Source organism: Monodelphis domestica, chromosome 1 (assembly GCF_027887165.1).
Source record: "Monodelphis domestica isolate mMonDom1 chromosome 1, mMonDom1.pri, whole genome shotgun sequence".
In the NCBI taxonomy this organism is placed as follows: domain Eukaryota; kingdom Metazoa; phylum Chordata; class Mammalia; order Didelphimorphia; family Didelphidae; genus Monodelphis; species Monodelphis domestica.
Genome location: NC_077227.1, coordinates 410,843,824 through 410,915,912, shown reverse-complemented (window position 1 = coordinate 410,915,912; position 72,089 = coordinate 410,843,824). Strand labels below are relative to the sequence as shown.

At 39.6% G+C, this 72,089-nt stretch overlaps 2 protein-coding genes across 5 annotated transcripts; one reads left to right on the top strand and one right to left on the bottom strand.

Annotated features, from left to right (window-relative positions):
• Positions 1 to 10,086: 10,086 nt before the first annotated feature.
• TMEM74B (transmembrane protein 74B) lies at positions 10,087 to 21,128 on the top strand. Of its 3 annotated transcripts, none has more exons than XM_007474500.3 (2): positions 10,087 to 10,702; positions 16,005 to 21,128. In XM_007474500.3, the coding sequence occupies exon 2, from the start codon at positions 16,048 to 16,050 to the stop codon at positions 16,816 to 16,818; it is 771 nt and encodes a 256-aa protein (XP_007474562.2). In that variant the 5' UTR covers positions 10,087 to 10,702; positions 16,005 to 16,047; the 3' UTR covers positions 16,819 to 21,128. The 3 variants fall into 3 exon arrangements, with proteins under 3 accessions (XP_007474562.2, XP_007474565.2, XP_007474564.2); XM_007474503.3 differs by lacking the exon at positions 10,087 to 10,702 and adding an exon at positions 10,722 to 10,860; XM_007474502.3 differs by lacking the exon at positions 10,087 to 10,702 and adding an exon at positions 10,811 to 11,076.
• An 11,475-nt stretch (positions 21,129 to 32,603) lies between these two features.
• On the bottom strand, positions 32,604 to 60,795 carry PSMF1 (proteasome inhibitor subunit 1). Of its 2 annotated transcripts, XM_001363896.5 has the most exons (7): positions 58,232 to 60,795; positions 50,173 to 50,325; positions 48,771 to 48,853; positions 44,835 to 45,020; positions 35,157 to 35,210; positions 33,623 to 33,781; positions 32,604 to 33,084 (listed from the first exon to the last, which is right to left on the bottom strand). In XM_001363896.5, exons 1-7 carry the CDS (start codon positions 58,358 to 58,360, stop codon positions 33,033 to 33,035), a joined length of 816 nt encoding a protein of 271 aa, XP_001363933.1. In that variant the 5' UTR covers positions 58,361 to 60,795; the 3' UTR covers positions 32,604 to 33,032. The 2 variants fall into 2 exon arrangements, with proteins under 2 accessions (XP_001363933.1, XP_007474561.1); XM_007474499.3 differs by lacking the exon at positions 35,157 to 35,210.
• Positions 60,796 to 72,089: the final 11,294 nt, after the last annotated feature.

Genomic DNA, 72,089 nt, shown 5'->3' with positions numbered 1-72,089 from the left:
CCATCAGCCCAGGGCTATGGAGCTACTACTCCACAACTAGGGCTGCCACTCCATTGCCTATTAGGCTACTCTATTAGCCCCCAGGCTATCTGGTTAACCCCCTAGGCTATTATTCCTCTAGCTATTGGACTATTGCACTATCATATTTTTCTTCAAATAAAATTCTTTTCTTACTTCTGGATTGAATAGCATTTGAGTCTCCCATTCTTGGGGGGGGGGAGACCCTGCTACAAACTTGCGTGTGTTTCTCCCAAGACAAGAACAAGCTCTGGGCATCTTGTCCTTTATACTTGGTCTCGAGGTATATGAATTCAAATGTTAGCTCAATTCCTGTATAGCATTGTCTGCATGAAGTTCAGGTTCAATTGCAGCATTACTGGCAGGTAAACCCTTTTTATGGGCTGAGGTCCCAAGGATCACTCCCAAAGATCACTCCTTCCTCCCTGGGCCATTGACAGTACTAGTGCCAAACCCAACCTGGATTTCAACACTCAGTTTTCTTGTGGCTCACTCTTTTGTCTGAGGTTGAAGATTTCACTCCCCGAACCTAGAACAGAAGAATGAATGAACATTCCAAGAACCAAAGCCCATTTCACACTGGCCTTAGTGGGGAAGAAGGCTCTAATAGTCACAGAAATCCATGGGCAAAGAAAGGCAAAGAGGAAGCAGCTAAAGCTAAAGCAGTGTTTTTGAATGCCTCCAAAGCCAGTCTGAGCTCTTTCCCTTCATCATGTGGCTTTCCAATCCATTGCCTTCTTGGCAGGAGGTGGATGGGCATGCTTAGACATAAGTCCTTTGGCTTTGTAACTGATCACTACATTGGTCAGATATTTGAAGTCTTTCAACATCCATCCCCTTGTTCAGTAAAAGGGAAAGGACACTCATTTGGATTGTTCTATTTGCTCCTTTTATTTTTCTTAGCTGAAAATCACAAGATCATGGAATTTAGAGTAGAGACTTTAAAGATCCTCTTTATTTTATGCAGAGACCCAGAGAAGTTACATTACTTGGACTAAAGTCACATAGGTATTAAGGAACATCTAGGATTCAAATATAGGCGTTCTGTCTCCCACTCCAGCATTTTTCTTTTTTCTTTTTTTTTTAAACCCTTACCTTCTGTCTTAGAGTCAGTTCCAAGGCAAAAGAATGGTAAGGGCTAGGCAATAGGAGTTAAGTAACTTGCCTAGGGTCACTCACTTGGGAAGTATCTGAGGTCAAATTTGAACTCAGAATCTCCCATCTCTAGTCCTGGGTTTCTACTCACTTAGTCACCTTGTTGCCCCTCCAGAATTTTTTCTATTGTGTGACTACACATGTTCTAATGGATGATTTGTGCCTGATCTGTTGTAGTGCCTTCTGAACTCATTAGCTAAACCTAAACACACCAAATCCTGACCCCAGCATGGTGGTGTCATTGGTCTTCTTCAGAAATGAAGGATGAACAACAACAATGAAACATTGACCTATCTCAAACTCCTGAGCTGGTGTGTTGTCCACCTGCATTCCTCCGTGATTATTCTCTGCCTCGGCATGTGTCCCAACCCACAAGAAGGACTACAGTTACCTGCTGAATCTGAGAAGTTCTTCTGGGCCTGGAGCTTGGATCTTTGTTGCCCTGGAAACCCAAAGTCTGGTGAGTAACTTGTTTCGGTGCCAGTCAGATCTGTTATACAATACAAAGCAAAACCCATAAACTTGGGAAAACAGGATGCCCGTGGAGGTAAAGAAAAAAAAATGAATGCATCTACTATTCCTTCCTGCCTGCTTGTTTAAGGCCTAATGAAATCATTACCAGCACCAAGCATGATGCTCTAGTTACAGAAGACCTCTCATAAATGTTTATTGAATTTAATTGTTTGAACTTGGAATGTAGGACTGTATGGGAATACTTTATTTAATTACCCTTTTAATGGTTTACTCTGTTTCCTTTATTAGGATATATAAAAGAGGTGTGTGTGTTGTGTTTTTTAAAAAATCTGTTGTTCTACTTCTAAGATTCTGGAAGAGAGACTCAACAGGCTGTGAGGGGCATGTTCAGGGTGGACAAGGGAAGCTCAGACAGGCAGTATGAGCTTGTGATAGAATAAGTTCCCTTGCCTTGAGTTGGATATATATTTAACAATAGTCTCTTTTTCTGTGTAGAGTTTTATACTGTAGCATGGATTTTTTAAAAATAGGAAGTTAGAGCTAGAAGAGATCTTAGGACATAGTACATAAAATGTTGGAACTGAAAGGGAACTCAAGACCACAGAAAACAAGATAGTACCTTTATTGCAAAAGCTAAAAGGGATCACAGAAAATAGAACACACAATGTTGGAGCTAAGGGCACCTCACAGATCTAGTGTAGCCCCCCTCCATTTTGTATATAGAGGCCTAAAGTCATAAAGAAGGTGAGAGCTATGACTGGAAATCAATGCCTCCTTACTTGCAAATTAGTGTTCTTTCTGCTGCTTCCTTCAAACCAATCACATCCACAATCTTATTTAATCCTCCTCACACTACTGTGAGGTGAGGAGGGTAAATCTGTTTTCTCAGATGTAAGATGAGGGGGTTAAATGAATTGACCTTTAAGGTCCCTTTTGGCTCTAAATTCCATGAATTTTATTATTAGATGACTTTGTCCTTTGCTTTATTCAATATATTCATCAGTGACTTGAATGAAGGCATAGATGACAGGCTTACCAAATCTCCACAAAATTGTAAAGGATAGCTAATGAGTTTGATGACAGAATCAGGATCTTAAAGAGACTGCACAGCCTAGAATGAGAAGTCAGTTCTAATATGATCTATGCTCTGAGGCACTTATCTTAATTCTTCCTTTGATTGATGAGTTGGGATCCCAGAGTCTAACTTCTAGGGGCATCCACGAAGAGTTAGCAGATATCTTTTTTGTAGTAGTAATAGTTTGCAAGCCCCCACCAAGATTCTCACTCCCAAAGTTATCTGAGAAGAACCAATTTTTGTTAGCTTTTAGAATGGATACCTCTTTAGTGCTATGTAAGAACAGTTGGTACCAAACATCTCCACTTCCCACCCCCAAAGTCGATGACATACTCTTTCACAAGTATATGCAGAGTCCAGGAGAAAATGGGATCAAGCTTGTAAGGCATATGTAGTAAAGGAGTCACACTGTTTCTAGCTTCTTGAAAGATCTTTTCTTCCCTTCAAAAGGTGCTTTAAAAAAAAAGAAAACATTTGGTTCAGTTTATTCTGAGTTCCCTTTGTAGAAACTGCCATTAGCTGATCTGAGGACAGCATTAGATTAATGATGGGCAGATGCAAAGTCCAAAATCCCCTCAGGTCTTTTCAAAGAGCTATCCCATAATCCCTTCCCTCCACCCTCCCCTCTTTCTCTGTCTCTCTCTCCCTCTTCAATATTTGTCTCTTTCCCCCCCTTTTCTCTTTCTCTAATCTTTACTTATGTATTATTTGTTGGCACCTTAACCTGTTGCCTACAAACATGCTCAGGTATCCTGAATCCTTAAAAATTCTCCTTTCCCCCTTCTGATCCTTCAAGCTATTCCCTCATAACTGTCATTTCTTTCACTGTTAAATTCTCAGAAAGAGCAGCTATTACTCATTACCACCACTTCCTCAAGTATCCATTTATTCAACTTGCAATCTGGCTTCTTATCCTACCACTCTATTGAAGCAGATTTTTCAAAAGTTAACGAGACTTCTGAATTTATAAATCTAATGACTTCTGTTTAGCCCTCATTTTCCTTGACCTGTCAGTAAGATTCTCCCCTCCTGATCAATCCTCTTCCTACCTTGGTTACTCTAACAACTCTTTTATCTTGTTTTCCTTCTATTTTGTTTGATTCCTTGGTCATCTTTGATTGTTCATTGCCCTCATTTGCTCCATAAGTTTGTGTATTCCCAAAAGGCTCTGACCCAGACCCTCTTCTTTCTCTATATTTTTCCCTTGTGGTTTCACAAGTATATGCCTACTATGCCTCCAATTATCATCTCAATGCAGATGACCTTCAAGTCTATATTTTTAGATGCAATTTCTCCTTTGAATACCAGCTCTACTGTCTGCTGAACATTGTCACCAGATGCTCTACTGTTTTGTAACACTTAATGTGTCCAAAATTGAACTCATCATCCCTTAAACCTTCCCTTTTCCCCAAATACCCCATTTCTGTTGATGGCCCTACCATCTTCCCAGTCAGGTAAATTTGAAGTTTTGGAGTCACCTTTGACTCTTCTCTTTCTCTCACTCTGCACATTCAGTTTGCAGTCCAGTCCTATTAATGCTGCCTCCACAACATCTCTCCAATCTGTTCCTTCTCTCCATTCACACTACTATCATTTGTGCATTGATGATGATAAGTCTCCATCATCCTTTGCCTAAAGAATTGCAATAGTCATAGATACATCTCCCTATTTCTAATCTTTCCCTTTCCCAATTCACCTCTACAAAGTAAAAAAAAAACCTTGTTTTTCTAATCATATTAGTCTCCTAATCAAAAAACCCTTCAGTGTCTCCCTATTAAAATAAAATAGAGTAAAATGAAAGTGACTTTACTTTGCATTTATGGCCGTCTGCTTTTTTATCTTAACCTGCCTTTTGAGATATACTTCACTTATTCCCATCCCATACTCTACATTCCAGACAAAAAGGCCATTCCACTTCTAGCCTCAGTGAATTTTCAGGAACTATACCTAGTTTCTGGAATATTTCCTCCTTCTTTATCTATCTTTCAATATCCTTTCCTTCCAAGATCAGAATCACAGGATTTCAGAATGGAAAAATCATCCAGCCTAACCCAACCTGTAATAGGATTTCCCTATTACATTCCCTCCCCAAATGGCCATCTCACCTCTTCTCAAAGATCTCAATTGGAGGAAACATTCACGACTACCTTTACCTTTGTATAATCAATCATTAGCAAGCTTGACAGAAAGACAAGGACAGATGTGCATTTGATGAGTACCCTAGGAAACTTTAAAAGTGCATCAGTACCATTAGGAACCTTCACAGGCTCACATCCTGCATTTGGCAAACCTACCTCCAAATAAGATGCTGATGGATGGATTGATTGATTAATTGGCAAAAGGTAGGGTGGGGCAGAGCGGAATATATAACTTTTCTGCCAGGTCGCACTACACTCAAGTCACTAGCCAATCTATTTCATGGATTTGCATGCCCAAGTTTTCCCAAAGACTTCAGTATCTCCAGGTGTTCACAAGAGACTTCATCCAATAAACTCTTTATCATAATTCCTCCTGCTGCTAACTCTAGCTCCTCTGGATTCTTTGTGCAGTGGTCTTAGCCTAAGGCTTACCAATTGGGGAGGGGGCAGTACAGAAAGTGCTGAAAGTGGTTCGGTGGGCAGAGAGATAGGCCTGGAGAAGGGAGGTTTGGGGTTCAAATGTGACCACAGACATGTCCCAGCTGTATGACTCCTGGCAAGTCACTTACCTTTAATTGCCTACTAGTTCTTACTGCTCCTCTGTCTTGGAATCAAGACTTAGTATGAATCCTAAGACAGAATATAGGTGTGTTTTTTTAAACCCTTACCTTTCATTTTAGAACTAAAGCTATGTATTGGCTCCAGAAGAGTGGTAAAGGCTAGACAAGTGACTTCCCAGGAACACATAACTAGGAAGGATCTGAGACTAGATTTGAACTCAGGACCTCTCATCTAATCTACTGAGTCACTAAGCTGTCCTCAGGGAGGGCTTAAAAATAACATCACTGATATGGGGTTATGAAAAATGAAATAACTTCCCTAAATATAAAAAGTAGACCAAATTCTAGACTTGCGACATGTAAGAAATATGCTATCTACCAATGTTGTTTTTAAGACTCAGGCAATAGACTTTTCTGTGGCTGTATGGTTTGTTAAAATACAGCCAAAATTTCCCTTCTCATGGAATGTGTTGTTCAATCTTCACTCCCAAATATCTTCCTGTCTCATTTAGTTCTGGGTAAGATTAAGGGAAAGTGGGGAGGGGGGTGGTTATGTGGCTCAGTGGATTAAGAGCTTCAAGTCTGACCCCAGACACTTCCTAGCTGTGTGATCCTGGACAAGTTACTTAATTCGAATTCTCTAGCCCTTAACAGTCTTCTGCTTTGGAACAAATACACAGTATTGATTCTAAAATGGAAGGTAGGGGTTTAAAAGAAAAGATTAAGGGGAAAGATTTTGTATATTTGGAATCTGAAATTACTCCACAAACAATATGGAGAAAGCTGGGGAAAGAGCTAGGTTGGGGATTGTTTTCTGCTTCAACCTCAATAGCTGCTTAGGTCCTGACTCTGCTTTCTGGTCTGTCTCTTCATCCCAACATCTTTGTCTTATCTCTCCCCCAGAGTCTTTATCTCTGGGGACTGTATTCAACAATCCAAGATCTGTCCCAATTCCTCCTCTACTGCTTCCTCAGGTAAGGATATTGTCATAATATAGAGTGTTATTCTACAACCCTTTTATGGAGTCTGCTCTTTTGAAATAAGGTAGATTTTGCTAAAAAAATCCTTCTTTTTAATATTAATATTCTCCTGGCAGTGCTTTGTGGTTGTGAAACATGGAACTATTTGTGAAGAATCAAAACTGTGGGTGACTCAGAGGTCAGTGGAGAAATGAATAGTGGGAGCAAGCAGGCTTACAGCGCATTAATCCCAATGATGAGTACAAGAAGAGGTATAAAAGACATCAACCAGTAAGTGTATGAGAGAAAGAGACTACACTACAGAAAAGTTATAGGAGATCTTAAGACAAAAATCACATAGGAAAGTGTGTGATAAAAATGGAATCTGCTATGGAAGGTTAATTGAAGATGTTGGACAAAAAATAATTTAGGATGAGATCTAAGTGGACTGTAAAATGTACTGGTAGAGGTATAAAAGGTGTGCATATAGCTTCTGCATATAAATTTCTTTGATGTCCAATATTATAATAATGCCATAATTATAATAGATTGATGATAAGCCCAATTATTAATTAACTGAATAATTGTGTAAGGGAATCAGGAATCAATAATCATACTATGAGTAAAAATCACTAAGAAAGTCCTCTGAAATGCCTTGGTAAGTCAAGGGGAGCTCTGCGCATGTGTTCAGCACCCTGGAAAGTGTCCAGATAGTATAATATCTCAGTTGGCTTTGAAGCTACCTGAAGTGGCCTTAGCTTTTACCATTTATGGATTGATCATTACTTTTTAAGAAGGAGTATTATGTAAAGAGATCTTCTCTGGTCATGCCCTCTGAGAAGAGGTGTTTAGAAGACCTCTTTTAAGGGGATGAATTTACGTAATGGCTCTATATATATTCTGTGACCCATAAGCACAAGGTCTTTGGCCTGGACCCTGACATTTTGCCATTTACAAGTTTTTACAATAAATGCTGGTATGGTTCAGATAATTCGCTCCTCAGTATTTATTTTTTATTTTTCACAGAGGGAATATTCACATTGAGCAAGATCACAGATACACTGAAAAATGGGAATGTGCCCTTTTATAGTCATCATATATTGTTCTGTAGTCATGTTCCAGTCAGGATTCCTATGCCACCAAGTCTCAGTGATATCCATGAGGGTGGATTTGCTACCTTTTGTTAGGATCTTTCATTCATTTTATTATCCATGTTCTAGATATTGTTGTATATAGATCTGACACTACAAGTTTTATTGCTGATTCTGTTCTTGTTTCTTGTGAATTATTATTGCTTTTACTGCACCAATCACTTTCTGTGGTTTATGGCTTGGCAGTTATATATGGGTAGTTTTCTCCATCTATCTTTCTTGTGTTTAGTCTTTCTGTTCAGATTCCTCCTTGAAGCCTTCCCTGATCTACCTAACTGAAAGTAATGTCATCCTACTCAAAGTTCCCCAGAATCTTTTATCTAAATCTCTTCCTTGCTCCTATTATACCTGACCCTGTATAGTATTTACTCTTCATCACCTACAACAGGTGGTTTTCAACCAGAGATCCATGAATTTGTCTTTTATATCTTTGATAAACATATTTTAGGATGGTTGTTTTTCTTTGTAATTCTATGTATTTTATTCTTTGCATTTAAAAATATTTTTCTAGGAAGTGGTACATAGACTTTACCAGACTGAAAAAAAAAACCAATCATCCTAAAATACCAAGAAAAAAGTTATAAACTCCAGTCCTAGGAGAATGTAAGGCCCTTCAGGACAAGGATTGTGTCATTTTTCACTTTTGTATCCTCATCACCTAGCACAATACCTCACAGACACCTGGTAAATGTTTGTGGAATTGAAACCAATTGAATGGTCCATGAGGAATTAGCCCAGGCACCACTGTCTCCCTGGTGGCATCTTACCTGGATGGCTGGTTTAGTATCTAGGAGGATATAACCCTTATAACTTTGTCTTGGGAACCCAGTTATTCTAATGATCATAGCAGTCACAGGGAAGATAACTCCTAGAACTCAAACTGGAATCTCAGACTTATAGATTTGTACAGGTATATGAGATAGGTATATAAAGGTATTTTGAGCCCTTAATTGGGGGTGCCACAAGAATTGGAAGTAGTGTGAGTTCCAGCTGTCTCATCACCATCAAATACTATTGATTGACTTGCCACACATTGCTGGGAAAGCACACAATAGTTCTCTGGGAAACACAATAAAAACTTCTTTTTAAAATGTTCTTCGCTCTTTTCTCATTCTCTCCCTTTTCTCTTTACCTCCCTTTCATCTTTCTATCCTTCCTTCCTTTCTTCCCTTTCTAGCTTCCTGGAAAAAGTCTGTAGGAAAATATATAGCTTTCATGCTTTTGATCAGGAAGGAGTCAGGTGAGGTTTAAGAGTCATATATATTTTTAATTTTCTTTATTTTATTCCAGTAACACATTTACACATAAGTTTTCCAAGGTTACGTTTCCCATTGTTTCCCTTCCTTGTTCTCTTCCCTCTCCCATCGTTGACAAGCAATTCCACTGGGTTTTACATAAGACCCATATCTTTTGAAAGAGAAGGGATAGGAGATATGAATCCAATAAATCTATAAAATGAAATGGGATTCCAAGTAAGAGGGAAAACTTAGGATAAGACTCAGAGTGTCAAGAGTAGGAGGTTTGGATAGAATGTGGGAAGGAGTGTGTGTGTGTGTGTGTGTGTGTGTGTGTGTGTGTGTGTGTGACTGAGTTTCTGTGTGTACCAAGAGGCATACTTTCTCACCAGAATTTGGAGAGAGTCCATCAATTCATTTTCCTATATTCAGTGAGGCTGAGCTCCCTGGATGTCTTGAGCAGACTAAGAGAATGCATTCTAACATCAGTCAAAACAGATCAGCCCTAACTTGGGCAGGGGCTGCATTTAAAACAAAGAAAATGAAAGGTTGCATGGCGTAGTAGAATGAACACAATCACTCTTCTGCCACCAACTGTGTGACCTTGGGCAAGTTACTTCTCCTTTCTCAGGCCTCAATGTCTTCCTCTGTAATATGAGATGATTGGAATAGATGCCCTTTCCAGTGATAAATGCTATGATCTTCATTCTCTGTCTTTGTCTCACTCTCAGACTTCAGACAATGGAGGATCTAGCTGCGGAGACAAAACCACTCTCCATCAGAGTGGTACTAGGAGGGAGGGAGGGAAAGGAAGAGAAGCCTTCTGGCCTGGTAACGACAGGCCTGAAAAGAACAGACGAGAAGCTGATCTTCAAGGTCCCCAGGAACTCTGTGATTTCAAACACTTCTATCTAAAGAGCACAGGTCTGTAAAGATAATTCCACAGATCGTGGAAGAAAGAACCCCACCCCACCCTCCAAACCTGCCAGATGGACTACTCAAGTTTTGACTTGAAGTAGTACCCTCTTCCCACCTCCAGGGTTGACACTCCAGCTGAGATAAGACCCCTCCTTACCTTCCCCGCTGCAGAAGAGATAGTGAAGTTAAGAGAAAGAAGCGGACCAGTTTTAGCTGCATGGTGTGTTGGGAGTGAGGGGGTGGAGGATGATGTCAAATGCCATTGCTACAAAGTTGACTATTCACAACAGTCCAAAGGAAAGAGATTTTTGAACGCTTTTTCTGGAGTGGATACCCGAGAAGGGAACCTTACTCCCATTCTGCCTTAAGGGGGCGCCCGGGGCCCACGCCACCTCGAAGAGTGCTGTAACCCAAGAGATTTCTACCTATTTGGACCCCTATATCTCCGGGTCCCCTCTTCCCCTCCCCCCTCTCGCTGCTACCTCCCTCCCCACTCATATCACGCGGGTGGATGTAGAGCTTTAGTAGTCGGCTGCCTGGGGGATTTGGGGATGGGTCTGCGAAGCTAAACAGGGCAGCGCTAGAGACCCAGCTATAAAAGGCTGGTTGGTGCAGACAGAGACCAGACAGACTGGGAGGGTGTCCCTAAGTCCTCTCAACCCTGCCCTGGGGACTCTGGGGGAGGGGAGGGGCGGGGAGTAAAGGTGGTGGCGATGCTATTAAACAAGGCTCACTGGGGTTCGATAAGTGCAGTGGCTGGTGCAATAGACCCCCTGGGACCCCACAGGCGAGCAAGACACCCCGCCCCGACAGTATCTATTCCTGCCCCACCCCCGCGCTCCCCCCTGCTACAGGCTCCCAGGGCCCAGCGGTCTGCCAATAGCCCGAGGAGGTGAGGACCGACTATTCAGCTCGCTGACTCCACTACTCCGTAATTTCCAGCTCCCCTCCCTTCTCCCCTCCCGCTGCCCGGGTCAACCACACACTGGGCTCCCAGCTTGCCCCTGGCCCCCTCGCAGGTACGTAAGGACTCTGATTTGAGCTCGAGGTTCCCTCAAGCTCCCCTCCCTTCGGGACGCCGGGCGGGGCGGCGCCGGGGGCTGCGGGGAGTGGAGGAAGAGGAAGACAACGAGGAGGAGGAAGACAAGGAGGTGGAGGGTAGAAGGAGGAGGGATAAGTACGGAGCCGGCTCGGGCCACAGCTGGGTTAGACTGGGCTCTCCAAGATTGGAGCTACAGGAGAGAGGCCAACAAGGCGGGCGCCTGGTCGTTGGGCATCTCGGGACCGGGGGTGGAGCGGAGTGGAAGGTGGGGAGGGGGGGTTGTAGCCTAGTCCCCCGATTCCTTGGCACCTGGGCTGGGGGCACCCAAGCTGCCGCGTGGCCCCTGGACAGGTACGCTCCGGGCTGGGAGAGACGCAGATTTAGTGTCCTTGGCAGGGGGGAGGGGGCGAAGGTGCGGTGGCTGGAGAAGCTAGTGGTGCTTGGATCTTCGGGTTTGGGGGCGCGGCAGCGGCTAGGAGCTTACCACTGCGCCCTCCCCTTCCCTATCGGCGCCTCGCTGACCTCGGTCTGGAGGCAGAAGGGCGCCAAGGAGGGAGAGCAGAGGGGCGAGGGCGGAGCCGGCGGCACTCCACGCTCCGCGCTGGTTCCGAAACCCCAGCCCCCCAGACCTCTGTCGGAGTCCTCGCGGGGCCTCCACGCAAACCTGGCCCAAGTCCTTATCCTGCAGCGGCCGCCGGCCTAGGACAGATACTGGCTGCCCCTGGCCCGCCCCTTACCTCCTCTCTCTTCCCCCTCCTCCCCAACAGCTGGACCAGGGATGGGAAGGTAGGGGGAGAAGGAGAACAGGACGAAGGGGGTGTGAGCCAGGGAAGAAGGGAGGATGCAAGCTTGGCTCTGTGTGTGCGTGCGTACGTGTGTGTGTCCAACTTCCCATGCCTGGATGTGTAACTAGTGTATATTTCTGTGTAAGAGTGTGCACATCTTTGTCTTTGTGTGTGCTTGCCTTTTCATGTGCCAGAGAAAGAGTACCCGTGTGCGTGAATGTATCTGGCTTTTGTGTCAGAGAAGCCCGATGCATGTATCTCTCTTTGTATGTGTAGGAGAAAGTATGTCTGTATTTGTACATTTGCCTGCATTTGTGCTGTATGTGAGACATTATCTGTATGTGTCTTTCTATGAGATCAGCTATCTATCCTTGTGTGTATCTCTATTTGAGTAGTAGCCGACATTTAAATAGGGCTTTAAAGGTTTGTAAAGCTTTACATACATACTTTTATTTGATCATCTTCCCAACCCTGACAGGTAAGTGCTACAGATTTTATTTCCATTTTCCTGATAAGAAAACTGAGGCTCAGAGACCTATAATCACATAACTAGTAAAAGGTGGTGGCAGAATTTGAATGTTTTCCTGGCTCCAGATCTAGCCCCCTATCCATTACACCACACATTTATTTATGGAGCATGTCTGTTTCTGTGTGCCTCTATTTAAGGATATGTAAAAGGCTGTTGTCTTTATGTGACTGTATGAGAATGTCTTATCTATGTGATTATCTGTTTACAGGGTACATATGTGTATCTATGAGTCCATGTGAGTATGTGTGTCTATGTGTGATAGTTATAATTTGGATCAGGAGTATTTTATCTGTGCCATTCTAAGGGGGGAAAAAAGTTCCAAGTTGGGGCTAAATGAGATGCCAATTTAGAGAATGCTGATGAATTGGATTACTTCTTGCACAGGACCTTTCTGAGCCAAATTATGGTGTGTATGTGTGTGCGTGTGTGTATTTAGAAGGTGGGTATAGGATAACATTTTCTGGGCTATCCTTTAGATTGGTGTTGGTGGAGGGTACATGAACTTCCCTGTGCTCTGGGAGACAGGCAAGGCTGAAGGCTCAGAGGAAGACACAGTGGCTCCTAGTTTCCATTTTCCTTTTCTGAATAGATCTCTGTCTGGCACACACTGTACAGAGCAAGCTACTGAAATCAGACCCCACTGGATGCAGTGCGAATTTAGAAAGGGTTCTTTTGAAGAGAACATTCTGTATTTGGGATTGTCTATATAGCCCACCCAGAGATACTTGTACAAACCTGCAGATAAACACGGCTATAAATATGGATAGTTGGTCCCACAGAGTCTACAATACAGCTTGGCTTGTTAAGGGACCTGGGTTCTAGTCTGGCCTTTACCACTAACTCCTATGTCCTTGGGCAAATAATTTCTCTTCTCTAGGCCTTAGTTTCCTAATCCATTCTCTTCTTTTACAAATGTGAGTCTTTGAATTTCTGTAGCTTCTTGGCCACCATCCAAGCTAAATAGTGTTTATGAGTGTTCCATCATATCTAAGACAAAGCAGGAGAGGAAAAATAGAGGAAATAATAAAAACTTGGTTTTCAAAGTAGTTTACTAACAGCAACTCTGCGAGGTAGGTTAAGACAAATATTTCTTCTTTTTTACTGGATTTGTGATTTTATCTATGGAAGCAGCTCCATATGAAGAGCTCCCTCTATCAGTATGCATTGGCACCTTTTCTGCAACTCACAGATTTGGTTGCTTGAGGCACTGGGAGGTGAAGCAATTTGTATTAGGTCACACAGTCTGTCTCAGAAGTCAGACTTGAAATCAAGCCTTTCTGACTCTAAGGCCAGTTCTCTTGCGGGTTACAACATTCTCGTTATCCATGCAAATGTTATTTTCCCTGTTAATAGATGAAAAAACTGAGGTTTTGAAAAGGTTAATGACTTATGCATGATCGTACAGCTAATGAGTGTTTGAGCCGAGATCTCTGGTCTCCAGTAGCCTTTCTGTAGTGAGAAAGTGACTGAGAGGCTAGGACAGGAGGAAGGGAGGGCAAGAGATTAAAAAACAAACAAACAAGAATAAAAAGGCATAAAGACTGGGGTATGGTGGGAAAAGTACCATTAAGAATCCTCTGGGCTGTTGGTAGTCCTATCTGAATTAGAGGCATTAGGGTGAAATGGAAAGTCACATGGATATTGGAGCCAGAGAGCCTAGGCTTGTGAGCCATGCGAGTCATTTAACCCTTCTCAATCTATTCATCTATAAAATGGGTGTACCTGTGTGGCACAATGGAAAAAATGCTAGATATGAACTCAGAGCATCTAGACTTGAATTTTGGTTGTATAACTACTTGTGTGATCATGAGCAAAAAACCCCACAGGGTCTTAGTTTCCTCTTCTGTAAAAAGGGAGAGTTAAATTTGATGTTTCTAGAATCCCTTCTGGCTTCAAATCTATGATCCATTTATACTGTCTGTCCCTATCTGTACACTGACCCTATTGTAGGGAATGAGCTTTTGAAATATATGCATGAGTTCTTGGACCCACGATAGGGAGAGACGACCTTGTCTTCTCGAGGCTGGACACATGATACAACACTCTTGATGATAATTTGAACTCCAGGTATCTGCTCAACCCTGTTGTAGAGAGAACCTTCTTGAGATGGAGTCAGGCTACTTGGCTTGTAGTCTTAACTGCCATCCTCCTGTAGTGTCTTGGGAGTCTTGTTTCCTAATTTTTTTTAAACCCTTACCTTCTGTCCTAGTATCAGTTCTAAGACAGAAGAGCAGCACTTGGCATGAAGTGACTTGCCCAGGGTCACACAACTAGGAAGTATCTGAGACTTTGAACCTGGGACCTCTGGACTCCAGGCCTGGCTCTCTATTCACTGTCCAGGCCACTCTCTATCCTAATTTGTAAAAGAGGTGGTGGTGGTAGTGGGGTGTATATCTATGTGTACATGGGAGAAGGGGAGGATTAGTGCTTTCCTCCTGCCCAGGAGAGAGTGATAAATATGATGGCTTGTAAAATGCTTCGTATATTCCTATGTTTCGCTCTGTAACCTGACTACTTGGTGAATAAATGACTACTGAATTGGGTAGGGAATGACCCACATGGCCTGTAATGACTTTTCCGGGTCTGGGATTTAAGGGTCTCATTTCTTTATGCTCTTTTCAATCTCTTGCTGTCTCTGCCTCTTCCTCATCCCAGGCCCCTCCTCTTCTGAATGATATTTCGACTAGAAAATATTCGTGTGTTTGTGTTTGGCTGTGACTCTGTGATTGCTCATATGTGTCCATGTGCATGTACACATCTATGTGCTTACTTATTTTTTTAAACCCTCACCTTCCACTTTAGAATCAATACTGTGTATTGGTTTCAAAGCAGAAGAGCAGTAAGGGCAAGGCAATAGGGGTTAAGTGACTTGCCCAGGGTCACACAGCTAGGAAGTGTCTGAGGCCAGATTTGAACCCAGAACCTCCCATCTCTGGGTCTGACTCTCAATCCACTGAGTCACCCAGTATATATACCCTATGTATATACTTATGTCTGGATATGGGTGCTATCATTTGGATAAATGGCCATAGTTGGTGTATGGATTTTCTCTTACCTTAACTCTGGTCAGAGATCCAACTCCATTTTCTCTGGGACAGCTCTGCCTGAGAGGGAAGTGGTGTTCCTCTTTATCTGTTCCCTCCCTCTCAGTTACCTATCAAACTCTGCATCCCCCGATAGTACATTGGCTAAAATTGTTTATATAAATATATGTTTACTGTTGATGTAGAGGAAAAAATGGTGGGGAGACAGCTTGACATAGTAGAAGAAAGACTGGATTTGGTGGCAATGGGATAATAGCTCTGCCCCTTAGTAGTAGCAGGCAAGTCCCTTCTCTATGCCTCAGTTTCCTCATCTGTAAAATGGGTACTTAGTACAAGTGCATTAGTACTTGTCCTACCTACCTCTCAGGACTGTTATGAGAATTAAACCCCATGTTTATGTTGGATGTAAAGTGCTTTACAAACCTTAACGTGTTAAATCAAGTCCAGCTGGTGTATCTCCTCTGCTAAAGTCCCTCTATGCCTTATGGTGACAAAGAGGTGACAAACTCTGGCAAGTCCTAGTAAGTTGCCGAAGCTCTTTTATTCTGATGACAGTCTATATCTCTTCTGAAGGTTAAGTATCTCAGGATGCCCACCAGGTAATGAGTGTGCTTAGCCACAACAGCGCTTGAAGACTATCTTCTAAAGGGTGGAGGGTCAATGAGCTGCCTCCACTGGAGTCTGAATGCATAGAGTTGCTACCAATCCTCAAAGTATTCTATGTATTTCTGTGTGTCTGTGTACACGCATATGTATTGTACTTTGCTCTGTGTGTGTGTGTGTGTGTGCATACGTATGCGTGTGTAGATATGTGCATGGAGTATGGGGCTCCCTTCATTTACTGAGATGTCTTTCTAAGACAGAGACCCAACTTTTGCTCCCTCTCCTCTCTGTCCCTGCCTGGTTTGTTCTGTCTTCCAGCCGCTGAGGGGTTAAGAGGGATGAACTGGATAACTACTTTCCAATGGCCTCCTCTTCCTCCCTGGAACTAAGGACCCTTGGCAATGGGCCCAGGCCCCCCAAGCAAACACTCTCACAATGGACATCAGCTCCAGAAGGGAAGCCTGGCCCCTCGGCCCTGCAGAGAGAGGGAATCGAGAATACTTGCTTTTCCGAGGAGGAGGAGGAACAAGAGACCTGTTTCAAGAACCAACAGGAGGCAATGCCTGGCAGCTCATCCAGTCCACACCGGGATGGCACCTCACACCCCCGTTCCCAGAGGGACGACCTTTCTCCAAGGTCAGAAGAGGGCCTGGGGGCCGAGACTGCAAGCCACTCAGTGGACTATGGTTTCATCTTTGCCTTGGTCTTCTTGGTGAGTGGAATCCTCTTGGTGGTGGTAGCCTATGCTATACCCCGGGAAGCCAGGGTCAACCCAGATACAGTTTCAGCCCGGGAAATGGAGAGGTTGGAGATGTATTATGCCCGCCTGGGCTCCCACTTGGACAAGTGTATCATTGCTGGCTTGGGCCTCCTCACCCTGGGGGGCATGCTGCTGTCCATCCTGTTGATGGTGTCCCTTGTCAAAGGGGAACTCTACCGGAGGAGGAACTTGGCTGTATCAAGGGGCCCTCGGAAAACTTATGGTTCTATAAACTTGAGGATGAGGCAACTTAATGGAGATGGGGCTCAGGCCCTGGTGGAAAATGAGGTCATCCAGGTGACAGAGACTCACCCAATCCATCCAGGGACCTTCCCTCCCTCAAGTATGTGTGATGGCACGGCCTGTGGGTAGCACAGTTGCTACTGGGGGGAGTAAGGGACAAACTGATAGGACAGATTTGCTGGTTCTGTCAGTGTTTAAACCCCATCTTTACTCCCTTTGGAGAAGATTATTTATGTGGACAACTGGTCCTGGAAGCTCAAGAAAAGCAAAGCTTTCAGATTCTGGGTGGGGCTGGAGGATATTCTGAGGCAATGAAAGGTATCATCAACAAGCTCATTCATGCTTAGGGTCACAATCAGTCCAATGGTATTTCACTACCAGATGATTTCCAAGTGTGATTCAGTGGAAAAGAACTTCAAAGTGGCTAACAGTTACCTGTGCCATACTCTAGGCTCCATCCTCATGGAAGATGATGACTTGTAACCAGCAGTTGCTTAATCCTCTTACCCAGCTATCCAAAGTGAGGCAGCCATGATCTCCTGGCCCACCCTTACAGCATAAAAAGCACAGGGTGGCCTTATTTCAGATCTTAGGGTCTAATTTTATGCAGTGAAATAAGCAGTGATTTCTTAGCAATAGTGACTTCTTAGCAAATATTTCAGGGGCACAGACCTTTAATACAAGGAGCATGATGTTTTGGGGGGCATTTCTTGTGGTGAACAAGAGTTTTTCTTCTTGGCAATACCCATTATGATTCTAGGAGAAGAAAAGAAAGTTGGATATTGAAGTATAAATCCTCTCCATACCAGCAAAATGCCACTCTAGTTCCTTAAAGAGGGAAAAAATGTTTTGGAAATATTTCCAGTATCTATCAATTTAAGAGTTAATCACACTCCCATGCTCTGCACTTTTCATACAGAATTTCCCTTACCCTACTCCTACCTCCAGATCCTTTCTGCTGATTTTGGGAGAGAATGACTCCAAAACTGAAAGGAACTGGATCTTTGGAAAAATTGAAAGTATATTGAGCTAGAATGCAAGAGGCATGCTCCTTTCTGAGCCTCTCTCAAAGGCAAAGGGCTGGATAGATGAAAAGCACATTTTTTTTTGGGTAACATGGATAGCTTGAAGTTAGATTTCCTGGAACTTGAAGGGTCTAGAGACATCCTTTAGTCCATCCATTTTCTCCAAGCAGAAATGCATCCATACTGACCCTCAAATGATGAAGGACCTAGAGATGTCCTCTAGTCCTTCCCAAAGATCTATAAGAAATAAAGGTGGTTCATAAGGGAATGGCTCTGACAGATAAAATATATATATATATATATACATTTCTCTTTCTGGCTTAGGTTGTGGAGCAAGAGATTATTCACAGTCACAAAATATGAGAACTTGAAAGGGGGCTTTATGGACCAACTACTCAAGTTCAGTTGGATTTGGTTCTGATATGTAAAGTGGATGTGGTTGACCAAGAATGATGCCCTGGGACAACAAAACTTTCTCCAATGTATATGAGGTTTTAAAATTTACAATAGCAAGAGGGTTCCAAATTCTATCATGACCATGGGGTTTCATCAAATGCCAGTTTCTCCCTGGGTTCAACATAGATTGGTCAAATCCCCCAATTTACAGGAGTCCTAAGCTACAATAGAATGTGAAGTCATTTTAACTCCTCATGAAGGGATATAGACCTCTCAATCCGACAATAAAAAATAAAAATAACCATCCCAACTGTATGAATTTCTGTGACAGTGAGACTTGCTTGGGGAATAAACCTGTTAAATCTAGATTCATCAATTCATATCAATTTAGCTGTGATGAAATGTGTTTAGGGGCTGTTTAAAGATTAAATCTGAGTCTTAGAGATCTGCCTTGCATCCTATTGCAAAACTGCTTAAGAGAAAGCATTTAATGGAATCAGGCAGTTACCTCAAAAATAATAATATATAATCCCTCACATTTAGTTTGTGCTTGACTGTCACAAAGTATTTTTACCTATATCTAATTTTATCCTCACAATCCATCTGTTAATGGGTAGTGTGAGTACTAAGAGCCCCCTTTTATTGATAAAGAAATTGAGGTTTAACAGATAGGAGAGGCTGGAGAATTCTAAGGTTCCAGCCTATTGTCACCACCCTCCAGCTGTTTCCATGATATGTCTAACGTGCTCAAAGTCATTTGCCTGTGGGAGATGGGAGGGGAAGAAGAGGAAGCCCCATTGACACTGCTAGGGAAAGAACTATGTTTTAAAGAAAACTATAAATTTTTTAAGTGGGTAGGATCCTAGAAATCATCTAGAGTGATTCCTTTCTTTTTAAAAATTCAGATCAACTTAAAAAAAAAAAACAAAAAATGAAAAACAACCAATACAACATTAAATGCCCACTATGTTCAAGGTGGACAACTAGATGGTGTGGCAGATAGAAGGCTCAGCCTAGAGTTAGAAAGATTCATCCCCTTGAGATCAAACCTATCCTCAGACACTTATTAGTTATGCAGCCCTGACCAAATCACTTAGCCCTATTTGCCTCAGTTTCCTCATTTGTAAAGTGAGCTGGAGAAGGAAATGGCAAACTAGTACATTATCTTTTCCAAGAAAACTCCAAATGAAGTCATGAAGAATTGGACATGACTGAGAAGACTGAACAAGTGTTCAAGGCATTCTGCTTTGAATCTTGTATCTAGGGGTACAAACATTAAACAAACATTAAAATAGAATTTTGAATCAGATTCTAGAGTTGGAGTCAGAAAGACCTGACTTCTAATCCTAATTAGAACCTAAGTTAACACTAATTAATTGTGTTTATGGGCACTTAACTTAATTTTCCTGAGCCTCAGTTTCCTCATGCATAAAGGGTGCCTAGCTACCTGACAACGTGGTGAAGATCAAATATGTGGAAAACTCTTTTCACACCTTAAAGTATTGTGCCAGTCCATCATCATCATCATCATCACATTTTGTTGACTTAGAGAAATTAAATGACAAAGGTCACACAACTTGTGATTAGCAGAGCCTAATCACAGCAGAGCTGAAATCTATTCTTTTATCTGCCAGGCAAGGGAATGATCTATTACAAGCAGTTTTCAGAAGGTTAATCTGGGAATGGACCTTCTAGCACAAAAATAAAATAAGAAATCAGATGACTTTTCATAATTCCTGTGAAAACAAGTGAATCTGTGGAATGGTCTGTTCAGAAGTTTTTCTCACTGGGCTGATTCACTAACATTATTTCCAGACTTCCCTTCCCTGTCCCCAGCCCCAGCTTCGACCACAGAGAACTCCTGCTGAACTTCTAAACCATCTCTGCCTGTTGAAGGACTTTCCTTTCTTCTTTGAATTCTTTCTTGACCCAGACCTAGAATCCCCCAGGTGAAAGTAATTTTCAGTCTATGTTAGAATTTCTCCAAGCACTCTTTCTTGACCCCTCTCCTCTCTCTTCCTTGGATTACAGTTATTTGTCTTTTCCACCTCCCCAATAAGACTGTAAGCTCCTTGAGGGCAGTGTTTGTCCTTCATGTTTTAGTAACCTTAGCCCCAAGTATAAGGTATCACCCCACATACCAGACATCCTTGTTTTAGATGAGACTGCAAGTTCTTATGTTTGATAGAAGTTACTTAATCCCTGACACTTCCTTTGGGCAAAGGAAGCTGAATTTATCTAGAGGAAGGGAGGGGGTGTCTTTTCTTTATCTGAATTGCCCATGCTTGGGATTTAGGACTACGGGGGATTTTAGGGGTCATCAAATTCAAAGGAACAGATTCATAGAGGGAAAATGAAGAACATCGCATAGGTACTAAGTGGTGGAGCCCAAATTACCTCCAGGACCTTTGTCTCCAGATCTGCCCTTTCTTAATACAAATAGCAGGTATGTAACATGTTTGTGGAATTGAATTTCTTTGTTCACTCTCCTCACCCCCACTAGGAAGAGTCTTGGGTTCACCTTGCAGTTGCCACCTCTACCAAACATCTTTCTGGTACTCAGTGTATCCCTTTCCCACTCAGTAGATCTTAAAGGCTAATGGGAAAGTGAGGGCCCAAGAAGCAGAAGGGACTAACTCACAACCACTGCTAAATAAGTGTCTGGAGCTCTGCAGCTCAGAGCTCTCTCATCCCCCTCTAAACTGCCTTTTATTTTTTTAAACCTTACCTTTTATCTTAGAATCCATACCAAGTATTGGTTCCAAGGCAGAAGAGTGGTAAAGGCTAGGCAGTGGGGGTTAAATGACTTGTTCAGGGTCACACAGTGCGGAAGTATCTGAGGTCAAATCGAACAAAGGACCTTCTGCCTCTCTGTCCATTGAGGCAACTCCCTGTCCCTCTAAACTGGCTTTTAATGGGTCCTCACCTATTGTGTGAGGATTCAATTCCCTCTGGCCTCTTCTGAGTATGATTCTGACTCAAGTACAATAAAGTATTTTCTTTTTTTTTTTAAACCCATACTTTCTGTCTTGGAGTCATATATGTATTGGCTACACACACACACACACACACACACACACACACACACACATACATATACATAGCAAATACTATATATTGGCTCCAAGGCAGAAGAGTGGTAAGGGCTAGGCAATGGGGGTCAAGTGACTTGCCCAGGGACACACAGCTGGGAAGTGTCTGAGGTGAGTATTTTCTTTTGAAGATACTCCAAGCCAGAAGATTCTCTGCCAGAAAATTCGTGTTTGGTGATGAAACTCTCTCTCAGGAAGCCATACACCATACTGTTCCCTGAATGTGACCTCAGCACATTGATTTTCTGCTTTAACCTCCCACCCCCACCCCTAACTCCCATGTCCTGGATGAAGCCACAAGTCCTTGATTTTGGCAGAACCTACTGTGACCTCGTGGTTTCTTTTGTCATAAGAACACAGATAAAGAGAAGTTAAAGGCTTTTCTTTTCTTGAGGTTCCCAGTCTCTAATGCTGACCCTTCTAATCCATTCTGCCTGTGTCAGCAGATCTATCTTCTGATAAAATTGCTTGCAACATGCCCCTTTCCTGCTTCAAATACCTTCCATAGCTTCCTGCTATCCAATTCAAACTCCTCAACTTGGTGTTTGAGGCCCCTTCCCAACTCTCCAGCTTCATTTTATACTGCTCACTGCCACCACCACCACTCCTACTATGCTATGTTCCAGCCAAACTATTATTTGAAATCTTTAGATGTTCTCCCCATTCCCACCTCTGTCTGCTCAATACCACTCCACTGATTATTAAAGATGGAAGGGACCCTAGAGACCATTTAGTCCAAGCCCCTCATTTTATAGGCAAAACAAGAAAGGCCCAGAGAGAGGTTAATATTTGTCCAAGGTCACACAGCTTAGAAATAGCAGAGCCCAGATTCAAACACAGGCCTTTTAGCTTAAAGTTAAGTGGTCTTTTTACCATGCTAAACTGCTTATTAAACATAAATAATGATGCAGTACATGCGAAGTGCCCTTGTGTAGAATCATAAAACAACTGCATTTAGAGTCAAAAGAGACCTTGAAATTCAGTTTCCCCATTCCCCATTTTATATTGAAGATACTGAGTCCTGGTGAGGGCCTCTTAGTTTCAAAGATTTATAGACAGAAAGGATCTCTGAAGAAATCTTGATCTTTGTTCATTTATACAGATAAGCAAACTGAGACTTGGAGAAGGCAAGAGCCTTAGTAAAGATCATATAGCTAGTAAATAACAGAACTGGAATCTGATTCCAAATTCAGTGCTTTCCCTGCTATAGATGCTACATGTAAAAGTAACTATAAAATACTATATAAAAAGGATATTATTAATAGTATTGATAAAGATGGAGCCAAGAAACCTGCGGGAAGTAATTCAGTTTCCTGAGATTTTGATCTGGAAGGTTTCTCTCCCCTGTGAATCTGATTGAGAGAAATTGGGTTGGTTAGATCCCTTCTAGCTCTGAGATTCCATGACAGAGGACTGCCTAGTGATTGTGGCTATCCTTGGTCTAGATAGTGTTATAAGGGAGCGGTCTAGAAGACCTTAATACAAAAAAAGACACTGAAGAGTGTGTGGAAGTACTTTTCACTGTGCTCTCACCAACAAGTTCAATTTGGAAGGCTCCGTTTGGAAAGTAAAGTTGTACTGGCGATCTTCTGACAGTGGGAGCTGGCCAGGGTACTGAACTAGCATGGCCTTTTCTCACCATCTTTTCTGTGCTACTGAAATTGAGTCAAGTACTATCCCTAAGAGAATATCAGAGCTAAAAGGGGCCTTAGAGCACAGAATGTCAGTTAAAAGGAACATTGGAACACAATACACACTATCAGAGGTGGAAAAGACCTTAAAACATAATTTCAGAGTTGAAAGAAAATTAGGACATAGACTGTCAGAGTTGGAAGTTTGTCAGTAAACACTTATTAAAGCAGGCACTGTGCTAAGTGTAAGGATACAAAGACAAAAGACAGTCTCTGCCCTCAAAGAGTTCACAGTTTAAAGGGGGAAACAACATAGTAATAATTACATACAAACAAGATATGTACAGGATACATTGGAAATTAACAGAGGGTCATTAGAAAACCAAGACCTTAGAATATCAAAGTTAGAGGGAACTTTAGACATTGTAGTTCAATCCCTATGACAGATTGAAGAACTGAGACTCAGACAGGGGAGATGACCTGGCCATAGCCACATAGCTAGTAACAATTCACCTAGGCCAAGTGATCTTTCCACTGTTTGGAGATATTCTCAGTACTCCTCTTGGTGTCATGAAAGATTGTGACTATGGAAGCTTGAGGGGAGGCACACTATTATAAAAGGATTCATTAGTCAACAAATTTAGGTGTACTATAAGGATAAAACCATGGCCTTACAGAATCAAGCCTGACTGAATATAATTTGGTAGAGTTCTAGTCTGAATATAGAAGTACTCAGATCAGTATTTCCTCATCAGGAATGCTATCATCCTTTGCTAGGCTTCAAGGCTCAGCCCAAATCCCACATCCCCTCTGAACCCTTCCTTCATTTCCTCAGCCCAGGTCCTACTATTGCTCTTTTAAGCAAAGTGGCCTAATGCCAAGAGCCAACAAATCAGGTGCTGGATTTATCACCAACTTTGTAAATATCACATAACTTCTTTGGCCCAAGTTTCCTCCTTTGTCAAATGGGGACAATCATGGTTGACTCATCTATCCCACAAAGCTATTATGAGGATCAAATGACAATGTTTAAAAGGCTTTGAGAAGATAAAAATGCTGTATGGATTTATTTATTACTATCTAATTCACATATTTTTGAAGTTCAGGTAGAAATGCATTATTATCATCTTGTTCTTTATTTTTTTAAAATAAAGTTCAGATAGAAAGTCCTAGGACAAGTTACTACCCTGCTATTATTCTTTTACATTTAATGCTCTGACTACTGCACAAATGGATTAATAACTGCTTTGTGGTACCATTGCTGTTGTTACTACTCCTACTTCTTCTTCTGCTACTACTACTACTACTGAAATAAAAGTAGCTCACCTCTACATTGTATTACAGTTACAGTGTTTTCTCACAATGGTCATTTGAGGCAGGCATTATCTTTATTTTGCAGATGAGACCAGTCCAGGTTGGGACCTGTTCAGGGTTATGTAGCTAATAAATGCTAGAGCTGGGTCTCTAATCTTGGTTTTCAGTCTCCAATAGCAAGTGTCTAGCAAGAGGTCAAGGATTTTAAATTCATCCTTTATTTTTGTGTAAAAGATATATTTAAAACAAGACCAAAAAAGGGGCAATAATCTTGATAAATCATTGAGACCCAGGAGAACAGGATGAGAGTTTGTTCAGAAATAGACTCAGGAGATACACTGTGGTACAATGGAATGTAATGGACTTTGCCATTAGTGGCAATGCAGTGATCCTGAACAACTTGGAGGGATTTACGAGAAAGAACACTATCCACATTAAGAGGAAGAACTGTGGGAGTAGAAACACAGAAGAAAAACAACTGTTTGATTACATGAGTCGATGGGGCTATGATTGGGCATGTAGACTCTAAATGATCATCCTAGTGCAAACATAACAATATGGAAATAGATTCTGATCAAGGACACATGTAAAACCCAGTGGAATTGTGGCCACCTATGGGATGGGATGGAGGGAGGGGAGGGGAGGGAAAGAACACGATTCTTGTAACCAAGGAAAAATGTTCTAAGTTGACTAATTAAATAAAACTTGCAAAAATTTAAAAAAACAGGCATTTAATAAATCTTAATTGATTGACAAAAAAAAATAGACTCAGGAATTCTATTCATCTAAATCCAGCCCATACAAAAATCCAACCTAATCCAAAGTAATTACTAGGGACAACAGTTAAAGGTGTAGTTTGGGGGCAGCTGGGTGGCTGGCTCAGTGGATTGAGAGTCAGGCCTAAAGATGGTAGGTCCTAGGTTCAAATATGGCCTCAGCCACTTCTTAACTGTGTGACCCTGGGCAAATCACTTAACCTCCATTGCCTAGCCCTTACCACTCTTCTGCCTTGGAGCCAATACACAGTATTGACTCCAAGATGGAAGGTAAGGGTTTAAAAAAAAAAGGTGTAATTTGATGCCAAGATTCATCATTCATTTGATTCAACACCATATAAATGTTATTATCTATGAAACTGAATATTTATTAAGTGCCTATTAGACATGGGAGTTGCTGGGAGAGACACAAAGTTTTGGTAAAAAGTGATCATTTTATTCTCATGGAATTCAGTCTGGTAGGAAGATAAGACAAACATAAATATGGAAATAGCATAGCATGGTAATTGTAGAACAAAGTTGCAAAGGGTGTTTTTGTGGAGTTCAAGTGGACTTCAGAGGAAGGCATTACTGACTGGAGAAGTTAAGAAAGGCTTTATGAAAGAGGTGGTGTTGGGTTGGGCTTTAAAGCATGGCTAGAGATCCAAAAGAACATCAGCAATAAGATACCTTTTCCAGCAAATAGTAGAAAGTTTCAAGTGTTGAAATAATTATTAAACTTATCTTCCTAATTGCACTCTTTAGGGTTAATCAGCTGCCTACTTCCTGCTCCAGCTATGCATGCAGGGCTTTGAATAGAGCAGGGGCTTTAAGAAATGTTTCTTGAGTTGAATTGCAGTTTTCTGGTTCTTCATTGCCAAGGTCACATGTGTCCTGGAACCATTTTCTTATTTCCTGCTTTGGAGATCAGCTATGGCCTGAATGCTGGACAGAGATCTCATATCAAAGATAATTCCAATAACCAGCCGGGATGACTGAAGAGCTCCTATTCTTCTTTCTCATAAAACACATTCTTGCTCAAAAGTTACAGAATATACTGTCACTTAATGTAAAAACAAACCTTTATTGATTACCTATTGTGTAGGGGACACAGATATAGCTTAAGGTTATTATTGATCACATATAAATAAAGAAGGCAGGGATGTGGAAGATGCCTGGGGGAGACAATGACCTTGTTCTCTAGGATTTGCTTTTGGGTTTGCCCAAATTAATTTGCATGACATTTTTTGAGACCTACAAAAGCCAGAGTGGATAAGATTCATATGACTGTGAGGTTTCATTGGCAGAACCTCCCTAAAATGGTTGGGGGGGGAGAATCTTCTAAGAGAATTAAGCAAGTATTATATGGACTTACTTTTAAAAAAATTATGTACCTTCTGTCTTAGAATCGACATAGTATACTAAGGCAGAAGAGCAGTAAGGGCTAGGCAATGGGGGTTAAGTGATTTGCCCAGGGTCACACAGCTAGGAAGTATCTGAGGCCAAATTTGAACCCAGGACTTCCTATATCTGGTCCTGACTCAGTCCACTGTAAGATTTAAATCAATATCAATAACTCCAAGTATTAATTTTATAAAGTTTATTAATACTCAGTTGAAGTAGAAGGAATTAAAAAAAAGAAATAGAAGTATAAAAATGAATTATCTAACAAAAAGAAGACCACGTGAGTAAATTCTCCTGCATGGCTTAAAGCCAACTTCTGCAGCTTGTGAATCTTAAAATTTCTCAGACTTGTGAATGTTAAAAATTCTCAGACTCTACCTTAGAACATTTGGTTAAGACCATTCCCCATTTTAAACAATGAAGGTACTTGATCAGGAATGTGAGAACTCTAACATTACTCCACCCATACTTAAGCATACTTTAGGGGAAGATAAAGTTGTAAACTCCTTACTGAACAATGAAAAGTACTTAACCCATACTTATAGTGAGGCAAAAGCCCTTAAGCTAAGTTTAATTTTAGATCAAATACAAAAAGGTGCTAAATACCTATGAAGGTCAAATTAATCACTAAAAGGTCAGGCAACTTGCAAACTTGCAAGGGACCCGCTTAACAAAAGAGGTGTGAAGTTTTAGTCTACTCAGGTGTGAACTTACTCAGAAGTTTTAGTCTACCCAGAGAAGTTGAGAACTAAAGAAGGTGTGAATTAAGAATGGTCACTCCTGTGAAAATGTCTACTGTGATTGGTAGATGTGAAAACTTAGGGGAGGTGACATAGGAAAATCCTCTTTAAAAGGAGGCCAGAAGGCCTCTGAAGAAAAGAATGCAGCCTTGGAAGCTGAAGTGGAGCTTCCTGAGCTAAACTGGAGGGTCTCTCTGAACACTAGAGTTTTGCTTGGAAGGATCTTGTGGTGAGTGATTAAAGACTGACTCATCTCTCTTAAGGGCTTAAAGCCTAGGCTGGCCCAAGGACACATGTGATACCCAGTGGAATTGAGCATCAGCTATGGGAGAGGTGGTGGGAGGGGGGGAGAAAAAGAAAATGATCTTTGTTTCCAATGAATAATGTTTGGAAATGACCAAATAAAATAATGTTTAAAGAATTAAAAAAAAAAAAAGCCTAGGCTGGCCTAGGCTTTTTCCTACTATTCCCTCTTACTCTGCTTCTCTCCCTTTCCTTAATTCCTTTATTTGTATTAATTAAAATCTCCATAAAACCCAGCCGACTTGGGTATTTCATATTTGGGAATTTTTCCCATGGTGACCACTTTATTTTTTATTTAACTCAAGACACTGTCTTGAAACCATATTTTCAAGGTCACAGTTTATGACAACCACTCTTTTAATTGTAACAAGCTCCAATCAGGGGAAGAGAGAGAAAGAGGAAGAGTCAACCAGAACTTTATCCTACATAAGCATGCAGTGTTTGCACTCAAAGTGAGGATGCAAATGGGATGCTGGGTAGGAGAATCCTGGGGAGCAAAATTCTAATTACACACTACTGAGCCACCTAACTGCCTTCTATGGATTTTCTAAGTCAGATAGGGGCCCAGAATAAAGATCCTTGCCTCTTGTGAACAAAAAGTTACGGGTAAAAGGAAAAAAACAAACAATATCAATGGGTGCTATTTAGCTGGCTGACTTGTCTTCCAAAAGGGTTTGTTCTCAGGGGATGAGGGGACTCCTTTTGGAGAGGAAAAGCTCCTAATGACCAAGATTCTGAGGACAGATTTTTCTTATGTGAAAGCAACTAAGGAGTTTTTCCTAGTCTGACATTTATTGTGTGAAGGGCCTAGCTCCCTAAAAGAGCTAAAGTTTAAGCCTCTGGGCTCCAAGGCTTTAAGCCTCCTTAAGCTAAAAGGAACATGGTAGAGCTCACTCTTCCTCACGTGGAGAAGAAATAGCTCCTTAGCAGAGGGTTTCAACTAAAGCCAAAAGCTGGAAACAGAATCTCCACAAATATGTGTCCAGCAGAGACACACCAGGCACCTGCAATGGGGTAAGTGGAGTATTTTCCTGTATGAACCATGAGACCAGCGTCAAACAAGTCCTGTGAGAAACTGCAAACCTTCCAAGACCATTAGGGAGCTATCCCAGAGGAGGCAGTATATTGGCATCAGCAAAAAATGGTGTTAAGATTTGAAGGTCCAAGTCGTCCTTTCACATATATGCTCTCTAGATATATGTCCCTCTACCTATATTCCCTAAGTATGGCCACTCTTCCTACTGATGGAACATGTATTTGTGGGAAGATGTCCAGATTAATTGGATCTTCTAATTGACTAGTAAAAATACCCAAATAGAGGCTCAAAAGTTATGGTTTTTGAGTGCTTTTGGACCCTACAGTATTCTGAACAAAATGTATTTTGGAGGGCCCACATTTGAATGAAAGTATGTCCCTAGGTGCAATACAAAGTTTAGATGAAATGCTGTCCTTGCCCACTCAGGTAAAACTTTCTAGAGAAGCTGGCTTTTGAGTTGTTTTAAAAGATGAGTAAGAATTAAATAAGCAAAGTATGGAAGGAAAGGCATTCCGAAAAGAGAAAAACATGAATATCATTGGGGGTGTTCAAGGACAGAGTAGGCCAGTTTGGCCAGTGTACTGAATAGAAGGAAAACAATTTGACAGAGATTCCTTTACATAAGAACAAACATCATGAATTCCTCTTTCAGTTTAGCTCCAGGAAAAAAATCTGTGCTGAATGGTCATTTCTATCATCAGAGGGGAGGAAAAAAAACCTAGTCAAATGGATTCCTTTTTTCCTTTCAGTAGTGTAAAATTTAATACTTTGAATCTCTAAATCTCATTTATCTGATTGCAGTCCAGCCGTGCCTTATTGTCCTGTGCGACTTTCTTCATTGTCCTCTTGTAGATACCTTCAGAGAGTTCATCTATTGTGTCTCAGGTCTTTCTCTAAATAAGAAAACTTACAAGTTAATTTCATTGCCTGTTATACTCCTTGGTCTCTGAGGGTAGAAACAGTACATAAAAGCTGCAGACATGCTTAACTTTGATTTAAGGAAAAAGTTTCCTAATAATCAGACTGATCTCAAACTGGAACACAGAGTGGTTCTAGAGGTAGTGAATCCCTCCCTCCCCCCAATCACTGAGGATCTTCCACAGAGGTTGGAAGACTGTTAGGGAAAATTATAGAAGGGATTCCTGTTAGGGCATGGTTTGGATGAGATACTTGGTCTTTTCGAATTATGAGATTTTATGAAAGTAGGTAGTATTGCAAATCTTAAATAAATATAAAAATCTCATTCATTCACTAGTCTCCAAAGTGGAAGCTAAGGTCTTATTTTCAAATGTCAGATCTTAGTCTTCTACTTTTTTACACATGCTTTTAGTCGGTAGATTTCCTACTCTGCAGAATGAGGATTTTCACTGGACTAATGCTTGTTACCCAGAAGCTTTTGAGGGAAGAACCTGCTAACACTGGCCATGTGTCTCATCTCTTAGGACTGGGGTGCTCATGGCTCATTTCCCCTCCAAATTTACTTTCCCCAAATCACAGAATCATAGATCTTAAAACTGAGGTACCTTAAGAAATCATTACTTGCTTGCAGGCAGAAAAAGCATCCCCATTTTATAAAGAAATTGGGGTCCCAAGGTATTAACTATTTTTCCCAAAATCACACAGCTAAGAAGTGGGGAAATAAGAACATAAATACCTTTTCAATGTTGGGTTTTGCTTTTGGAAAGGTACTTCCCAAGATCAAGACCTTGTTTCTTGGCACCTATTAAACCCTTATTTCCTCTCTAGACAGAGTTCATAAGTGACTTGCCCACAGTCTAGCACCAAGAATCTTCAAGTTGGAAAGAAGTTTGGCAGTCAATCCCCAAGAATAATTTCCCATAGCACCTCTGACAAATGGTCATCTAGTCTTTGCTCCAACATTTTCAGTGATGTGGGACTTGGTAATATTCCTTTGACCTTCACCCCCCACCCCCCAATCTATGCTTTCATTAATGTTCTAGGTGAGAAGACTCCTGCCAATGCAACTGTTCTGTAGCTTACTTTGTCTGGGACCCTGAGGTTAAGGGATTTGCCCAAGGTCACAAGAGGATAGGGCTTACCACACTCTGCTGTTTCCTTAGGCTAATTACACAGAGATTACAGTTCCTTTCCACTAACTTATTATTTTGTGTTTTGAGGGAAGTCAGGAGGGAAGAAAGGAGTGGCAGGGGAAGGACAAGATGGTGACAGGAAGAGATGAGAAATTCTTCTGTAATTAGTAGGAAGCAGATAGCCTGAGTCCTAAATCACCTTCAACATTCTAGTATCCATGACACAATTTTATTTCTTTTATCCTATGGAATGTTTGGTCTACACCAAATTTGTTTATAGCTCTATATTAAAATATCTGCAAAGGGTCACCAATTTAGGTCTCTAAATGCTCTCTGGACTTCTTATTCTCTCTAGTCATATTTTATCCAGAGGCCTTTTCTTCCGCAGTTTCCGAGCCTTTACTGAACATAGCTTCTCTTTATACTCAAAACTACATGACTGTTTCCTGATTGCTCTTTTTGTGTCCTCTTTTACTACCACTGGCAGGGATGCTGACTTTCATGCCTGTTAGAATCTCCTTCCACATCTATAAAATCCTTTTTTTCCTTCAAGGTTCAACTCAAGTATCACCTTCTTCATGAAACCTTCTACAGTGACAACTTAGCTACAAGCCCACTTTTCTTCCTCAAATCTCTTATGACTCTGTTTGGACCTGTTAAACTTTGTATTCACAACCTTATATGTGTGTGGCAGGTACATATATAATTTTAGTTTTTAATTAGAAGAATTCATTAAAACAAAATTAATCTGTAGGATTTAAAAATTCAAAATGTTTTCTGTTCCTTCTCTAAAATTTGCAAAAATTTTAGATATAATGTGCTTTAGGAGAAAAAGCACTGATCCTAATCCCATACATCTTCAATTTTCTATCAAAATTATGCACACTGTCTTTACTCTATATGTCAGCCAAAAGACCTGAGCTCTACTTCTAGATCAATTACATTGTGGGACTTGAAAGCAAATCACTTCACCTTCTAGGGCTTAGTTCCACTATAAAAGGGAAGGTGGACACATTCATTTTGTTGGAAAAGTGGTAGATGATGAGTGTGGAATGTTGCATACAATGTCAAACTCAATGCTCTTTTGGTTGGTTTCACTTAAATATTTTTCTAAGAAAGTAAGTCTTGTGGGGGTTGAGGGTCATGTCATATCTGGAAATAACTCATATAAAGCAGAAGGCGTTATTAAAGCTTTAAAAAATAAAATTAAAATAAATGAGTTGCTTAGATGGGGTAATGTCTAAATAAATACATGAAAGATGCATTGTAAGAAATAATGAACTGGATAAATTAAGTGAAACATCTGGAGATACTAGCAGAAATTGATGTATTGTGAAGAACCAGGTGGGGAGGGAAATACATATCTCTATATATGTATATATATTTATTGGCATCCTGCCAATGGTGGTAAAAGAAGACCTGAATAGAGCAATCAGAAAATAAATATATGTACATATATACACATATGCAGCAATATAAATAAAAACACTGAATTATAATAATCCATTTTGGACCTGAGAAGATGATCAGTGAAATGAATCGCCTTCTATCTTGTTGGGAAAAAAGAAGATAGACACTGTGGTTATGGACTGCTGCATATGTTCTGAAATGTCATTGATGTTGGTTGGGTTTGCATAACTTTTTTTGTTTACAAGGGAAGGATGACTGGGGAAAGTAAGAGAAGTGGAAAGGGGAACAAACCAGAAATCACTGATATAAAATCAAAAGACATCAACAGAATGCTTAAAGGTAAATTAAAATGAAGGCATTTGATTAGATGATTTCTACACTATCAACTCTATCTACTTTCCAGAACTAACAACCACTGAACAAGTCTAGCTCTGGTCTTCACTCCTTGCTCATTCTGATCTCTAACTCTGCCTACATTGAGACCCACTATGCACAGCAATCGTAGGCACCAACAAGTAAAAGTCAGTAAAGTTCTTGTTCCCATCCCATTTCTTCTCTTTCCAAATCATCCAGTGCCTCTACTAAACGGCTTTTGCCTCTCCATTTTTATCTACAGCAAATGAAATGGGGATTAAGGCTCAGGAATGGAAGCAGCAATAGTAGTTTATGAAAGGAAAGCATTAGAAAATTATAAAAAGGTACTTATTGGGGGGAAATGCATGGAAGGTTAGTCTTAGAATCATAAAACATCAAACACTTTTGTTTTTGGAAGGAACACTATGTACATTTAAAAAAAAATAAATGGAAGATTGACCCAACACAATTTTTGTATTGACATTTGAGTTCTTAATAATGCATCCAAAATGCTTTCTGTCCTTAGAAAGCTGCAACCAGGATTGAAGCAGGAATGAAGTCACCCACTGCTGAAAATTTCCCCTGGGAACCAGAAGTTGGTGGTGAAAGAGATAAACATGTGGATTTTTCTTGATTTACAAGCAGTGAGTTTTTTTTCAAGGCAGAGGTGGAGAATGGATGATGCCTTGGTTACTGTGGCGATGGGCAGGCAACTCCAGCTAAACTTCCAATCCATTAAAGGATTCCTAGACTCCAGGACTGGATGAAAACAGATGATCTTGGTTCACCTCTATGAGGATGCTCAGGCTGGGATGTTACATTTTTTTTGCCTTCACATGAACATGTCATCGTAGCCTGGGGGTGGAAGATGATCTGGACCGGGTCTGTAATGAAAACAGCAGTGGTGAATATCAGGAGGAAAGGGTATTGGCAGTTCTCAGAGTGACCAGGAATCATAAGATCAAAGAAATCACAAGACCATAGGATTAGAGCTGCAAGGGAGCTTTTAGAGGTCATTTCCTTCAATTTACTCATTTCACAGTTAAGGAAACTTGTAAAGCGATAGTGAGTTGCCCCAAGGTGACAAAGGTAGGAAATAGAGTCAGGATTTGAACCCAGGTCCTCTGATACCAAATGCAACCCCCACCCTACCCCTTAACAGGTCGCATGCTATGGGGAGAAGCCTTCTCACTTATTCAGGAGTGTACCTGCTACCCACAACCCCGACTTTTCTTCCTATGGAGAGAGGATGGGGAAAGCCCTAACAAGCCCAGAAGCACATTTTTGACCCTGGGGGTGGGCTATGCAGGGCTGAGCAAAAGTTAGAGATAACTAAACAAGCTGCTTTTGATTGCTCGCTATATGACTTGATCAAAACCAGTGGTTGAGCCCTCCTACTTGAAGGCATTTACTAAAACTTACCCAGATGGATTAGTTCCAATGGGGCCAAAAGGATCAAATCGAGCTCCTGGAGGAACAGCACCTGGAGGAAGCCGGTTGGGGAGTCCAGAAGATGGGTCTATGAGAGCTCTTGGAAAGCCAGATCTCAGGGGGTCCAAAATCATGCCACCTCTTTGACCCCTGAAGTAAGGAAGAAAATAGGGTGAGCAGTGGGTACCTCTAGGCAAAAGTAAAGGGTTCAGGATGATGTTATCATTCTGTTCCTATCTTGTTAGAGAGGAAGTTTGGTTCTGATGATCAAAGATGAGATGTGAATCTGACTGAATAACTACAAACTAATAGGAAATAGTGACTGTAGGAAAGCACCCTCTATTGATTTAAATATGAATCAGGCTGAGCTTTGTCCCAAGCACTGAAGGGGAAATTCACTTCTGTAGGGCTATATGAGTCAACAATAATATAAGCAAAGAGAATCACCCCTATATTCTAGACCAAGGGTGTTTGATGGGACTAAAGAATTCACCAGTGTCATCAGCAAAGAACCACAATCAGTTTTTGAATGAATAAGAGAAATGTTCTTTCTACTTTTGGTTCATTAGATTGCCCTCATGTGTTGCCACATTGTCATATTTTATGCCTTCTGAAGGACAGAACATTATTCAATCACAGTATCAATATAGCTCATAATGGCAATTTATTTATTTTTAATGCTTGCATCTGGGTCTGCACATTAAGCTCTGAAGATCCACATCTGGCCCTAACATGGGGTACTGGCCATCACTGCTCTGGTTCATCTGCCCTATGCAAATCCATATTATCAGAATCTTCATCTGGGGGCAGAGGGGAGATTTAAACTCCTGGATCCAAACTTCCATGCAGACCCAAGAAGCTACTAGGTCCACCCCATCTTTTTTTCCCTCTAGAAAGAGATCCTAAAGTTGGCATCAACAGAAATTAATATCTAATCCAAATGATGTGGGAAAGAAAGGAAGCATAAGGAAAAGGATAAGTGAACATGGCTTTCCAACAAAATATTCATTATTAGGACTTAAGAATATGGTAGAACCAATCCCTGCCATGTGGGGTCTGACACCAATGATATGTAAATGGCCCATGAAACTTCCTAAGGAGGACATCCACTAGAACTTCCCTGGGACTGGTAACTAATAGCACATCCATACTGTCTTTTTTCAAACTCAGTATCCTTTGTCAGGAAAGATCATTCTCCCTATTCCCATTCTGCATGTGGGGAAAGTGGAATTAGGAATCTGTGGTATAGTTGCTTAAATTCCCCCACCCTCAAACTTCCCTTCTAGAACTGCTGAATGTTAGTTAGGTCTTGACACCACTCTTCATCTTGCTGTCAAACAAAAGCTCTCCTTCCCAAGTTGGGTGTCAAGAGTAGGATGGGCTATAATTACTTCTGATTTGCTCAGTTCCTCCTACCTCTTCCATTCTGAACCATGACTGAATAGCTCTAAAATTAGAAAATGAGCTGTAGGCAGGGAAAGCCTTGAAAGCAACATGGAACTGCCACCTCCCCAGCCACACTCACCCAAAGGGGTCCAGGTCCTCTCCCCCAACGGCAAAGGGACCAAGGGGATCACGCCTGAAACAAATGAAACACAATTATGCCAGAGCCAAGGGGATATACAATGTCAGCCTGGCACCTGTGGGAGGGGGCAGGGCCAAGCATGGTGGCTGTGGAGGCAGGGACAATATGTATGTTACTCTGATAGTAACAAAAGAGATAGTGGTTAGCATCTTGGCCATAGAAGGAAAACAGGAGTCAAAGATGTGAGTAGTCGTACCAAATGGTCCTTAAAAACCTTCTTACAACACAGAGGTAACAATGCCATATTTAGCCAGTTTCTTGGGGCACAGGCCTGTTCTCTCCTGATCCTAGGAAAGGCTTTAGTTCTGACTAATATAAGATTACTTTTATAAAAAGCTATAAATTAAAGTCCTGAAAAACCCACAAACTGGTATTGTTCCAGTCAGTTCCTACTAATGGGCCAGGAAGGATTCTGTGGTTTAGGGTGAATGCAGGTATGTTTTCAAGGAAAGGAGTTTTATTGATTCAAGTCAGTGTTCAACAAGCCATCAGTCACAGAGCACCTGTGCAGAATAAGGTTCCTGGTGGCCTTCACCATTCTGATTCTTGTTCTAAATGGCATCCTCATTAACACTCACAATCTCTGTCATTCACTTCTAAGCTAATAGCAAAATTGGGGAAAAGGTTAGAGAACAAAGAAGAAAAGAAAGAATAGTTAGAGCAGTCATACAAGTAACATTTACACTTGAAAACGGATATTAAGATAGGAGGATCTCTGGAGACATACATATACAATAAACTTGTGGTCTGCCTATCTTTCCACTAGATGTGGTCTAAAGAATAATCTTGGAGTAGACTGATTACCTACTGATTAATCCAGGCAGCAATTTTTTTTTCATCTTCAAATTTTCTTTTCTCTTTTTAATTTTTATTTACTTATTTTTCTCTCTCGACTCCTCAATGAAACCTGGCATCCTCCTGATGACACAGTTTCTGTGGTCATACCTTTCTAGAATTGGTTGCACTATCACTTGACTCACTGGTTGAGGTGGGGGAGGTGGAATACTCCTTTCTTCCCAATTGCCACTTCCAAGTTCACCTCTACCACCATTCACTCAGTTATATAATCTCACCTGAGCTCTCACAGAAAGCAAGCTAATCCTTTTATAACTTCCCATTCACCAAGGTGGCTTTCCAAAACCTTTTCATCCCTCCTTAGATGTGCCTCATCCCCCTTCTCAGCTAAGAACCTTGCTTCATATTTGATCAAGGCCTTTTACTGAAAATCTTCTCTTTTTCCTTCAACTCATATCTCAGAAGTTTTGTTTTTTTTTTTGCCATTTTCACTGACTTATATGATAAGGTGGTTTTCTCTTCTCCTTACCAAGGCAAACCATTCATATGTATGCAATCCCATTCCATCTCTTCTTCTCCAGCAGAATGCCCTCTCTAATAATCCCTACTCTCTCACCTTTAATCTCTGTCTCCTTGCTGCTACCTGTAAACATGCCCCATGTCTTCCCAGTTCTCAAAAACCCTCACTTGGTCCAACCATATAGTTGAACCATAGATGAACAAGCTAATGCAACTACTAGTTGCAGTTCTCATATCACCTCCTTTTGTGGCTAACCTCATCCTGAAGGCCATTTTACAACCGATCCTTCTACTTCCTTTCTTCTCACTACTCTTAACTCTCTTGAGTTCTCTTGCTTCTGACCTCATCATTCAACTGAAACTTCTCTCTCTCCAAAATTACCGACTATTCTTTTTTAAACCATTACCTGCTGTCTTAAAATCAATACCGTGTATTGGTCCCAAAGTAAGAAGAGTGGCAGAGGCAGCTAGACAATGGGGGTTAAGTGACTTGTGCAAGGTCACATAGTTAGGAAATATCTGAGGCCACATTTGAACCCAGGACCTCCCATCTCTAGGCCTAATGACTTCTTACTAGCCAAATCTCATGGCCTATTCTCAATCCTTCTTCTTGACCTCTCTTGCAGCTTTGAAACTGCTGATTACCCTTCCTCTTCTTGATTCTTCCTTTTAGGTTTTCATGACACTAGTTTCTCCTTTTACTCATTTCTGCAATGTTTACTGATACAAAATTCACAGGTTACTTCATCTGAAAGAGGTAGCAGGCCACATTTTATATATATCCTCCCGGGATCCTCTGTTATCTGCAGTATTGATTCCCAAGTAGCATGTAGCAGATACCCATGGTATATCGAGAGAACCTAGGTTTCTTTCTACTTCATTTGCAATTTTTGACCATTGGCAGAAGGTAAATAACTTGATACAGAACATTCATGGATGGAGGGCTGTGGGAATACATATATATAAATTAAAGTGCAGTGTCTTGCTTGCACACCATAGGTACAAGATTGACATGTGCCATAGTTTTCTGACTATCTCAAACAAGATCTTGAAAAAAATTTTATAGATATGCATTGAAAAATAACTAATAAGTCTCATTTGTATTTCATATGTCATATCTAAGAGTAAAATTTGGCTTGTATTTATTCCAATAAAGTACTTTTATATACATAGCTAAAAATCAGGGGATTTGGGCAAGATTGTTGGCTTTTCTAGTTTATTAACTGTGTGACCAAAAGCAAATCACAACTTTTTAGAACCTCAATTTCCTTCTCTAAAAAAATGAAGGCAAAAATCCTTTTTTTCCTTCTTCACAAGGACATTATGAAAAACCCTTTGTAAACTGAAGTAATACAGAAATGTTAACAGTCATCTAAGTACATAAACTATTTTACATTTATCTTGCAATTTACAATTTAATTCAGCATCTTCACAAACATTTGATCTCCTATGAACCATATAACCATTTAGGTGGCATTATTCCAGTTTTACAGTTAATAAAACTGAGGCTTAAAGAAATGAAATCATTTGCCTAAAGGCCATATGATCAGGAAGAAGCAGAAGTTAGTTTTAAACTCTAGTCTTCTGACTGCAATTCCTTTTTCTTCTACACCACATTGCTGTGAGTATGCAGGTGTATCTGTAAATGTATATACAATGTGGTGGTGGTGAAGGAGATTGTGGATTGATAGGTGGCTATAATTGTAAATGCCTAGAATGGGAGAAAAGAGGCAGGAAACATGGATATCTCTAATATATGCTGGCAGATTTAAGGTTCTCAAGTGACCAGGAGCTGAAAAAGGATGAGAAATACTGTTCTATATCCTTAGGATATATTCAGGTCAAGTTTTTCGTGCAAAGCAGCATTTTCATGTCAATATCAATTTAAAAGAAAAGGGATGCTTTTCAACCTCTTCCTTTTCCTATACTACCTTAGTGTCGAAAGCATTTGCTTTCTTTGGTATCACAAGGACCTTTTAATACTTCTTGTCTGAGATGTGGCAAAAAATCCTGGGTGGGAGCTTGGATTAGATAACCTTTAATCATTTCCTACGACTCATCATCAGCAAGAGGTCCAGTGCTAAAAGTCCTAAGACATGATTGCAAGATAAAACATGATAACTGACAAAGTTTGATATACATTTTACCTGGCATACAATTAAAGACACTAATTTAGATGAGGATTTTTCTTCTTTATTTTAAAAATAATCTATAATTAGAAAATACTGGCACATGCAATACATACATAGGACATACATAAACATATGGAATACAGGCATAAAGACTATGCACCTAGATCTGCCACTTTCATTGTGGAATCCCTGGCTACTTGGTAATTTTAAGTACTCTAGTTCAAGGTCAGCCTGATGAAAACATTACAAATTAAGTCCTAAGTCCCAAGGGAAGGAAAGCTAAATGGATTTTGAATCCATAAGCAGGATTAAGGGCTTATATATCTGGTCTGGATGTACCAATATATTCTCAGCTTAGAATGAAATCACCACTCTTATTTCCTTATGAGGCAAAGCTATAGCTTTTAAGCAGAGATAAGATTATTTTTATAGGATCACAGAATCTTTGGATTTGAAAAAAAGACCATAGGAGCAAGTAGTCAGCACAGTAGATAGAGCACGAGGCCTGGAGTCTTGAGGACTTGGGTTCAAATCTGGATCAGATATTTCCTAGTTGTATAATTGTGAGTCATTTAACCCTTAATGTCTAGTCCTTGTTGCAATTCTGCCTTAGAACTGATACTAAGATAGAAGGTGGAAAAAGAGAAAGAGAGAGTAGAAAGATCATAATCAATACTTCAAATGTGCATTTTGTCCCACACTCTGCCCTTCCAATCTTACGATATCCTTAGATGAGTGATCATGCAATCATCCAGTCTCTGGATACCTTCAGTACTAGAGAGCATCTGATTCTCCCCAGTCTATTCCAATGTTGGATATTTCTAAGGTTAGGAAATTGTTCCTTATACTCAACGATATTGGCCTCCTTGTAACTTCATTAATTCTATTGGAGTCAATGGAACAACTCTTCAGATATTTGAAGAATTATCAAACTCTAACCTCCTCTTACCTCTTCTCAAGGCTAAACATTCCCATTTCCTTTAAATAATAATTGAATGATGCTCTCTGAATTCCTGTCCTATTCTGCTCCTCCTCTTCTGGATGTGTTTCTTTTTGTTAATATTCCTCCTAAAAACGTGGCACTCATAGCTGAGCAAAAAGGTCCAGATTAGAACCTAGTAAAATGTTGTTAAATTGAAAGGGTGGGGAATAGGGGTGGAGGGCAGATAAAAAAGTCATTCAAAGTTTTCTTTGGATAACTACTTAATCTAAATATAGGGCAAATCTCATTACCAAAAACTCAAAGGGGCTGCCCAAGTTCCTTTATTACAGTAGACTTTGGCTGTGAGTACTACTAGGTAAGGGCAAAAAATACTAGAATTTTAAGAGATTTTTATTACTGTAATATGAGACAAAATTGCTTACAAATAAGGGTTTGGCTTAATTTTTCTCAAGGCTATCACTTTAGATATACCAGAAGGAACCCTAAAAAGAATAGAATCCCACCATAACCTTTGCTCCTTCCCAACCCCACAGAATGGATAGCTCCCCAAATTGCCAGCCTCATTGTTGGAATTAAAAAGAATCTGCCACCAATGCAAAGGACAAAGATATCATTTGGTCCAGGGGAGAAAAAGCTAAGGAGTGGCTGCTTCAGACTTTGGGAACCATAGTGTTTGGTAACTGGTAGTTTTCCAGCTTCATTGACAATGCACTGAATGAGGAAAAATACACATTAAACTGGCAGAATGGACTCAGTTTAGACATGAAAATAAGCTTTCTGATTATGAGCTCAGACAAGAGGGATGTTGTGGAGATTAAGGAAGAGCTTTCCTTAATTAACTTGAATTCTTGTCATTAAGATATACAAAGTGGGGAAAAGTGTCACATATGGTACAGAAGACAGACTACTGGACTTGTGGTTAATAAGCTATGGGTATGAATTTTGAGTTTGACTACCAGCTATGCAAGTTAATATTTTTGAGCTTTGAGCTTTCTGTCTAATGGGAATAATAATGTCCAGAGTTGTGAGGAAAGTGTTTGGTAAGCCTTAAAGGCCTATAGAAATGTGAGTTGCCATCATCCCCATCTGACAGATGAGGAAATTGAGGCAAAAGTGATTTATTTGTTCACAGTCACATGGATATGAGAATGTTGGTGCCTCTGAGACTCGAAGCAATGCCCTCTTGACATTACACTACACTGCCTCACATACAAACAGATATTCAGAGGCCAAAGAATATCAAGGCTGAAAGGGGCTTGAGAATATAAAATGTTAACATTTTACAGAGCACTCTTGCATAAAAGGACCCCAAATGAATCATCCCAATCAAAATTTTTCTTCATTAATATTCCCTCATTTATTTACATCATGAGGCAGATGGCTGTCAGGAGGTCCAGGTTAGACATTTCATTTACCTCCAAGTTTTATATGATTCTGAGGATAACTTCTGAAGTGAAAGATTCATTCTTTCCTGGCTGGACACTATTCATTTATCCATAAGCTTTTGGGGCTCAACAGCCTAAGGCAGGATGGGGACCAGCTACTTCTCCCACAGAATCCAAGTCAGCTGCTGCCTCTAGAGCCCAAGGGATTTCTGGTCTATTTGTTAAATAGAAGCTATTAAGATAAATCATTAGCTGGTTCATCTATGGCCCCAAATGACCCATGGAGGAAAAGGGAGAAAGAGAGAGGGAGGGGACTGCCATTTATTGGTGTGGAATCTTCTCCCAAATCTTTTGGGGATGCTGTAATTAACACCCCATCGAAGCCAGACAGGAGGCCCAGCTGCTGCTATACCCAGTTTCCTTTCTTCTCTCCAGCCCTACCCCCAGATTGGGCATTTGAGGGGAAATAAAAAGGTGAAAGTGTGTGAGCCTGGTTGCTAAGCAACTTGGCAGCTAGGTTATAATAATGGAATTAGTGTCATTACTGACATCTGTGCTGACAGAGGGAGGGCATTTTGGAGGGAAAGTGGGGGTGGGGTGAAAAGAGAATTCATTTGTATAGAGAAACATGCTAAACAGAGAGAAGCTTGGTTCCACATTATCTCAAGACTTGGAATATCTACCATTGCTTGGTATGGATCTTATCATCCATCAGGTCCAGAGAGGGACACATTTATTGATAAGGAGCTGAACTGTATTTCTTCTGAGCTTAAATTCTCTCATATCCAAATGGTTCCATCTTCCTCCTTGGGCGGGAATATCTGCCTAGTACATAAACCCTCCTGCCTCTATTCCCACCTCTATCTCACTGAAGGAGTACAACCATTTTTATCCTTTTTCTGCCATATCTCACCAGCCAGGCCCTAATATAGGGATTGAAGATTAAAATGCTTATTGGTCAAAAATGTTTGTGGATGAGGTGCTGCTTAATGCTGACACTGCACCTGATGGCTTGGTCTGCTACTCATTTTGTGGAATGATGTCTGTGAGAGCCAGGGGATGAAAGAACACAGAAGATCTCCACCCTTTTCCTCTAACCCATTCTGGAAAGTTTCCACCAGGACAATTTTTATAGAACTACTTTCCTATTACTTTTTTTTCCTACACCCAATTAAAAATCTACATTGATCCCTCCCCTCCTCCTTCCATTGCCTATGCTAATATGCCCTAGTTCCTCAATTTGGCATGATCTTCTACAATAATTTGGGCCCCACTGAGTCAATGTGGGAGAATAATTAGCCCTGGATCTGAAGTCAGATCATGATTGTGCTACTTCTACTACCCCTCTGTGACCTTGAGCAAATCACAACTTCTCTGGGCCTCTGTTTTACCAATAAGATATGTGTGGAGCATAAAATGATAGCTAAGGTCCCTTCCAACTTAAAATATTATCATTTCATCCTTTTAATCTTAACTTCCAGTCTTCTCTTACAAGAATTTTCATTTTAATTAAACTAGCTTAAGTCATCATCACTATTAACAAAAGGACTCAATGGGTCTCAGTTTATTAACTGCTTCCTAACTAAGTGCAAGGCCATATGCTCAGCAACTTGAGAGACAAAGCTTGCCCCTCCAAGGGGGTTATGACGTTTTAGGAAGATCAAGATAAAATATGTACATGAATAAGTCTGAAACAAGACTGAATTCTGATCAGAGATAAAGACAATATAGTCTAGGAAAATTTAAGGCTTGAAGAATGGCTTTCAGCTGATGGGACCAGGGAAGGCTTCCCTTTGAAAAGGAAGTGGTGCCTGTGCTAAGTGGTGTATTTATAAAGTCAGTTAAGACTCAGCACTTCTTCCTCTTGAGAGCTTCACAATCTAACTGGAAAAAAAAGAACACATCCCCCCAAAAGATGGGCCACAGAACTAAGGTGACTAGATGACTTAAAGGATTTTCTAATTCTTTAATACGTCTTAGGTTTTTTTTGAAGCCACTGCTTTGAATGTCCTCTCCCTCTACTCATTCTTCAGTGCCTAGCTCAGCTCAGTCTCATCTCCTCTGGATGCCTGTCTAGATGGCTTTCAACAATAGATCCCTCCTAACAATTCTGAAAAACTATCTATAGCCCTAATTTAATAATTCCTATACTTTCTTGACATCTTATGAATGTTATTATCTTCACATGTGTATATTTAGACTCCCTGCAATTATAAGCTAGTTGAGAGCAGGGAAACGGCCTTAATTTTTCTCTGTATTATCCTTAGCACAGTACTGAATATATAATATTATACATGTAACAGAGTATTTCAATATTTGCTGAATGGACTGTGATCTGTGTAAAATGGTCTGGCACCATAATTTATTTCAAATTGCTTATGGTCTGAAAAAATTATAAGCACCACCAAATACTCTTTGTCATGCAATAGGAAGACTTAAAAAAACTATTGGGGAAAAAGAGGCCATTCATCATGGATGATATCTTAACAATTTTTTTAGCAAGTTGAATTTTAAGAACTCTCATTTCCACTGAAGCCACAGAATCTTGGGCTGAGAGACTTTAGAAACTGTCTAGTCCGATCCTCTAATTTTATAGAGGAAAATGGAACTAAATAGCAGAAAGGGCAAGAGTCTTGCATAGGATCATGGAAGAGCAAAGCTGTGACTAAAATTCAACGTTTGGACTTCAATTTCAGGGCCAGGACTCAATCCCAGGTTCTGAATGCCAATCTAGTATTCTTTATATTCCAAGGTGAGCAGGTTCTCACAAAATGCTTATTGATCTTGAGAAAATAGCACTGGCCAATCTCGAGTACCACAGTAGGATTTTTACATTCCTTGAGCTTCTGTTGACAAATGGACCCCAAGGAAGCTCCAATAATTCAAAATCACCTGCAGAAACCAAAGGAGTTAAGAATTCTGGGCAATTAGAGATTTCTAATAGTCTCCAGGCCTCCAGTTTTTCCAGTCTTCATTCCATCATTACACAACCACCAATATAATATTCCTAATGTTCTTATGTTCACTTTCCTGCTCAAAAGCCTTTAGTAGCTAGCCCCCTCCTGCTTAGAGGAGAGAAACCCAATTCTTTCACCTACTATTTACCGACCTTCATCATCTGATTCCAACCTAGCCTTTCAACCTTGTTTTACCTCATTCTCCTTTGCATCGCCTATGTTTCAGCATAAACTAGACTTTTTCTACTCTCACTACCCCTGTCTTTCCCACTCCCAAGCCCCTGATCAAGCTGTTTCCACCCTTGAAAAGCACAATTCCACCTAAAGAAATCCTCTTCTCTAACACCCAGCTCAGGGGACACTTTCCTTCCTTCAATGTAATCCAAAAGTGTCTATTAAGCACCTACTATGTGCAAGTTATAGTTTGAGGAAATGTATATGCAAATAGATAGCTCATGTATGTATGAAAATTTGAAAGTACTAACAAATAACAGGAGGAAGCCAACTACTGACCTTGATTCCTCTCCAGTTAAAAGATATCTTTCTCTTCAAATTTTTCAAATATCATATAGATGTCTCCTTTTTTTCCTATTACATGCTGCTATTTTGGATTATGTTTCTTTGTATACCTATCATATTTCATTCCCCTCCCTGCTCCCAATGCTATAGGTTCCTAAAAGACAGATAGGACTTTTATTATTTTTGTGTCCCCAGGGAGTCCCTGGTAAATAGAAGGAATACAAACAGAAAAGTCCAGCCAAGAAGAGGACCACAACAAGGACAAATGAACACTTGAGTGATGATAGATTAGGAGGAAGGATGTGCAAGGTTTTAGATCTAACAACCTCCTCCTCCATGCTACATGCTGCCAACCCAGACTGACTTACCACGGAGGCTGCCGGCTGGTATGTGGGTGGTGAGGGGGAATACGAAGAGGGTCGTATTCTCTAGAAGTGGCAGGTGGAAATTCCCGAGAGGAACTGGCAGAATCACTTTTGCTCAAATTGTTGTGGATGGGAATAACGAGGCCTGAGGCAATTCTTGTCTGGAGCTCTTTGTTATTCTTGTAGACCCTGGGGGATTGAGAGTAGTCAAATACAGGGACATTTAGCTGGCTAGCGACCTTAAAGACAACTGACTTATGGGTCACCCGGCTGCTCCTGGGCTGGCGAGTAGACTTGGTGCCCCGGTGTGTTTTGGCCGGCTGGCGGCCCTTAGTGGAGGAGGAAGCAGCCTTGCGTCTCCGAGTTTTTGGGTGACGCTTCTTCGGCATCTGAGTTGCCCCTCCTCCTTTACCGCCCCATTAGAAAGAGCTAAGGGGGGAGAGGTACAGGGATCTGAGTGGCACAGGGAGACTTTGTAGCTTTCAGCTGGTTGTCTTTCCCTCAAGACCCACCCACCAGACTCCATTGTGTGTTCATCCTATGTCATGAGGCTGCATTACCTGGGCAAAGGTATAGAAGGGAAGCAAACAATAACTACAAGGAGCAGGTTGATGTGCATGGTCCAAACCAGGCCAGGAAGTAGGACTTTGAAAGGTTTTAGGTTCAGTTCTCATGCTAACTTGTTAAGTGTTTTAAGTGCATTAAGCCTTTCATGATTCTTTTTACCTATACAAGAAGATTTAGATTAAAATTTCTTACCAACCCACCCCACAGTGCTTGGGGCAGCTCAGGGCATAAGATGTAGATGCTACTACAAAGATTTTGAAAGAATTATCTTCCTAAGGACCATGTAGTAGAACAAGCTCTGGAATGAAAGTCCTAGAAAGGCCTAGATCCTAGTCCGGGCTCTACTGCTACTAATTTTCTGTATAACATCAGGCAAGCCTACTTCTCTCTAAGACAGTGATCCTGTCCTGATAAAATGAAGGAATTAGATATGATCCTGAAACAGGATGGCTATATTCTAGTATAGAACAACTCCCTACTCATCATCAGGCACTTGGATCCCTAGATTGCTTTCTTTGAATGAATTAGGTTAGAAGGGATTCTCTCTAACATCTAGCAAATCCTTCTAGATTATAGAAATGAAGCCGTATCTTAAAACTCCATTTGAGTCAAAGCAATTGTGAAGGTCAATTTCCTGTAATATCATTTGCCTTTTATATAAATTATATAAATCCCAGAATGGTAAAGAATCTTAAGAGATCATCTAGAGTAATTCTCTCTTGCCTCTAGCTTCTTCCCCCTCCAATCATCCATGGAGTTAGCAAAATTATACTTAAAGCACAGTTTTAACTTTGTCATCCCCAATTCAAAAATGTTCAGTGGTTCTATATTGCCTCCATATCAAAATAAGAAAATCCTCAATCTGGTACTTAGCACCTACGAAAATAGGACTTTCTGGTCTTATTTCATATGACTTCCTTTAACACACTGTGTTCCAGTCAAACTGGCCTCATTCATCCCTCATAGGTGACACCCATCCCCACTCCCCTCCCTTGTTAAAATGGCATCCCAAATCTGGAATGTACCCTTCCTTACTTCTGTCTATAGAACTAGCTTCCAACAAAGCACAGCTCCGAAGCCACATTCAATATGGATCCTTTCCTTAGTTATTAGCATATTCTCCCTCTGAATTTACTTTTGTCTTTACTTGTATACATGCAATGCCTCTAATATAATGAATGTAAGCTCTCTGAGACAGGGTTCATTTCATTTTTAATAGCTGTATCCTTGGTATCTGTACATAGTAGGTACTTAAGAAACACGTTGAATTGAATTTTGTTGATAGATTCACCTATTTATGATATTTACAGCAAGTGATCATATTGCCTGTGCCTACATACTACTCAAGGATGCTCAAGAGATACAGACGAGATTCCTCTTTAGGTACAGGTTGAGGTTAAATGACCTCTGAGGTATTTTTAAGCTCAGATTCTGGTAACTCGTTTCCTCAGGAGGCAGTCCATTTCTTTTTAGGATAATTTTAATTGTTAAAGAATTCTTCCTTCTCCTGAGTCAAACTCTGCCTCTTCCAGTAACTTTCCCTCATTGGTTCTAGAACTTCTAGAATTCTTTAGGTACCTGAAGAAAATCCTGCTCCACTCAACCTAAGTATTATTTGTTTTCTAGACTTAACAACCCCAGTTCCTTCAACTAATTCTAGTATGAGATGATAACAGGACTAGAAACCATCCTAGTTGTCTTGTTCAGAAAAAGAGCCAATTAATCCATCAAAGTTCTTCCCAAAATTTGGCACTCAAAACTGGTCACAATTACAACCCAGATATGATCTGAGTAGGTCAGAGCCCAATCCATTCCTTATTCTAGATGTGAGACCACTGATAAAGCCTGATGGAACAAGGGATTTACTTTTTCAGTTTTACACTAGTTTGGAAATAGCAAAAGAAACCTACAACTTCATCTAATGTGACAGTGAAGTCAGGGATACAATACTTGTACTCAGTATCTATTAATATTTGTGGTCTGATTGGCACAAGTCCCTAAAGCATCACAGAGATGAGAAAATAGATGCAAAAACAGATTAAAATGTACTAGCCTGTCCTGTTTCCTAGCCTGTGGTGCTCCTTCATATCCACTCTCCTCTATTTCTTCCCTGGGTGTTAGCTGCAAATGGTGAGAGGGTTAGGGCAGTTCTATCCAAAATGTGGGTACCCTTATCACTAAATCTCAACTATCCATGCTAATGAATTAGGAAAGGAAATGTGCAGATAATTCAAAAGAGTGAACATCATACCAATTCATTTCTCTCACTGCCCCCTCCTGACTAAAATTCCTCTATCTTATGGTTTTTCAGAATTCAAGAAGCAGTTTAAATTCTATGTTAGGCTATTCTTATATAATTTCAGAGGCAGAGAATTAGAATGCCAACAGAAAGTTGGCCTGACCAAGAATGTAAGATATTCTAGAAAAATTCTCTGTCAAGGATTTCTTTTCTGTTATACTTCTAATGCAAATAATTCTATGGGCATAGTATATAATCAATAAATAGTTAAATTCAATTTAATTCAACAAATATTTATTGAGTCTTCTGACCGGGGATGAAGACAAATAAGACATAGTGCCTAAACTTTAGGAAGTGTACAGTGTAGCCTTGGAAATTAGGCTGGCACAGAAATAATACAGGGCAGAATTGGAAAAGTCCCACAAGGGAGGTACTAATACAGTGCTAAGTGGATACAAATGAGAAAGTATCCTAGAGTTTGGAAGAGTTAGAGAGGGAAATATTCAAGAAGGTTTCATGGAAGTGGTATGCTTTGAATATGATCTAGGCCTTACAAAAATAGATAAAAATCTGAAAGGTGAAGATGGAAAAGAGATTGCAGGAAAAGGAAACAAAATAAATAAAAACTGAAATGGGAAACCAAAAGGGTGTTTGAAAAATAGTGCATAATTCTTTTTTTTTTTTGCTAGGTTAACTGTGAAAGAATTAGTATAGTTAGGCAGGAGAGATGGGTTGGGAGCCAGATTGTTGAGGCTCTTAAAGATGGCAAACTAAGGACCCTGGACTTCATCCTGTAGACAATGAGGAGTGCATGATCAAGTCTGAGCTTGGGAAAAATTGAATAAATGATACAATGTAGGAGTTAGTCAATTTACTTGGCTTATGGAAGACATCTTAGAACTATACTGGGGAAAGACAACCTGAGACTTGTTACTAAAATATCATACATGGATAATTGAGAGCTCTGAGGGCACCTGGGAAGAACACCTCCCTATGTTAATTTCAGACAGTTCTTTGGACTGTTTCAATCTTACCCAGCTCTCTCTCATTCCTCACACTGCCTTTCCACTGATTCTTTGATCTCTTCTTACCCTATCTAAAGGGTCTAGAGGAGGGGCTATTGTTGGGAGTACCTGTGGAAGTCACCCAGGTGTTCACCATTCACATAATCCTCCACGTTCAGGGTCAAGTCCACCACCTGTTGTGACCCACACTCCTGGGGAATGGCAAAGGGAAAGAAAAGTTAGGGGGTCAGGACAAGATTTCCAGAGACCTAGAGGGAAGCCAGAGCACATCATCCCAAACTATTTAGACACAAGACTGTCTGAGAGAACCCTAAGGGAAAATTTCTGAATTTCTAAAGCATTGGAATGGCAAAAATTCAGTTCTAAACATTTTCCCCAATTCTGTCTGATTCTCTAAGTATGGCTGTTCTGGCTTCAAGCCTCTAGCTGGAAAGAAGAGGGGTTATATAAATTCAAAAGGAAGTTTCCCTAAAGCAATCTCCTTCCCTCACCTGTTTAGTTACTCTGGTTTGAAGGCTTCCCAGCTTTTCAAATTCTCAGGGATTTTCCCAAAGAACATATATTATTTAGATGAGAATAATCCTAGCACAATGGTATCAGGATTCAACCTACTATTTGTATTCTAACTGGGCAAAGATTTCTTCTGGTTCTTCAGAGCTTTCCTCTAGGTAAACCATTTTGCCTGTTAGCTTCCGATGGACATCACTGCCTGACACCTGTTCCATTTCCCTCACTTTATACTTTTTAGGTGAAATGAGTTTTCCATATTCACACTCTGCTGTGTATAAAAATAGGACTTCCCTTTCTTTATCCTAAATTTACTTCTCTTGTGCTTTAAGAGACTAGGTTTAGAAATGGAAGGACTTTAGTGATTATCTTGTCCAACCTCTTCATTTTACAGATGAGGAGATGGATACTAAAAGAAGGGAAGCAACTTGTCTAAGGTCACATAAATTAAGTAAAAGAGCTAGCATGAGAACTTAAGTCTTTTGATTCCAAATCTGGCGTGCTGTTCTCACTATACCATACATACATACATATGCATATATATATTCCAGTATAGGTCACAGTCCAAACATTATTGCCCTGACTGATCTTCTGCAATAATGCTATTATTACAGTATAGTCAAATCCTGAATAACCATTCCATTTATAGCTCTGTTCCTATGGAACTATCAACCACCATAAAACATTTTGTTGCTTAAATTCCCGGTTCAAATAAAATCAGTTATCAACATTTGGCAATGTGTGAATATGTTCTGAGATCTGGATTTACATAGCACTTATGATTCTAAAGTTTTTGGTTAGATCCCTTTTCAGCTTTGGTTTAGGTTGAAAGAGACATCCTCCCTTACCATAAAATCTTGCCTGGCTCCCTCCCATCTCTGTGAACACAGGCCTTGAAATTATAATAAAAGTTAAATAATTGTTCAATCCACCACATATGGCTGGCTGTAATATCTCTATTTAGCAGGCTCCATTAGGGCTGGCTTCACTGCAGAAGACTCACCAAAGCATTGATAATCATGCTACCATCCACCAAGATGGCCTTCAGAAGGAGTTTTCTTGAATTATCTGTGGACTCATAACGAAGTACATACAGTTCTTTGTTGGCATTCCACCCAGGTGGCAGCAGCTCAGATTTCTTATCGCCTGGACCTGACTGTGAGAAGATATAGTTGATAAGGTATAAGTGAAAATGAGAATTTCTAGAGCTTTCTTAGGAATAGGATAACTGCACACTCCAATGGTCTGAAAACATTTATGGAAGTTTCAGGGTGTTCTGGCCATGTTCTAAAATGGAGCTAGGAGGACAACTCCATTTAACTCTGCTCTGTACAAAAACTCATTACACTATACAAGATTGTGTAGAATAGAAACTAAAAAAAAAAATTTGAGGTTGCTCTTTTCTTTAAGTCAAATTGACCACAGCTTTCAACTGCTACTCTTTCTCTGAATAAAGCTAATCAGATCTTTTTTTCCACATTAGCAATTATGGAAATGTTATGTATTAAATGAGACATTCTTTGTATTTTCAGGTGTATAACTAGAGATCATGTGTTGATATTTGAAAGATTTGTTTAAAGATATAGCATCCTTCGTGGCACTAGAAGGAACACTAGGAATAACTTATTTCGAACCTTTTAAAAGATCAGGTCACAGGGAAGCGACTTGCCTGAAGTCACAAAGTTGGACAGAGAGAGAACCAGAACTGACTGACCCCAGGCCTCCAATCTTCCTTCTGTTGTGCTATGCTGTTGAGGTGAATATCAACATTGGTATATTTTGGGGTTCTCAGTTTTGGTTTTGCAATATCTCAAAGTGCTAAAATTGTTTCAAGGGATGTTGTAATATTATGAAAAAATTCTGAAAATATATGAATACATTTCTAAAAATACAGATCACTCAGCACTTTCAGGATGGGGAATTAAATGGTAATAAGGGGGTGTAAAACCAAACAGTTAAGACATTACACATCCAAAATGGCAGGGAATCCCTGTAATATTTTGAAAATGATCTGGCTGGATGGCAAATAGCCTCAGAGGTCTAAAGTAAGAGCAGAAATGAAACTAAAGTGAAATTCAATAGCTTAATGAAAATGAAAGCAAAAAAAAAAACAGTAGCAAGAAATACATAGCCTGTTAGATTGAAACATTCAATTTAAAATATCTGAAACTACTGCAGGGTCTCAGAGGCTCTGACAAAGGTATATTATAGTTATAATTCCTTTAATTTTTATTTAGAATACATGCTTATGGCTTTTAATCCCTGTCCCCAGTCTGGATCTCTTTTCTGAATGAAGATGATTGGATCTATTTGCTGAATCAATATCTCTATATTCCTGTTAGGTAAAAAAATCCCATAGTGGGTAAGGCAGATACTATATGGCAATTTTTAATATTCTATTTAACTCTAATACTATCATCATCTCAGCAATGGAAAGCCAAGGCTTGCCCTAGTATAAGAAAATGGAAAGAGGCCTTATGAGAGATGAACTGTCCAGCTTCCACAAACCTATTCCAGCAAAACCCTGAAGTTTACACCAGACTCATTAATGATCAAGAAATCCAATGAGAAACTACAGTAAATGAATTCTTCCATTCCAGACCTGCATAAAAGATTAGCCCAAAACCTGAAAGGCCACAGGAAAGGGTATCAGACATGTGTAGCTTTCAGGAAATCATAAATGAAAACTGCTCAGATTTATTAGAATCAGAGGGTAAAGTAAAGATTGAAAGACTCCACTAAATATTTCCTAAAAAGAAACTCCAAAAGGAAAAGTTCCAAGAACCAAAGTCTAGAGTTCCCAGATAGAAAAAAAATAATACAAGCATTCAGAAAGAAATTTAAATACCAAGGAACCACCACCAAAATCATCTAAGACCTAGTAGCTTCTACTAAAAACCAAAGGTGATTTTGGAATACAACATTTTAGAGAGAACTTATAAATACGAATATGGCATAATAATAATAATATAACCCTAACATTGAATGGCTTTCAAGCCATTCTGATAAAAAGAAGAGAGCTGGAAACTTTAAAATATAAACATAAGAATCCATAGAAAATTTAAAAGGGTATTAAAGTGGAGTTAAATAAGAAAAAGAGAGGTCCTAAGAATAGTCTAGTTATGTTATGGAGGTTTGAAAAGGGGAAAGAGATGGGAAGGAGAAAAAAAATGTACTAGTTTAGGAATGAGGAAGAAGGGGTAGAACTTGTTATTTCACATAATTGGAGAGAAGATGAATATACAAACATGAGGGAAGAGGTTTGGGAATAAGCATTATATAAAATGGATAACAATGGGTTGCAGAGATACACGAAGAGTTTGGTGCTTACATCAAACTTAACAGAAAAGTGGGAAAATTCAGGTGAGGGAAGGGATGCAGGCGAAATAAACTTCCTAATCTTGAAGGGAGGAATTAAAAGGAAAATCAAAGAACGAGAAACTAAGAAATATCTTAAACTTCCTCTTAGTAGACTGATATATGGCAGAACAAATTGTGTTATATGAATGTAACAACAGTATTACATTATAAGAAATGCTGCAAGAGAGAATTTCAGAGAATCTTGGATAGTATTAACTGATGCAGAGTAAAGTAAGCAAAACCAACCAGGAGAAAAATTTCTATAAAGTAAGCAATACTTTAAGAAAATAAAACTTAACTCTACTCAATGCAAAGACAGACTAGGTCTCCAGAGGACCTACAATGAAACATTATTCAACTCCTAACAAATAAGTAATAATGTATATAAGATGTAGAAAGAAACATATATCCTGAATATAGCTGCTATATAAACTTATTTTGCTTGACTCTGCTTATTTGTTAAGGTTTTCTCCCCCCTTTGCCTTTTTTTTTAATGGAGGTGAGAGGGAAAGAGTTAGGAATCTAAAGGATTAGCAATAGTGTTGCCAAAAAAAAAGTCATGGAAACTTTTTTTAATGCACAAAAGAGAACAGAAGAAAGTTCAGGAGGAAGCTCAGATTTAATATGTAAAATTTATAATGTACCTTTTTTTTTTTTAAAGTAAGCTGTATAAAGTAGAGATTCACAATTCCTTATCACTTCCCCTTTGTGTATATTTTGCTGTGTGTGTATGGGAATGTTCTTTTTTTGACATTTAAGTTTGGAGTAAACATTTTTTCTAAAGTAGTAATTACAAAAAAAAAAAAATGGAGCTGTGGCTGAATGGGGATTTCTATTTAAGTGCAAACAGAACTAGATGATCTTTGAGGTCACTTCCAGATTCAGATTCTGGAGACAATGGCTTTATGATCACTTTCAATCCTAGAATAATAGAACCATATGAGCTCCAAGAATCTTATCTAGTTCAACCCCCAACCTGAAACATGAATATTTACTATAGCACTCTCAAGTAGTAGTCATATAGTTTCTTTGTGAACACCACCAGTGACAGAGAGCTACTTACCAAAATAATTCATTATTGGACATCTCTATTGGTTAGATTCTTTATAATTAGCTGAAATCTGTCTCTTTGAAAATTCCCTCCATTCATTAAAGCTCTATCCTGTGTCCTCTGCAAGACTGGCAGTTTAAAATAACAAGACAAAAGTTCAGCAATCAGTTCATTTCTGGATCTTCTCTCCTGGAGACACCTGACTATAGGAAACATACTGGGAGATACTTTTGAGATAATTTAGTTCAAATTCATCATTCTATATGGAAGGAAACAGAGGCCCAGAGAAATTAAGTGAGTTGTTCCATGTTATATTGCTAAAGAACACTGAAGCTAGAACCCAAGTCGCATTTGTGAAGTCCACAGCTAAGGAATCAAATACTTAGACCAAAGAGGTAAAAAAATCTGAATACAGAATCCTAAAATTGGGAGAGCTCTTTACTGATCACCTAATCTATACATTCTCTGAGTAGAAAGAACCCCAGGATTAAAAGCTAGAACTGTACACGAATCTCAGTTCTGCCACTATCTAAAAAAGGACCTTATACAAAGTCACTTATAATTACAGAGCTTCAGTTTCCTGTGGAGTTTCCACATAAGATTCCTATTTTCTCAAAGAGTGAAATCATTTTACATAGATAACTTCAGTCTATATCCTTTGATAACATTAATGGGAAGATAATTTTTAAAAAACCAACTTAATATAGTTCACATTAGAGGCACTGTGGTACAATGCAAAGAATCTTAGATTTGGAATCAAGGTCTTAGGTTCTGATCCTTTCTCTCTCATACTTGTATGAACTTGGGCAATTTCCTTAACTTCTATAAGGCCTCAGTTTCCTCATTTATAAAATGAGGGAATTGGACTAAAGGGTCTTTATGGTCACTTCCAGCTCTAGATCTATAATCCTATGATATTACTTTGTAAAATTGTAATATTTTAATAAACTGGCTAGTGACAATCAACATGATCAAATAGATTCTGGAGTCAACTCTGGGTTTAGAAGTCCTAGATCTATTACTTACTAAAATTCTGATGAGTGTATACAAATTACTTCCCGTCTCTGAGATTCAGTTTTCTCATCTGTAAAATGAGATACTATTACCTGTCCCCTCTTCTTGATAAGTTATTGTCAGGATACACTTTGTAAACTTAAAAGCACTATAGAAATGTGAGCTCTTATTAATTGGCTAATAAAGCATATATGGGAGGTAGAATTAAAAAAAGTCTGTTCTTTCTCTCTCTGTATCTTTCTTTTTTCCTTCCTTTCACCTTTACCTTCCATCTTGGAATCAATACTGTGTATTGGTTCCAAGGCAGAAGAGTGATAAAGGCTAGGCAGTTGGGGCTAAGTGACTTGACCAGGGTCACACAGACAGGAAGTGTTCTAAGCCAAATTTGAATCCAGCACCTCCCATCATTAGCATGGCTCTCAATTTACTGAATCATCTACATGCCTGGTAAATAATTTCTTTCAAATAAGAGTCAATAACTGTTGCTACCAAACAATATTCACTGGGGATCCTCTGGTTCCTCCTTTTTCCTCCACTCCCTTCACCTGTTAGTGAAGAGAAGGGAAAGGTATTTTACTTAGGAGTATGTAAAATAGTTCCTACCTGGTCAGCCTTTCTCCAAGCAAAATGGAGTATATGAGGACAAGTCCCTCCAAAATTCATCTCCTACATTTGCTAAAAAGCTGAAAAACAGGAGGAAAGAGGAACTTTCCCTAAAGTCCCGAAAAGAATCTCAAAAGATAAACAGACTGGTGCCATCTGCCTCAAACTTTATCAAAGAGTAACATAAACCCATAGAAGGTTCAACCCATGCCATTAATTTGAAGCTCAAATGTTGATCCTTTTCAATGGGGATGATTTAAATTTTTTTTTCAGAACTTAAATGCAAACTTAAAACAAATATTTCCATTATATAACATTACAGAAAAATTGGATTATACCTGAAATTGCAAATTTCTCTTATGTAGAGTTTGCCTTTCTTTGTAAACATATAATATAATCAAATGTAACTTTTTTTAACATGTCACTTTCAAATCTGTCCTGTTTGTGTTTCCTCCTGACCTTCCTTCCGTTTCCAATATGCATTTTAAAAAATGCTTCAATGATCCTCTCTTCTTTATTTTTTTTTTCTTTATGGAGGATAGGAGGGGACAATATCTTTAGCCTCCTTTCCTTACAACTTCTCCAAATTAAAAAGGGGAAAAAATGAAAGCAAAAGAAAATCCTTCTAGCAAATATGCATACTTAAAACAATAACAACAAAACTCTCATACTGCTATGTCTGGAAATGTATGTCTCAAAGTCCATCATAAAGGGGTTGATTATGCAACAGGGTCAGGGATGGGGTGAAAAGGGATAGAAACAAAAAGCAGACAGAATATTACTTCCTCACGGAGGACAAGTAGTTTCTTTCCCAGCTCTTATACATCCAACTAGAGCTGTTAAAGTCTTTTTGATTTAACTTTAGACTGCTATTATATACAGCACCAGGCCTGGAGTCAGGAGGACTTGGGTTCAAATTTGACCTTAAGATATTTCCTTCTAGCTGTGGGAGCCTGGATAAATTGCTTAACCCTTGCTGCTCTTCTCTCTTAGAACTGATACTAAAACAGAAGGTAAGGATTTAAACAAACACACACACACAATCATAGACTAAAGTAAAAAGAAACTTTAGTAATGATTTTATCATTCTATCTCCTGAAGTACTCCTGATTGGTGATCATCCAGCCTCTAGCCTAGATTCAGTGACAGGGAATTAAAAAAGGAAACTGCATCCTCTAAGTATATGTCAACCATGGAAATATTGTGGAAGACAAACAACAAATTTGGCAGTGTAGAGGACCAAAGCAGAGGTGGTGGAGGGGCAGAGTGTAAGTGTGGTTGTTTTTTTTTGGGGGGGGGGGGAGGGTCTGGGTCACAATTCTAGTTAAGAGAGTGTTGGAAGGTGGTCAGTAAACATCAAGGAGGGTATTTCAGTTCTGGGCACCTAAGAGAGGAAGGGAGGGAGGGAATGGGGAAGGAGAGGAAGAGAGAGGGAGAGAGGGAGGGAGGGGAAGAGAGAGAGAGAGAGACAGAGACAGGGAGACAGAGTAGAGATGGTGCCATGAAGTATGAAGAAAGCTGGATTTAGAGTTGAAAAATAAAGGTTTGAATCCAAACTAGGTAAACCACTTCACTGCTGGGCCACCATTCTATCATCTAAATAAGAGTTAGAATACATAACTCTAAACCTTGTTGGGGCAGCTAGATGACAAAATAGATACCATGTCTGGTCTGGAGTCAGGAACACTTAAGTTCAAATCCTGCCTTAGACATTTACTAGCTGGGTTACTAACTTGTCACTCAACCCTTTTTGCCTGAGATTCCAAAGAGCCAGTGAAGGAAATGACAAACCACTCTGGTATCTTTGCCAAGAAAAACCCAAACAGGGTCAAGAAAAATTGGGCAGGATTGAACAACAAAAACCTGCTTCTAGCTCTAAATCTAGGATTCTATTCCAATTTAGTGTGAATGTGTATGTTGGGGGGGGGGGGAGGGCGTTGTTAGAGGGAAGGTGGGAATAGATGGTACAATGCTTGTGAGTAGCAGGTAGTGGGGCAAGGCTTGCTCCTGTAACTGTTTCAGGCATCTATTCACTTATAAAAAGTCAGGGGAAGAAGGTCAGCCATACCTGTTTCCCAAGTGAGTTAGTCAACTAGCATTTTAGATACTATGTACCAAGGACTGTGCCAAGCTCTAGATATGGATACAAAGAAAAGCAAAAACAAACAAACAAAAAAAAAAACAAAAAAACAGGCACAGCTTTCAAGAAGTTCACATTCTATAGCTGGAGACAACGTACAAACAACTCCATACAAACAAGATATACACAGGATATATTGGGGATAGTCTCATAAGGCAAGCACTAAGATTAAAGAAGACTGGAAAAGGCTTCTTACAGAGTGGGCCTTTAGCTGAAACTTGGGGAGCAAGGAGGTAGAGTTGAAGAGGGAGGGCATTCCAAGCATGGAGGAAAAGAAGCCTGCGTATGTGTTGGGGGTGGGAGGAGGGAGCATCCTTACCCATATAAAATCGATATGGCAGCCTGTGAATGGACATGGAGGAAAGGAGCTATGATAAGCATTTATAAATATGACACTGGGGGCAACTAGGTGACTACACTTCCTAGCTATATGTCTCTAAGCAAGCCACAACCCCCACTGCCTACCCCTCACCACTTTTATGCTTTAGACACAATACATAGTTTGGTTCTAAGGCAGAACTTAAGGGTTTAAAAAACAAAAGTATACCACCGTCAGTGCCTGCTTTTTGATGAGGATCAAGTGTGACTGTGTATGGGCCTGGCGGTACCTGGACCCGGGGAGAGACTGGGAGGGGGAGGGGTGAGCTGTATCAGCTCAGTAGATCGGGACCTTGAAGGGGACCGGACATACCTGCCCCACAGAACTAGACTGTATATAATCAGGCACGGCTGTACCAGCACAGCAGTAAGGAGAATCGGTATACACGCATGCGTGGATGCACCTGATTCCCGGGACGTACGGAAGAGCGAGGGGGAGATGAAGGGGAGGGGGGGGTTAGGGAAGAGCAGGTCGGAGTCGGGGAGCCGTGTTTCCGGGCCAGGCCCGGTCTGTACCTGGTCGCCGGTGCCCAGGGCTCGGTAGTCGTGGGTGACGAGCTCCCAGTGCACAAAGCAGATGAGCGCGTCCTGGGGGCAGGTGATTCCCGGCGCCGCCGAGGCGTAGAGCAGCTCCAGGCCCGCCATGGCCTTCTAGTACAGCACAAATGTCAAGTCAGCCCAACATCGCGATCCAACGGCTTCGGGTTCCCAGTGGGCCCCGCCTCCGCGGGGAACTAGAAACAACCCGCGGACTGCGCAGGCCTGTGCTCCGGCAACCACCAGCCCCGCCCGGAAACTCGGTGCTGCAACCTCGGGTTCCGGAGCCAGAAAGGAATCCTTAAGTCTCTCTTACCTACGGACTCGCGGTAGCGTTGCTGCTGGTCTCAGTAGGGGCTTACGCGAGGGGAGGAAGGGATGGGATACTGCGGTGGTGAGAGGCAGGCAGAGCCACGCCTGTGTCGCGAGGTGGAGCGCCAGGGTGTGGGTCTCTGTAGCCCCGGAGTAACGAGATGGGGTTTTAGCCCATGAGGCGCCCAGAAGCTTTGTTTTCTAGAAGGAAATTGGAAAGCCAGAGTGTTCCCCATCCTCACCCCATACACCCTCTTCCTGAAGTAGCTGTTGTTTTTTATGACTGATCACCCGACTGAGAGCAAATATCAACAATACAAAGTTTGAAGAAAGAACGAAAATAAGAGAAAAATGGAATGCAGTTAAAACAACTCCACTGTGACCTGTTTAAACAAGTTGATGAAAAATACGATATAGATGAGAGGAAGGACATAGATTAAAATTATTTAATATAGATGTAACTGCATTGCCATATCAAGAAGAATCAAAGAACCTAAAAATGCTTTTTGTCAGCAAACATGACCTACAAATGTGAGGGCTATGGCAACCAGAGGTAACGCTGATTTAAAACAAAGCTAGTTTGGAAAATTTTTGTGAAGAAGAATGATGGAAGATTATGATGTCTCTTTCAAGAAACATAGGAGGGAAAAATTTTTACCGAAAGGTGGACAAAAGAAACAACTAAGTAAAGTCATTCTAAGGTTATGGATTAAAAAGGAAGGAATACAAGAGAAGAAAATGGAAAAGATCTGCAAAGATTTGGTAATAAACCTTTTCCCCCCAAAAAAACACATTTGGACTCTACCATCATTCCCTGGCTATGCTTGTAGCACAGGGCATACCTGCCCCACAGAAGTAGACTGTATGTAATCAGGCCCTGCTGTACCAGCCCAAATGTCCCTAAAATGTCCCTAAAAAGAACAAATAGTAAGAACAACTGTATCAGAAGTGCAAAATAGGGAAATCTACACAGGAAACAAGAGTTGTGATGGCATTGAGGGATTGCATTACAACATTTGAAGGAGGAGAAGATAACAAGGATAAAAGGTGACAAGAAATAATTACCAGAATAAATATCTATTTCACTATATAGTTTTTAAATAAGAATCATGTGCTCATCAAGTGAATGAATCAAAGACATTCTCGTTGATGTCCTAAGGTAGTTTTAAAATATATATCATTTGTTTTTTTATTTTACTTTATTTTTTATTATCATGTAAAACACATTTCCATATTGGTCGTTGCAAGAGCATACTCAGACATAACTAAAACCCCAAAGTAAAACCACAAATACACTGATGTGAAAGATCCATATCCATCTGACTTCAACAGTTCTTTTTCTGGAGGTGGATAGCATTCCCTGTCATAAATCTTTGCAGATCATTGCATTGCTGAGAGTAGCCAAGTTTTCACAGTTGACCATAATATAATATAGCTGTTACAGTGTACAGTATTCTCCCAGTTCTGCTTATTTCACTCTGCATCAATTCCTGCAGGTCTTTCCAGCTTTCTCTGAAATCATTTTGCTTATCATTTCTTACAGCACAAGAGTATTCCATCACCATCATATACCACAATTTGTTTAGCCATTCACCAACTGATGGACATCCCTTCAATTTCCAATTCTTTGCCACTACAAAAAGAGCTGCTATAAATATTTTGAACAAGTAGGTCTTTTCCCTTTTTAATTATCTCTTTGGGATATAGACCCTGTAGTTGTATTACAGGATCAAGGGATATGCAGTTATAAAACTGCAAAGTGGCAAAGAATTGGAAATTGGGCACAGTTCCAAATTGCACCTCAGAATGGTTGGATCAGTTCACAACTCCACCATTAATGCATTAGTGTCCCAGTTTTGCCACATCCCCTCCAACATTTCTCTCTTTACTGCCACACTGGCCAATCTGATAGGTGTAAGGTGGTACCTCAGAGTTGTTTTAATTTGCATTTCTCTAATCAAGAGTGATTTAGAACACTTTTTCATATGATTATTGATGGCTTTGATTTCTTCAACTGAAAATTGATAGTTCATATCCTTTGACCATTTGTCTATTAGAGAATGGCTTTCATTCTTAAAATTTTGACTTAGTTCACTATAATTCAGAGAAATTAGACCTTTACCTGAGAAATTTGTTATAAAAATTTTTCCCCAGTTTGTTTTCCCTTCTAATTGTAGTTATATCAGTTTCATTTATATAAAAGCCTTTTAATTTAATAAATTATTCATTTTATAGCTTATAATGCTCTCTATCTCTTGTTTGGTCATAAATTCTTCTCTTCTTCAAAGATCTGCCAGGTAAACTATTCCATGTTCCTTTTTAAAAATCTGAACTTTAGGGGCAGCTGGGTCAATGGATTGAGAGTCAGGCCTAGAGATGGAGGTCCTAGGTTAAAATCTGACCTCAGACACTTCCCAACTGTGTGACCCTGGGCAAGTCACTTAACCCCCATTGCCTAGCCCTTACCACTGCTCTTCTGCCTTGGAGCCAATATACACTATTGACTCCAAGATGGAAGGTAAGGGTTAAAAAAAAATCTGAACTTTACCAAAACTAAGTAAAATGGCCATTTACATTTACATAGTATAATAGAAAATTATTCATGCAACTGCATCTCTTTAGTAGCAAGTAAAAATGACACTGAGATAAAGTAAGGCAAGTTTTCTATACAGGACAATTTATTAAACAGTGATATATAATGGACTAGCTAGGTGGTGCAGTGGATAGAACATTGAACTTGGAATCAGAAGGATTCATCTTCATGAGTACAAATCCAGCCTCAGACACTTACTAGCTGCTTGACCCTGGACAAGTCACTTACTTGATTCATCTCAGTTTCCTTATCTGAAAAAACAAGCTCGAGAAGGAAATGACAATCCACTGCTCTATCTTCATGAGAAACTCCAAATGAGTTTTCTCACAACTAAAGTGACTGTTAATAAATGGGTAAAACTGAAAGGACCATATTTATTGAGTTCTCCAAAGGAGAAAAAGTGGTATCTACTAGTAGAAAAATCTATCAATTAGCTACAGCTGGGGAAAGTAGGCTGACTTTTAGGTGTGGCTGATATTGGTTATTAAATAATGCAGTATAATATTAATTAACTTCATTCTTTCCTTTGATTCATTGGGAAGCACAGTTTCCTCACTTCCTCTCAAGACTGACTCACCAGGATGCAAAAAAACCCCCAAACCGTGAAGATACTAAACAGTTAATCAAAGTTTGTTCATTATAAGGCTTTTACCATGGGAAAGGGTGGGAGGGAAGAGTAAACATTCAGTTTTTTAGTAGCCCATTCCTACTGTCCATTTCATCAGTTCATTATATTTTAGGTCTCAGATGCTCATTCAGCTTTCTGATTTCTGAAAACATCTCTTAGGCATTCTGGAATGGGCTACAGATTTGCTTCTCTGATTCAGTCATTCCCCCAAAACTACTGAGCATCTGTGTACCAGTGACCAGATACAGCCTGGATTCCCCTTTCTCCTATTTCCCCCACACTCATCTTCTCCCAGTCTTAGTTAACAACTTACAAACACCTGGTCTACTCAAATAACGATTAAGATCTTTCACAGGAGTTACATAAAGCAGTTTCCTAAATTAAATGGTACTCTTCCCTTTTCTACTTTTCACTTTTTCAGAATCTGCTTTTAATCACTCCCCCCATTCCCCCTCCCTTATATTACTCCTCTCCTCACCATCCCCTTTCTTATTTCCCTTTTGCTTCTCTAAAGTAAGATAGATAGGATTCTATTGATAGGATTCTATTCCAATGAATCTGATTGATCTTTTCTCTCTGAGCCAATTCAATGAGAGTAAGATTTAAGTATTACCTGTCACCACCCTTATCCTTCCCTCCATTGTAATATTTCCTCCCATGCCTCTTTATGTGATATAATTTACCCCAATTTATTTCTCTTTTCCCATTTCTCTTAGCACAATCTTCTTTCACTCCTAGATTTTTTTTTTGCATATCATCCTAAGAAGCTTACTATCACACCCTCTGTCCGTGTATATTTCTTCGAACTATGATAATGAAAACAATTTATAAATATTATCTTCCCATATAGGAATATAAACAATTCAACCTTATTGAGAGTCTTAAATTTTTTCTCTCTCTCATTTACCTTTTTATGCTTCTCTTGAATTTTGGATTTGGACATTAAATTTTCTGTTTAAATCTGATCTTTCCTTCAGGAATACTTGGAAATCTTCCATTTTATTAAATGGCCATATTTTCCCTTAAAAGAATAGAGTCAGTTTTGATGGACAGATGATTCTTGGTTGTAAATGTAGTTCCTTGCCTTCTGGAATATCACATTCCAAGCTTTCCAGTCCTTCAGTGTGGAATCTGCCAGACCTGTGTAATCCTAATTGGGACTCCATGATATTTGAATTGTTTCTACCTGCTTACTGTATTTTCTCCTTGGCCTGGGAACTCTTGAACTTGGCTATAACATTCCTGCGGGTTGTCATTTGGGGACTTATTGTAGGAGGTGATCTGAGGATTCTTTCACTTTCTATTTTACCCTCTTATTTCAAGACTATCAGGGCAGTTTTCTTTGCTAATTTCTTGTAATATGATGTCTAGGCTCTTTTTTTTATTATGACTTTCAAATAGTTCAATAATTCTTAATTGTCTCTCCTGGACCTATTTTCCAGGGTATTTCATATTTCATATTTTCTTCTATTTTTTCTTTTTCTTTTGTTTTGTTTCTTGATTACTTGTGAAGTCATTAGTTTCTATTTGCCCAATTCTAATTTTTAAAAAATCAATTTCTTCCATGACCTTTTGATCATCCTTTTCCTTTTGGCACATTCTACTTTTCATAGAACTCTTTTCTTTATTGGATTTTTTTTTCTTTTTGCCTCTTTCCAGTAGGTCAATTCTGTTTTGTAAGAAACTCATTTCTTCATTGGATTTTTTTAATCCCTTTTTCCAATGGACCAACTTTGCTCTTAAGCTGTTATTTTCTTTTTGCATTACTTTCATTTTCTTCCACCTGTCTTACTTGACTTTGAAATTCCTTTTTGAGTTCTAGCATCTGAGACCAATTACCGTTTTTCTTTGAAATTTTGCATGTGGTTGCTTGGATCTCACTGTCCCCTATTAACTCTGCATCTTGCTCTTTGTCCTCATAAAAATTTTGTACAGTTAGGAGTTTCTTTTGCTTTTTGCTTATTTTCCCAGTCTTTTTTTTTTTTTGCTTGTGGAGTGGGAGTTCTGAAAGCTGTTGATTCTGTCTCCTCTCTTAATGACTTGTAAGACTTAGTACTCCAGTGCTATTTTGCCCTGGGCCTAAAAGCTTCACAACAGCATAGGTGGTACAGACTTCTGGGCTTCACTGCAGGCTGCTACTAGGAACTTGGACTTCAAGAGATGGGTGTGGGGTGTGGGATGCTCTGTTGTTGGTGTAGGCAGGGTCCTGGGATCCCAAAGTTGGCCTATACCCAGATTTGGAACTTGGTACCCTAGTTGGGAGTTGGTCAGCCAGCAATCCTCTGTGTGCAGTTTTGCTTCTGTTCCCCCTTTATCCCAAGAAAATTGACTTTCTCTGTCTACCTTTCAAGTTTTATTCAGAGAAGAGACCCCTAACTCCATCTTGCTGTTAGTTTTTGACACCTGCCATTTTGAGGCACTTTTTAAAGATTGGTTTGGAAGGATTCTTAAAGTGGTTTTAGCTTTCACTCACCCTGACCACATTTCAGAAACTGGAAAGAGTTAATATGCTATTTTAAAATTAATAGAGTTGTGTTTTTCAATTTTTAACAATATTTCTTTTATAATTTTTATAATGATAATAAACAATTTTAAACATTAATCATTGACAGTCCAAATGGATTGCCTTCAAGGCCAATATAGAGAAAACTTAAAGAATAAAAACTTACTTTTGCCATTTTAAACACATTGCTCTGATATCTCAAATATTAGGTAAGAAGCTGTAGGGAAAGAGTACCTTTGTGGAAACAGGAAAATAGCCTTATATTTGCAGAGGATATTTTACCCCAATAGTTTACAGGGAGATTATCCCAGAATGGGGACCCATGGAAACAGTGCTAGGGGTCAGATTAGAAAGATGTTGAGGTCCTTGAAATCCAAACAACATTTAAAGATCCATTAGAAGATTGTTATTTGTTAAAGCTGTTTAAGAGCCAAATTTATCTACCAAATGTGTCCCCAACCTTCAGGGTAACCATTTTGGGAAGAGGAATGGACCAGGATAATTGAGGCTAAGACCTTAGGTTCTGGAGAAACAAAAAATCTTTCTTTGGGATCCATAGTTCTTCTCCCTCCCTCAAACTTTCATGTATTACTGTTCCTCCAAGAATTTCCTTAGATGTTCATTTTTATTTAGGGGGTCCTGTTTCTCTTTTCTGCAGTTTTTGTCAATATGTCCCTTCCTCCTCTAATACAAACACTCACATGAATTTTTTTTATATTTTTAACTAGGAGATATTCTCTTTTTTTTGCCATTGTTTTTAATTTATTTTTATTTCCCCCCAAATACACATAAAAACAATTTTCAACATTTTTGAGTCTTGAATTCTCTCCCTTCCTTGCCCCCATCCCCATAAGAGATGGTAAACAATCTCATATAGATTTTACATGTGCAATCATGTAAAGCATTTTTACATATTAGTCCTCTTGTGAAAGGAAACAAACAAAAAATAAGAAAGTAAAAAAAGTTTGCTTTAGTCTAGATTCAGTCTCTTTCTCTGGAAGCAGATTTTTTTTTATCATGAGTCCTTTGGAATTGTTTTAGATCATTGTGTTGCTGAGAATAGTTAAGTTATTCATAGTTATTTATTGTACAGTATTCTTGTCCCTTTGTTCAATGTTATTCTGGTCCTGCTCATTTCACTCTGTTTCAGTTTGTGTAAATCTTTCCAGGTGTTTCTGAGTTCCTCCTGATCATTATTTCTTATAGCACAATAGTATTCCATTGTAATCATAATCTATAACTTACTCAGTCATTCCCCAGTTGATGGGTATCCCTTCATTTTCCAATTCTTTGCCCCAACAAAAAGAACTACTTTATATATCCATATATCTATAGGTCCATCTCTTTCTTGTATTTTATTTCTTTGGGATACAAGCCTGGTAATAGTATTGCTAGGTCATAGGGTATAGACTGTTTTTTGGTCCTCTGAGCATAGATTCAAATTGCTCTCCAGAATGGTTGAATCAGTTCAAAACTCCCCCAACAGTGCATTAGTGTCTTAATTTCCCCCAATTTTGTCATAATAACCAATCTCTTAGGTGTAGGATTGTATCTCAGAATTGTTTCCTCTAATTAAAAGCACACACATGAGTCTTGAGGTTTTAAGATTGCCCGTAACACCTCCTGTGTCAGAGCCCCTGAAAAAGCTGAGAAAACAGAAATGGTTTAGACTAAAGCTTCTTGCACTGTGCCAGGTATGTCTTTCCTGTATGTCCCTCTCCCATTTTTCCTTTTCTTATTTTTCTTTTTATCTTCATAACCCAATAAGACAATGCCCTTAAAACTTCTCTATAGACATGTTGTGCCATATAAGGTATCCTTTATAGAGATGCTATCTTATTTCAGGCAATATTTGATTAACAAATTTTGTGTTAATAATACATGCACTTCAAGTGTTAATGGCATGTAATCTTGCATATGTTTTAGCATTCTTATACAGTGTAAGAATTAAAAATAATATTTCTACCCATATATATACATATATACATATATGTATATATATATGTATTTTATAAAGTTTATTGGAAAGGGCAGACAACTATTCCTCTAAGTAACCTGACTACGTGGTGCCTAGCCTGCATGTCTCTTCTCTCCTTCCCCCTCACCTGCCTGCTCTGTCTCTTCTCGGTTCTCCCTTTCAATTCTCCCGCTGTTCTCTCCCAAGCAGCCCCCAACCTTGATTTTTATTGATGTACAGAACATACACAGACACAACTGGTGCAGCTCTGCTATGTTAGGAATGTTTGATAGGCAAGTAAAGCTCCTCAGGAGGGGAAAGGATTAAACTTCCTGATCATTTAAGTATAACTATCTTATAATTCTAAATACCTTATAGGTAAAAGTACATACAATATTGCATTTTTCTAAGAGGGAGTTATAATAGAGATGGGAGTAAAATACAAAAACTGATTGATAGGCTCAATGACAAAATGCCAATTAGGGGGCAGTCCTCTTTGGCATTAGAGTTTACATTTAGAATAAGTATATTCAACCCTCTTCAATTCAGTTCATTATAACCCAAAGTTCAGTTTGGATCTTTTGATGCAGTGTATTGCTTCTTCAGGCATCTTTACAGCATCTCCTCCAAAAGGATCCACTTTCTTGATTTTAGATGTTGGCAAGTTTCTTTTCCTGATATTTCTCCAAAATATTTTAAATCTAGAATTTTTTGGATAATTACACAATCCTGTAAAAAATGGAGACTTGTCTCCAGTCCCCAGAAGTCCTTGCTAACTTTCCAGAATGCTTTGTAATCACATTGAATTCTCACCTGGGCGAGATCACAAATTATTATTTAAAGGAGTTCCCTGCCTACTGAGGCTCTCTTTCTTACTTCCGCTTCCCAGCAGACATGTCTCTCATGATGTAAGTGAAATTGAATGGGCCTCTCTGGGCCTAGACACGTGCTTTCTTATTCTGTATTTTCTTTAATCCTTAACCTTTAATAAATCTCATAAAATATAATACTCCTTGACAGAGAGAAACTAATTTTAACTGTTATAGTTATGGCGACCACTAGATTGGATGAGAACTTCTCAAAAAAAAAAAAAAAGATAGCCTAGTTAATGATTTCTAAGCCATGTTTCTCCAAGATGCATTTTTAGAAAACCATCTTGATCAGCTCCTGCCGGCAGCCATCTTGATTCAGATCGCTCACCTGGTCCCAGTCCTGCCCACCCCGGCTGACCGCTCTGGCTCTGGCTCCTGCTCCTGGCCTCTCTCCATTCTCACCTGGTACTTGCTCTCCCGGCCCTGCCGGCCTGTGTTCCTGCCTGCAGCCATCCACTGGCCACTGCCTGCCTGTTTCTGCGCCCCATACCCGCACGCATGACCCTAGCCAGCTCATCACCCAGGCTGCTGGTAGCAGACCCAGTTTCTTCAGGATCAAAAACCAGCTGGTAAAAAACGGGGGTATTGGCCTCCATGTGGGCGGATCGTAGGAGGGGAGAGAGAAGAGGAAAAGAAGAAAGGTTTTTCCAAACAGGAACTTAAAAGCATGGCTATTTTACAAGGATATCTTTTAATTGCATTGATCCTTTTATTGATTTCATCTGCGTGTCAGGGAAAAAATTCAGCTCTGTACAAACCTTTAGCTAACTTTGGGGAGGAAGCCAGGTGTCTCGGTGAACTGAGAGCCAGGCCTAGAGATGGGAGGTCCTGGTTTGAAATCTGTCCTGAGACACTTCCTGGTGGTGTGGCCTTGGACAGATTGCTTAACCCCCATCGCCTAGCCCTTACCAATCTTCTGCCTTCTGACAATAGGCATCTAAATGGATAAAAATCCAAGGAATTTTAAAGAGACTGGAGGTTATATTTTTAAGGCATGTCAGACTCCAATGAAAATCTCTGTATTCTATTGCATTTTACTGTTTGCTTTAAGATTTAACTTTGTGATTTTAAGTTCATATATTACTGCATTCAATATTATTCTGTTATGCTGAATTATTTTAATGTACTGAGTTTTAACTACTGTTAAATTATGTTGCTTTTCCCCTATAACCATATTGAACAAATATCATTGTAATTAAGCCCATATATGAAAACAGCCTTTCTATTTTTGCCTTTGTAAATTGTCACATAGAGGATAGATGGACTTCATCAGAACTGGTTACAATTGTATAACAACCTTTGGAAAATTTAATGTGTTAAATATCTCAATTGATTTTAAGGGTTTTCTAGACATGATTTTTAGAATTTTTTTAACAATCTCTGGTCATTTTTGCCTGCCCCTAACATGAGGTGTAATGCCTATTCTAGTAGCTGAAGTGAAATACAATTTAAACCCCAACCTTCCCGCATGTGAATGGAAGTTGGACAGTTAATCTCAGGGCCTTTGTACCCCTAAAAAAGCCTCCAAAAAAGGAGCACCCCTCATTTATACTCTTCAGCTCACTACTTTTCTTCCACCAGAATATCTAGATTTCTTGATGATGTTCTTAACCCAAGATGTGTTTTACTTTGTTCAAAAATATTTATTAGCAAGGTTGAAAGATTTGCTACATTTATAAAAACTTGTGACAAATTTCCATCGGTTCATAGGTTTTAAAATGTCATAGAGCAACTTATGTGAAATATGATAGTGTGTTTGTTTTCTATTGTAATTAATTGGGCTATTGAGAATTTTGGGGATATTGATACCACATATTTATAATACTGCTCAATTCATTTGCTTTCACTCACAGTGGATCATTGCCAGTTATGAAGAGGAAATGGATCTAATTTTTGGTGAGAAAGCCTTGTATTCTATATTTTCTTAGCTGACACAGTGTGTCAATGATTATAAGCTACATTTTTGAATTTTTAAAACTCTTTTATTATATTTTTCTTGCATGTGCAATATACTATTTCAGTTTTTTATTTTTTCTCTCCTTTTTATATTTGAAGCACATGTCACCAGTATTAAGATTTTCTTTAACTTTTTGATTTTTCAGTAATATAAGTTTAAAATACACTTGCTAATGCATGCCCCAAAAAACTTGAGACTATACAAATGATGCCACTAATTATTTTTAAAAAAATTATGGGACTCTGCTTAATGATTCTGTCTGATTCCAGGACAATATATACACAAAAGAGCCATTGCATAGGGCCAAAGAAAAGCCAATCCAGGATGGATTGATGTACTTCTAAGCCAATACAAAGGTCTTGAACCTAGTGTGAAGACTGGAGGTTACTGTGTTTAACATTGTTATGACATAGGCTTTCCTTGTGTCCACACTCACTCTGAAAATACTTACAGAAAATAGATGAGTATCTCAAAGCTTGGCTCCTCCCTGGCTCCTATAATCTGGTCCCTTTTCTGTCTTTCATAGTGTGGTAACTTTCGGTAGTCCTGGCTACTGACTGGGTAAATGCATCATTGCTTCGATCATTTTAATTGGGCCCTGATTCAAGGACCTGTTATAGATTTATTTTTCTTTTACTTAGAATTTTTACACATAAGACTTTGACAGTCTATATTTTCATTCAGAAATTTGCTTTTTTATTTGGATTTTTGTGATGTCTTTTTAATTTCTCTTGCCAATTGATTCATATACCTCATAACTCAGCCATGCATCCCTAAGTGATCCTGTGTTTTTCAATCACCCACAACATGGGGAAATGTAAAAAATACTATTATTTAAATTGCAAAGTTTAAATTCCCTTTAAAGAAGAATTTTGGGTAAAGAAAGATGATACCTCTCTGAATCCAGAAACTGAACTGTTTGGAGAAGACACCATGAAGAAGCCTCCAGACCACAAGCTGCACAAGAAGATCAAGAATGAACTTTGGGTGTAGTTGGTTGAATATTTATTTTAAATGTACACTCTTATGCCAAAGGGGACTGCCCCCAACTGGCTTTTTGTCAATGCGTCCAGCAATTATTGTTTTTTTTTCTCTCTCTCTTATCCTCAAATTATTGTAATCTTTAAGTTGATTATGTTTTCATGATCCTTTTGGCGAAAATCTTTCCCAAAATGATCACACAGAGAAATGTAAAAAATGGAGACTTGAACCCAGGACTCCAGTCCCCAGAAGTCCTTGCTAATTTCCCAGAATGTTTTGTAATCACACTGAATTCTCACCTGGGCGAGATCACAAATTATTATTTAAAGGAATTCCCTGCCTACTAAGGCTCTCTTTCTTACTTCCTCTTCCCAGCAGACATGTCTCTCATGATGTAAGTGAAATTGAATGGGCCTCTCTGGGCCTAGACACATGCTTTCTAATTCTGTATTTTTTTTAATCCTTAACCTTTAATAAACCTCATAAAATATAATACTCCTTGACAGAGAGAAACTAATTTTAACTGTTACAACACCCCTGAGGAGGGTGTTGACCAACACCAGAATCACACTGGGATACATGACTGAGTTATGAGGTATATGAAACAATTGTCAAAAGAAAAACAAAAACAAACAGAAACCACCACCACCCAAAATTCCCAAAATAAAAGAATAAAAAAAATGAAATTCTGTATAAAAATAAGAAATACAGAAATTATAAAAATAAAATAAAATTCTTACATGTATAAAATTCTGAGTAAAAAAATAAAAATAACCTGTAACAGGTTCTTGAATCACAGCAAGGACCAATTAAAGTGACATCTATCTCACAAGCCTGTAGGGAAATAGCAGCAATACAGGACTTTACCCATTTGAGGCCAGGACTACAGAAAATTGCCAAACCATACGAGAGAAAGGACTAAGTTTCAGCAGAAAATGGGAAAAATCATTCCCTGGTCTGATTTTACCATCACTGTCAGAGATAGGGGGAGCCAGGATGATAGCCAACCTGAGGTACTTGTCTTAAAGTATGATACAAGGAAGTCCTGCATCTTAAAATATATCAAGTGCCACAACTTTGATTCACACACTAGGTTCAAGTCCTTTTGTATTGGCAGAGAAGTTCAACAATCTTCCCTGGATTGGATTTCTTTTTGACCTCATGCTACTTGGCACTGTATAGTGGCTCTTTTGTTCCCTTCTCCTGGAATCAGACACAATCATTTAACAAAATCCCATAACATTTATCAATAAATGGCAGGTTTCTATAGTCAAAAGCCTTTAGGTATTGTGAGATTTAAAATGGTTGAGGTCTTAAACTGTAGTGAGTTAAAATGGTGGAAGATATAAATTGTGATAGATATAAGAGAGGGTGAGTAAATTTGACCATAGAAAATATGTTTCACTACAGTGTCTTGGTTTTTAAATCAAATATAAGGTGGTTGCCAGGGAAATATTCCCAATTATTCAAATACCCAAGTCAACTGGGTTTTATAGAGAATTTTAATTAATAATACAATGAGGAATTAGAGAAAGAGTAGGAAAGGAATAATTATGAAGGGCCTCAAGCCAATATGGCCTAGACCTGAGTCTTAAGAGAGAGAATCAGTCAGTCTTTTAACACTCACCACAAGATCTGTTTAAGCAAGAATTCTAGTGACACCAGGCCAGCATTATCTCAGCTGCTTTCACCATCTCCCTCCTCCATCTGAATGTTTCAGAATGACTTCTAGCTCTTCTCTGAGCTGTTATTTTTAAGGGCAAAATATCCTATGTCACCTCCTCTAAGTTCTTCCATCTACCAATCACTGTAGATGTTTTCCAAAAGACAGCCCATTTTGAATTCACAGCTGAGTAGATTAATCTCTTTAGTAAGTCAGAAAAAAAAATGCTGCCGTGTCGACTAATTTCATTAAGAGAAAACCTCTGAGTAAGTTTTCGCCTTTTAGGTCTAAGTAGTTTACAAGTTGCTCCACCTTTATAGGCACCTAGCATCCCATTGTATCAATTCCAAAAACAGGCATGGCTCAAAGAA

Coding starts and splice junctions, on each gene's coding strand:
- PSMF1 (XM_001363896.5), bottom strand. CDS start 58,360: ATGGCGGGCCTGGAGCTGCTCTACGCCTCGGCGGCGCCGGGAATCACC. Junction 45,021..48,770: donor CACCTGGGTGACTTCCACAG/GTACTCCCAACA, acceptor TCAATCCCCCAG/GGTCTACAAGAATAACAAAG. Junction 33,085..33,622: donor ATTGGAACTAATCCATCTGG/GTAAGTTTTAGT, acceptor TTTTCATTACAG/ACCCGGTCCAGATCATCTTC.
- TMEM74B (XM_007474500.3), top strand. CDS start 16,048: ATGGCCTCCTCTTCCTCCCTGGAACTAAGGACCCTTGGCAATGGGCCC.